Raw genomic sequence first — 71,030 nt, 5'->3', positions numbered from 1 at the left:
CGAGCAATAGTATAATACGGAGTAGCAAATCAGTAGCGAAAGTAGAAGTTTTGATATTCACCAATACATGCATCGGGAGTCGCTTCAAACACGTGTATTCATGACAATCAACCTACGACCATCACCACATTGATGCACCAATGGCATACGGTGTATCAATAAACTATGTCATGAGATTAATTTTAGGATTAGGTTCGACAAACATATCATATTGATATACAGATACATAAGATTGAGGACCTCGATCCACTACCCATGGAGGTTTGTCGTTCGGTTTGATGGTAGAATCAAGTATATCTGTATGTGATTTCTTAATTCATTTGAATTTTAATGTTTAAGTTGTATACAAAATAATCGAACAATTTAAATAATTTTTCTATAGATAATTTAATATTAATGGAAGGACGATCCGGAAAAGATCGAAATTGCGAACCCTACACAAGGCTACTCCTCAAAGCCCAAAAAAGATATGTGGCACTATTCTTATCTAATTTATATTAGTTTTGTTAAAATTATACTAAATATATATTTATTTTTAACTTAAAAACTTTATCCTAACTATTTTTTTCTATTTTTCATATATTTTCGAAGGGTTGTATGTCTATTTTAGGTGTATTGCTCGGTATGCCATGCCGTACCATATCGAGCAAAGCTCGATACACCGGTACGGTATTTAAAACCTTGGTTGACACTCTGTTTACTAGAATGATTCATGTCCTATGATATAATTAGATATGTGCAACAAAGAATTAGGATGATCCACTTGTTGATGAGGTAGGAGATCTACCATGTCTATCTCAGTGTATCTCAAAACAAATCGAAGTTGACCTATAGGATGAAGCAATTTGGTATGAGGACCAGGGCTACACATTAGCATATGTTCAAGATACAAAACAGTTAGCGTTTTGTGTGTCATGGTGCAAACAGTCCTTTTTTTTACAAACAGTCAATTTCAGTCATCCCTACAATGTGGCATGGGTAAAGGTCACTCATCGCATTCAGTTAATCCATTAGATGTCATTGAGAAGCGATAAATCATGGAGGATGAAGAGACCCCTCCATTTGATTCAAGTCTTTATGAGATCAACAATGATGTAATGAGGTGGATAATAGCACATCCATTAATGATGGTGGTCAGAGCCAGAGGTCTTGTGTTTCCGGCAAGCAAACGAAAGGAAGATGAGCATGAAAAAAGTAGTATTTTACTTGTACCACTTAAGATGATGATCATAACATTGAATCATTTACCAGATCAGTTAGAATAAAGACAAGGGCAAGGGTGACTTGGAAGGAAACGAGAGACAACTTAAATAAGATCAAGTCGTTAAGTTCTTTTTTGGTCACAACCTCTATATCAATGTGGTGGATTTCATGGGCACAATGTGTTGTCAATAATTGGTCTCATTTTGCTGAGTCTGTGGCTTCATATGACTTACATGACAATATATTATTGATTGTTTACTGCTCAACAGTGATCATGGTTGCATCACATAGAACTTGTTAAATATCAACAACCATAATAGCCCTTGCCCTTCCTTCTATCTCGTTGGTTAGTACCAGGAGTCAATTTTCTGACCCAGATGCCCCATTATCATTGCTATTTCGATTCAACAATGACAGCATATCAATATCAAGTGTTACGAAAGCATATCGTTTATGTAACTGTTGTGAAAGCATGTCATTCATGTGTCCAACCACATGACATTGTGGACTGGACCTAGACCCACTTCCTAGGCAATGTGTCATTCGTTTTTATGATAAGATTTGTCCCACTAGTGTAGTGTTTTAGTCCATCTATTTACGAGTTTTCGATTATCTATTTATGATGTATAGATGATATATGTATCACACATTATGTGCTAATTTGATGTATTTTTAGTTCTTTTATGTAGATGTCTTGATATCTGGTTTATGACAAGTATTAGAAACATATTTTGATTTATTATTGATATAAAAAGTTATAAAAAGCAAAAGACTATTAAAGAGGCTTTAGGTGGTTTGGATCTGACCCTGTCTGTATCAACCAATACCAACCATACAGATACATTGTGTTATATTGTACAATGATTGACGTAGGCACTAGATTGAGACTTTGGCAGTCACCTGTTATCATTTATCATGTAATTGACAGCTGAAAAGTAAGTCAAAATATACGGAGGATGGTCTAATTTTGAGCAAACTGTAGCATTAATACCGCTGAACATAACTTCATTATGTGCTAGAACAATGGAAGCATTCTCGAGTACCACACAACTTTTCTTTTAGCAAGTTACTGATTAAATACAATGTTTGGATCATCATACCTCACACTGCAGTTCTTTTTGGTTTGCAGCAGCAAGAAGGGATTGGGCAGGTTGATAATGAGTTCAACTTTAACCCCCCAGTTTAGCATTGGAGTCTCTATACCATTAAGCAATTATGAATTCTTGAAGAAGCATTGGAGTCTCTATGCCATGAAGCAATTATGAATTCTTCAAGATGATTGGAACTGTTCCATAATTAAAGATCTTAAGGGGTTCTAGAGAGTTTTCCTTCACAATTTATCTGGTAACCGCACGGAAATCAGACCATTGCCTCCAGAGAAAGGGCTTGAGGACATACTGAGTCCACACGGTCAAATCTCAACACACACGATTTGGTGTACAAAGGTAAAAGTAGTATGCAAATGCGTACATGCTAAGTTTCCAGTTTCTTTCTTAGCTCATGCTAACAAGACATCCCTCAAGTGGCGAAAGGCTTGAATTGCATTAGTTTGGTTTGGTGTGTTCTTTTGTGGATTTGGCATTAGGAGTCTCCAAATAGTCTCTTCAAAATCGAGGGGAGTATTTTCTAACTCCAGTAGTCATGTACAGGTTTCGTTTGACTAAAGGAAACAAAGTGGTGTTAGTTTGTTCCCTTTTAATTTATGGCTAATCCTACTTAATTGTTTTATTCCTCCTAGTCATCCAGAACATCTATCCTTGTATTCATTTAGTTGCAATACATTGTGTAATTTAAATTGCATTAAGTTTGTGGAATGTAAACTTATCATCACTAAGCACCGGCAGATTAACAAATGTAGAACATTATCATTATTGTCAAAATTTATTATGAATCGAAGCACCGTGCTTAATACTGTTAGATGCATTACATATTGGTGTAGACAAACATTTTACTGCTGTGTAGATTAGATTGTGTCAATTTTATAATGCATACTCTGGCTAATCATGTATGGAATTCCAATCTTTTGGAACAAGGGAAGAATGGTTGGGGCTCCAAATCTAGTGGCAAGTTGATGTTTTATAAGATCAATTTTGCAATGCTGTGGGATATATATATATATATTTTTCTTAGTCCTAAGCATCATAACTTGTAACGATGATGGTTGTGACATTTTTCTGCATCGCCACCACCGAATTCCTTTTCTTTCCTTTGGAGGAAAATAGACATCACCAATGATTCATAGTATGCCATATGATCATCTCGTATGCTTTTTATAGTCATGCACTGTCATGACTCGAGTTAGATATATCATGGAGAGACATTGTAATAGTTGGAAGTAGCTGAGACATTTCATATGGTTATGTAAAATATTTATATGTGGAAGACTGTGTCCAATGTAAAAGTAGATTCTGATTTTAGTTTTCTCTTTTTGACACGATGGACGTTAGGCCAGTCGACGCATATCATAAGTTTTCTTTGTTTAAATCTTCTATTAAGATATTATTTATATTTTTTTATAGCAAAGGAAGAATTTGAGTCCAAAATCTTTAGTAGCTAAGTTTAACAAGTACATTTGGTGTGATAGAGATATTCTTTTAAATTTCTTTTGGATGTTGGGACATAAGACCTCTCAAAACTAAGCGATTCCACGTAACTGCTCTTACGAAATAAGGAGATTATTAATATGATTATTTAGCTTTCCAAACCCATTTGAATCCTTTTTTACTTCCTAATGCTAACTTAAAAAACATTAACAAAAATAATTTTTATGATTTTTAACACTTGAGACCCTTTCCGAAGATGATGATGACTCCAACTGAAAAGCATACACAGAGTGATTTTGGTAAAGGGGGCCATTTTGAAGGAGCAGTAGATTCTGCGGTTGAAGTTTGGTTAACAATAACTTCGTTTTACAATAAATAACATACCTTTCTTTGCATCAAATTACCCCAAGTCATGAATTCAATTGAACCGACGGCCAGCATCAAAAGCAAGTGGGGTTTTTTTTTTACTATTAATTACATATTATTTATTATTATTAATTATCTTTAATATCATGATCCTATATTTTAAAAAATTATAGGTATCTTTATAATTATGAAAATAAATATTATTTAGATTCATTTATTCTAATATCATTAATTTTATCAATAAAAATATAAAATATAACAAACAATCTTAACATTCCAGTTAAGAGAATCACGAGTGTGGATAAGGAGAGTGATGGATAAAGGACTGGTTTGTAGTTAGTGCAATAGTCCCTCTATTGGTACAATTTTCGCTGAATTGGTACAATGAAGCGAGAGCAGTTAGTGCTCGGAAGATTCTTCCTCCACCACCACCGATGAAAGATGCGTCCATAGAACCTCATATCTGTACTGTTTGGAAGCATTATTTTCGGTATCACGTCGAAGAACTTGTTGTCATTAATCCATTCGCCGGTCAGGCATTACCAAAGCCTGTAAAAGCAATTTATAAAAGGAGAAATAAAATAAAATTTATTTATTTATTTAGGATACACAGTTTCTTTATTCGGTGGCGCCACGGAAATTAGAGACGGCGAGAGAGGGCTGACGCCACCTATGGCCGCAAACCGACCGCGCCTCCCGCATTGGCCGAGTCGGCGACGAGCGACTTGTAGATCTCGACGACCACCTTCTCGTCGTACTCCCTGAGCGGCTCCCGCGCGAACCCGACCGCCCCGGCCCCGCCCCCGCCCCCGCCCCCGCCGTAGGTGACGCCGAGTGGGGTCGCCCTGGCGAAGCGGAGCATCATCCGCACGTAGGCGTCGCGGATCTGGGGGAGGATCCGCTGGGGAGAGGTCGCACGGAGGAACCCCAGCCGCGGCGATATCTTGAGCCGCCAAAACCGGCGGCGATGCCCGCCCCCGCCGAGCTCCGCGCGGCACAGGCGCCGTCGCCCCTCCTCTCCGCCGCCGCGGTGCTCGGGCCGCTTCCAGTACTCCTTCAGCCCGCCCTTGTCCGACTTCATCAGCGCCGCTTCCCTCGAACACCCGATCCCTCCTTCCACCGCTTTTCTTTCACGGGAAGGAGATGAGGAGAAGGCATTTAAATAGGCCGGTTGTGGTCACCTCAAGCGGTTTTGCCGTGCGGTTGCGTGACCTTCATTTAATGGGTTGCGGTTTCGGTTTCGGTTTCGGTCTCGGGTGGGGTATATTAATAATGATTTAATAGATAATTTGAATTTTATTGATTAATAATAAAGATAAATCTGATTTTAATTATCATATCTATTAATGATAAAAGTTATGACTCTCGATAAGTGTGTAATGGATATAATAGATGGATGTTAATTCTGAATTGATGAAAAATATTCTTTATATCATTATAAACTTATAATCCTGATCCATCGTAATATGATATTTTTATTAATAATGTATATCAAAATAAATGGGTAAAAGAAAGAAATCAAAATTTTAAATGAGAGGAGCTCATGATAGTCGTAGATTGATCTTACGAATCATAACTATAAAGGAGTATGGACAATTCTTAATGACGATGGCCTTGTAGATCTAATAATAGAGAAACTATTTCAACATAAATTATTGATGGATATTGAAATGGGTGTGGACGATATAATTATGAGAGCGCAATCGAAAGAGGGGTGACAATAGGATGGATGGACTTCTAAGAAAGATAGTGATGGAGATGAGAGAGATTTGGGCTTAAATGAACGAGTTGAACATGAAAAATATGTCGAAAATAAGAGATTATGAATAAGTTAAATACGTCAAATAAATTAGACGTGTCACATCAATATCTAGAGATATTTAACTTTAGCTTATATGTAAGTACTGCTATTGCTTGACTGGCATAATGATTTTGAAATTTCAAATTATATTAGGATCTTGAATAATACTATATATATATATATATATATATATATATATATATGTAAAATGTTTTAAGCTTTTGGTGAAAATATGAAATGTATGCCGGATATGATAATTTTTAATATTTCTTAAAATTAATAACAATCATAATTAATGGCTAGTGATACAAATTCATTTAGGGAATACAAAAAATAATGACATATGCCAACTACTCGAATGTTTAAAAGAATACAAGTAAAGTCAAAATATTTGGTGGAGCATATATTGTATATTAAATTTTAGATGATCACTATTTCCAAGCTTTTATTCTAGATATGTAAAAGCTTTTGTTTCTTATATTCTTTTTATAAGCTTGCAATTGATTGCCCTTTTTGTTATTCACAATCCCAATAATCTATAAAAAATAATAAAAACAAAAATGAAGAGAAGAAAACAGAATAATAATAATTCATCTCGCACTTCACCTCCCCTATCTATATCCGTCTCTGTCCACTCTCTTCATCCTCCTATATCTTTTATTGTCCGATATTATTTGAAGAGAAAAAATAAAAAATAATAATAATAATAAAGAAGCATAAACATTCATTTGTAGGAAGAGATGTTCTTAAAATATTTTAAAAAAAATTAAATAGAATTGTAAATAGAGTTGTATGTTGGATTCAAATGGTAAAACTAGTTCAGGTTGCGCTGAATTAGGTTGAACTGAGAACACCTTATCCAAGTTCAAGGAAGTCAGTCGATCAAGTGTATTGGCTGGCATGGGGTGATCCTGGAAAGTAGAGAAGAAGACAATGAACTATAAACACAACCGGACCTTTTACCACCATACAATCCAACTAAAGAGTGTTACGCTGTCAATCGAGATTACACAGATTTGGTTGGCACCAAAGATTCACGCCTTTTCTTTACATAGACTCGGCTGGGGACCAAACTTTATTAAAGAGAGTCATAAATAAATGCATAATTCCGCCAGAAAACCACCACCGCATAAGGTTTGTGCTACATTTACTGACAAAGCTCGAATCACGGACCGCAATATTAAAGACCACTTACAACAGCAGCTAACTCCATATCCTGAAAAGCCATGTTTACAGCCTGCTCTGTTTGACAGGTCCCATTGCCTTGGCCTTCGTCCTCATTCATGCTTCTTAATCTTCCCAGTAGCTGTCTTTGGCAGCGGTCCAAACACCACGGACTTGGGCACCCAGTATGCCGGCATCTTTGCACGGCAAAACTTGATAATATCTTCTGCCAGTGCTTGCTCGTTGGATTGATCCACTCCCTCCTTCAGAGTCACAAATGCGCACGGCGACTCTCCCCACTGCTCGTCCGGTCGAGCCACCACTGATACCTCCAGCACCGCAGGATGCATGTACAGGTAGCTCTCAACCTCCAAGCTACTAATGTTCTCACCCCCTGAGATGATAATGTCTTTGGCACGGTCCTTCACTTCTATATATCCGTCGGGGTGCTTTACACCTATGTCACCGGAATGGTACCAACCATGAGCAAAGGTCTCTGCATTTGCCTTTGGGTTCTTCAAGTAGCCCTTCATGACAACATTTCCTCGCATGACAATTTCCCCGAGAGTGGTACCATCAGCAGGGACCGGAGCCATAGTTTTCATGTTGACAACGTCTAGGCCTTCCAGCCCAACGTAGCGAACACCTTGGCGAGCATGGACACGAGCTCGTTCTTCGAGCGGAAGAAGGTCCCATTCAGGCTTCCATGCACAGAGGACGGACGGACCGAAGGTCTCCGATAGGCCATATGTGTGGGTGACACGGAAACCAAGTTTTGTCATTCCTGCCAGCACCGATGGGGGTGGGGCAGCTCCGGCGGTGTTCACGTTGACAACACGGGGAAGAGGGAGGATGGTGTCGCTTGGAGGGGCATTGACGATTGCGTTCAGGACAACAGGGGCTGCACAGAAATGGGTGACACCTTGCTTGGCTATGGCCGAGTATACAGACTTGGCTGTGACCTACACAAAGATTAGTAAGCTTATGTACTCAACATGGTTTCTGAGCAAAAAAATAATAGTAACTTTTTCTCACCCAAGTCCACGAAATAACTAAACTGTTGATGAAATTATACATGGATTAACTTGACAACAAAACATGCAACTTGTGCAGTTCACCAGTAAAGGAGACAAAATGGAACCGGAAACTAAAATTTTCCCTACTGAAAATAAAGAAATTGCAAGTGATTGAAGATAAACAGGACCACATAATGCAGTGGCATGATTCTTGTTGTCAACAAATGGACCATATATATTGTATAGCAATATCATTATCTGTTTCTTTCAACAACAAAGAATATCCAGCCACATGGTACCTTAAATGTAATTGACAAAGTTGGAATGTTAACCATCCAGAAATAGGTCAAGGCAGCTTTGTGTACTTCTTTTTTTGTAGTTTTTGGATACTGCACCTCGTATGTCTGCAATAAACTTATTTCTGCAGAGAGTCTACTTCCATATTTTCCATTTTAACCAGATCGGTACTAACATAGGGAAGAAAGTACTCAAAATATCCTTCTTTAACACTATCTATTGGAGAACAGTCACCAACATTCCTATTTGGACATAAAATTAACAGGTGGCTGGTAAAATAATAATTTATTATATCCAACTCATTTTTTCCAAGCAAGAAAAGAATCGATATCTCAAAAAGATCTTTTGGAACAGGACATCTATTAATGAATATCTGGATTCTACTAGAGCAGTACCTATGTGATTAAAACATAAGATGTAGAAAAGAAAACAAATCTGTATAGTAATTATGATCCACATACAATTATAATTTCCATCAATCATAATACTTATAGAGTTAATGCAGTCACCCTCTTTTCAGAGCTAGAAATTACACCGGCATAAATTAGAGATAAAAGGAAAATAGACAATTCAACAACCAGCAAGCCCTTTCTTCACTTATGGTAAGTTCCTCTCTCTTGAACTTATCTTTGATGAAGATACTAGCATGTAAAGATTTTGCAAAGTGCCAGTGACAACATTCACCAGCATCTTCCATGGAGTTCTCTTATTCAGAAATGCTCTTGATAAAGGGAAGACTCGGATAACAAGAATGACAATAACATCACAACTTCCTCTTTAATTCCATTTGGCAAAGGCCCATTTTTAATTAAACAGGCTGCTATGGTAGGAGCATTCAGTGGACACCCTTTTATTTCTAGAGAAGCAAAAGCCTTGTCATCTCAAATAAAGGTTGACAATAGACTAATAAAATAGAATCTGCACTGTGCACTACTAATCATGAATGTATATGGCTGCTGTTAAGTTAATAATTTTCTCAAACAAAAGCCGCAACTTGTGATATCTAAATTACTTACCCTAGTCAGATTTAAGTAATTTACTAATTTTCATCAAATATCAGTAGATTGAGCTATAACAACATCGAAATAAGATATAATATGTTGAAACTAGATAATCCTAAAGTCTTTTGGTAATATGGAAATTATGTGAGGGTCTTAAAAATGGCAACTGCCAGTAACTTGAACCAAGAAAAAAGGAAAGAAGAAGAGAGAATGGGGCAACAAAAACATTAACTCAATCTACTCTGTCTGAACTATCTAAAGAATAAAAGACAAGCATAAATCTTATTTACATAGTTTGCAAAAAAAATTTAAAAAATATCAACAAATTGGAACAATACCTGACGGAGGCATATGCTTGTTCCACAAAGGGCTGCCAATGTCCAAGCATAGCACCAACCATTGCAATGAAACATGGGCAAAGTCCACAAGTAGACAGCTCCTTCATTCATTCCCCATATTAAAGCACAACTGAGAGCCATAAGATAAGCACCCCTGTGGTGCAACACCACTCCCTTGGGGCTGGATGTCGTCCCAGACGTGTAGCCTAGTGCAATGCTGTGCCACTCATCCTTTGGTGGCTTCCAAGCAAAATCAGGATCCCCAGATTCCAGAAATTTCTCATAATCAATAGCACCTTTTCTCAAAGCATGTTGAAGAGACATGGGATCACATGTTTCATCACCTACAACAATGAGAAGTGGTGGTTTGAAAGCGGCTTTCTTTTCCTCTGCTATGATCTTCAATGATTCCTCTGCCAAAGTGAAAAATTCCTGGTCCACTATAACAACTGTTGCTGAAGAATGCCCCAATAGAAATGCAATTGTAGCAGCATTTAGCCGAATGTTGACAGTGTTCAAGACTGCTCCAGCCATTGGAACTCCAAAATGAGCTTCATAGATAGCTGGGATGTTTGGTGCAATTACAGCTACCTAAGAATAAGATAACGTATATGACTTAAGCCTCATAGTTATTTACCAAAGCACCAAAGTTATTAGCATGAGAAGAAAACAGAAGCAATTTCGACATAATCTAAAGTAATGTTAACATCAGTTTATTAATATAGTTTTAAAGGGAAGAAACCATTTAGTTTAAATGAGAAAATATACTAATAGGGCAAAAAATTGAAAATAAGTCTTAGTCAGCTTTAATGAAACATTTGTGTTACACTTGAAATCTTGTTATGTATTATCTTGGTATCGAAGTCATCTCTATATCTTTGAATTCGATATAACAACTCTCATCTTGAAACCGAATGCTTTAGAAAAATCTATTTGATATTAGAACCTCTAACAACAAATGGAAGGTTCTTCTTCTAACTTTCCATGATCTGAAACATCTTGTCTTACATGGTCAATGTCACTATCATGTCACAGCTAATGACAATGGTGACAACACATTTCACACCTAATAATGAAAAACCAACTCAATCCACTTATTTAAGTGTTGAACTCCTCAACCTTGTATTAGTAGACACGGTGGAGCCCAAGCATTTTCAGTTGAATAATCAAGAAGAGATTTCATGTTCATTAATTATATTGTATGAATGTTAGGAAAACAACTGAACTAGTTCACTCTCTTGCTGCACATTTGTAGACTGCAAGAGACATGTAGATGTCTTTAGAAGGATAATTTGCACTTAACTCGAAAGAAAGAGAGGCAGATTTGATTCATCAGTTATACAAGGCAAATTACAATCACATTTATGTATATCTTTAGAAAAAAAAAATATTTATAATGATATTTATGCAGTGTGAACTGACAAGAGCTACAAAATGGATCAACCATCATAATATGTTAAATTTTTTATCTTGAGAAACTCATATCCGAGTTGATTTCTTTATTCTCAAATTTTACTAAGTTAACTATGGGATACAAAAAATGAAAACCCAAAAAACATATATATATATATATATATATATATATATATATATATATATATATATATATATATATATATGTTGAATAATTGTAGCTTTAATTAAACAATATCAAAAAACAATATTGAAAATGTGTAAAAATTAAATAAAAAATAAAAAAAGCTAAAGTATTATTTTCTGATCCAGAATAAATTTTATCCACACGGTTGGAGGTATGGATGGTTATTAATTTTCTTAAGTTTTGTGCAATAGTAGCCAGAAAAATAACAGAACAACGAGAGTGAAAAAAAAAAATCCAAAAGTCTCGAGTATATCAAACGGATAAATTCACAAAAAAAAAAAACAAATTGTCGATCCATCAGTAACAACCACAGGTATTCGAAAGCAAATCTCGAAGGATCTTATATGCAGCCATAACCACAAGAACACAGGGCAATCTAAACAGAGGAGGTGAGTATAAAACCAATAAAAATACATATAATATTAAAAATAATAATAAGTAGCTCAAATATAACTTCCCGAACAAGTATATATATCATCCATAAGCATACGCTCCTGAACACGACGAACCCAAAGCATCCTACATCCAACAACAGAAACGAAGAAGAGTAAAGAATCCAAGAGTCTAAAGCTGACTAAATCAATAGATGGAAAGCCGAAATAAAATTTCCTGTTTCCAGAATGTCCACACATCCGGTCCTCAACGCAAATCTCACAGCATCATAAATTTATCCATACAAATTACACGGTCAACTTAACTATCAAGCCGTCCTGTCTGCAATCATCACAGGAGAAAGAAAAACAGAGAATACTAAAATAAGTGAGAGAGAGAGAGAGAGAGAGAGAGAGTCACCGTGCATCCTGGGCCGATCGAGCGGGCGGCGAGTGCGGAGGCGAGGCGGCGGCAGCGCTGGTACGTCTCCGACCAGGTGAACCGCTTGGGGCCGTGGACGACGGAGAGGCGGTTCGGGTGGACCAGGGCGGCTCGGTCGAGGAACCAGAGCGGGGTCAGGGCCATGTAGTTGGCGGGGTTCTTGGGCAGATCGTCGATGTCCGCCTCCATCTCGCTGCCCACCGCCATTCCTCCGGCCACCGAAGTATACCCTCACACGCCCCCACACGATCAACACTAGAGAACCAAAGAAGACTGATAACCGACTTGCTGCTTCGGAGCTCGGGGATTATTTATACGCGAGGCGGCTTGGAACCGAAACGTGTCACGAGTCGAACAGGGTTCACACAAAGACCAACAAAACTGCCAATAGCTAATTCCTTTTAGTACTTGGGATCCGTCACTATGTGTGGATGGAGGTGGTGTTCCCTGTCTAGTCCGAGACATATGACCGTTAAACGGATGACGTGGGACTGTTGGGCGGCCCGATCGGATGGTAGTGGTGTTGCCTGCCTCAGCCGAGACATATGACCCAAACGTATGACGTGGACTGAGGTGGGGGGACAGTGGGATCCACATACACGAAGGATCCGAAACCAGTGGACGTTTAATAGAATTAAGATGGCATCGGATCCGGATCGCAATAATGGACGATCCAAATCATGCAATACTTCACGTGACAGCGAAGCTCTACAAGTATACAAAGGCGAAGTCAAATCTCTCTCTAAATGATTGCCCCTCTCCGGCCACTTATCTCACGAAGTCCACTTATCCCATCTCTCCCAAACGCACACACACCATCCACAGCTGGGACACCAATTTTGAAGTACAAGTGGAGCGCCACGTGATTTCTTTTTCTTTTTCTTTTAATAAATATTATTCCAGTAGGTCACATGCATCGATTTGGGAATCATATTAGAAACACGAACCCGATTGATCTGCAAAGAGATTCACACTTCACCTTTCTTTGCTCCCTCACAAAACTTGCGGTGTAGTGTTACTTTTGGCCTCATCCCGGTGTCGAGATAAGATCGAATTGTGGGTGACACGTAATCGGTCAGCATACGAAAATGCGCATTGACCGTTGACCCGATTCATTCAGTGATCGGATTCAATTAGACAAATCGCATGACAATCAGATCTGACTTCAGTCAATAGGTTCGATTGGACCAAATTAAAATATGATATTTGATTTGATGTAGTTGAATTCGGAGGTGTTAATCTGATCATAAATGTTGATCCAACTAACTTGGAAGTGTAAGACAAAGCATGCGAATTATTATATTCCAAGTCACTGTACATTGAGGCCGTCTGCATGTGCAATGTTAGTCACATGTATTGTTTACTACACATTGTTGTTTCATGGCCCTCATAATTGACTATATGATGAGTGCAGTCCTAACTAATGGCACCCACCGTCAGACCTTATATATATATATATATATATATATAGAGAGAGAGAGAGAGAGAGAGAGAGAGAGAGAGAGAGAGAGAGAGAGAGAGATTTGGGGATTGTTGTGTTCTCAAGTGTTGGCCCAACAAAAAGAACCTATTGAATGAACCAGGGTTGGCCCATCATGAGTTGTAAAGCCAACTTCTAAGTTATGTTTTCAGTTATACACCCCATTGTGTAAATCTAACTAGTTTTTTTTTTTTTTTTTTTTTTTTTTAATATTTTTGTAAATTATTAAACTTATGAACTATGTATCATTTTTTTATTTTTGGCCATTTTTTTATTTTTATAGAAATATCAAGAATCCATATAATATTTTTTTAATATTTAAACTTCTGAATTTGTTCACAACACCTAATAAAAATTTGGAATAGAGAAAATATTATCGAATATATGATGTACTATTTTTGTCTAAAATTAAATTAAAAAAAAAATAGTGGACCGTATTGAAGGACTGCTTCGAATGATATGAAATTTTTAGAAAATATTTGAATTGGACTAAAATAGACATATGTCACTTTTTTTTTTTTTTTAGAGAATATTTTTAATTTTTATGAGTTATTTAGATTGTTAATTGTGTGTCATTTTTTTAATTTTTGGTCGACTTTTTTTTCATTCCATAGAAATATCATAGATATATGGAATGTTTTTATGACGGTTGAACTTTTAAATTGGTCTAAAATATTGATAAAAATTTGGGTCAAATAAAATATTTTCTAATATTCATTGTATTATTTTTTTATAAAATCTAAAAACAGTGCATCACAGAAAAAGACTGGTCCAATTGATTTAACAATTTTAGGAAAGGCTTCAATTGGACCCAAAATAGACATATGTAATTGATTTTCCATTTTAGGTAATTGTCGATTCAATTCTTGCTTCTTTTTTTTTTTTTATTGTCCACCAGCTTGCACATATATATCATATTCTCGTCATATCTAATATTATTTATTTCTCATAAAAAATATTTTATAGATCTTTTTATAAGTGTCAGCTTTATAATAATCTTTATAAAAGGAATATAAAGTATCATTTCTATATCCAACGGCAACCATACCATGAGAATGTCAAATTCTCAAAATCTCAAAATGTCAACATGAATAACTTCTTTTCTTCAAATTTATTATAACTGTCTCGTACGATATCTATATTTACGATTCATTATGAGTACAAGGAAACACAACCTTTTTATAGGTGTCAGCTTTATAATAATCTTTGTTTTATAATAATCTTTATAAAAGAAATATGAAGTATCATTTCTATATTCAATAGTAGCCATACCATGAGAATATCAAATTCTCAAAATATCAAAATGTCAACATGAATAACTTCTTTTCTTCAAATTTATTATAACTATCTCATACGATATCTATATTTACGATTCATTATGAGTACAAGGAAACACAACCTTTTTATAGGTGTCAGCTTTATAATAATCTTTGCTTTATAATAATCTTTACAAACAAAATATGAATTATCATTTCTATATCCAATAGTAGTTGTACCATGAGAATATCAAATTATCAAAATCTCAAAATGCCAATAACTTCTTTTCTTCAAATTTATTATAACTGTCACAAACGATATCTATACTTACAATTCATTATCAGTACAAGGAACGACACCATGGTATCGATCATTATCCTTCGTCTTGACAAGTTGATCCTTAATGATACTCGTTAAGGTTGATTTTAAATTATTAGTTATTTTATGATAGATGTAGAACCATTCAGTCATCTTTTTGCTCGTTATTTGAATCGTAAAGGTAATAGATAAGTCACAAACATCATTCAATAATGAATTTATATTTTCTGATACATTTGTGGTGAGCATTGTATAACGATAGCTATAGGAATATATAGATGCTTATTTCTTCTTCTTAATTTTAGATATCTATATGAAACTTTATATGTGATTTTCTCTTAACTTTTGTATGTATTCATTGAACTTATACATAGTAAGGGATCTAACAACAACCTAAAATAATTTTGTAGCTTCTTTGTCTCGCACATCACTCATAAGATTTTTAGATAAACAAACCATGCAATAACCATGATATGCTGCTGAGAAGATATATTTCACAATTGAGAGAATTCATAGATTTTGATGATTGATAATAGTAAAATTTTTATATCTTATAATAGATATTCTTAATTGTTGCAAGAACCACTGCCATGAATTCCTACACTCAAATTTTATTACAGTAAATGCAAATGAAAATAATCTATTGCAACCATTAATAGTTATAATTATTATCAAAACATCGAGATATTTACTTGATAGATGTACAGCATCGATGCCAAATAGGTCGCATATATAATCTAAAACTTCTAACGCAAGCTCTTAAAACCCAAAATATTATTTAAAAATAATTTCCTAATAAAACTATCATTTAGACATGAGTCTCATAGTCATATAGTTTTAACTCTCTTAAAAATAAAATTATATAACTAGTCAAAGTCACCATAAACCTTATTAAGCGAAACCTTCTTGCATGAAACAACAACTCCAAATCTTTTTTGAATACAAGTAATAATCATACTTGTAATAGAATCAACATTTGTTATAACTATATCTTTGATTTGAATTGCAATGGAAGAATTATCTTATTCCTTATCATCCTTATTCAATTTTGGTAAATTACAATCGTGCTCCTTATGAAACTTAGTAATTCGAAAATTTTTTGTTCTACAACCATGAGCTACAATCATCCATCCATCGACAATCGAAAACTTCACATTTTGCTTTTATTATTTCTAATTGCAACACGTTTAATCTCAAAATTTCTTCAAATTACATTGTTTTTTAAGGATTTTAGAAATCCCATCTCAAAACATTATTTTTGATGTCATTATTTCAGTTATACAAAGACTAATATTATTTCAGTTACAAAATAATATATATCGATATAATTTTGATGTCATTCAAATATTATAATCAACAGACAAATCATCGTATAAATAATCATCTTCATTACCAAAAGAAACTTGAATATTTAATAACACACCATCATCTTAGCTTCACTATTAGCATACATATCCTTAAAATAAATTACTAACCAACAATATCTAATATACCATAACTTTAGCCTCTTTATGTAATCTTTTTTTGGCTAATTAAGATGTCGACACCCATATTCTGACAGCAGCTTATCAGACACTGTAAAGGCCACTCTGCAAGTATCCTTAACAGCATTAAAATGTTAAATCAGTGGTGAATCATCTCAACACGAATCGATCAATAAAGCTTCACTGAATTGACAGTCCAAATATCACTGTTTTGGATAGCAAGCTATTCACGAATAAAAGAACTCACCTAAGGATGTTGTTTCGGTACCTTAATTCCCTTCGTAAGTCGTACCCAAGTCGATTGACGCACGCACGACTCGCTCGGCCAAGTTTACGTGTCGGATTTGGATGCAAAGGTGGGCGCCGTCTCCGCCCTCCCTCCCTCCCTCCCTCCCTCACATCATCCCCCCAAAGTAATCACGTTATCTCAAATTGCTTGTTTCCCTTCGACTCACGACAGGTGGGACACCGAAAGAAAGGGATGAGGACGTTCCGTGGCGTCCATGGAATTGTGTAGCTGCTTTCAGTGTCGCTTTCCCGTTAATAACTATCCAACGGAAGAAACCCTTCACGCAAACTCATAAAACGGAGGAGAAGAAGAAGAAAGGGATGGCTCGTACGGTCGGTGTGTCTGTTCTCGACTCGTACAGAGCACTGTTTGTTTGATATCCATCAATTCGTGTCCTTTCGGACGAACTCGAGTTATCTCTCTCCTCCTATTCTCGTCTTCTTGCTTTCGTCGGTTTATAGTTTCCTGAGATTTCAACTCTGTCAATTTCTATCGTCTGAATTCTTTCTTTTTGTCACGACGATGCCGAGTTGGTTCGAAGCTTCTGACTCGTTGCAATAACATCGTCATTCATGACGTCAATAATGTACGAGAAAACACGGTCTGTGTTTATGATGTAATGAAGTTTACTTTGTAGAGATAGTGTAGAAAAAGATAAATATACGTAAATCATCTCCTATTTCCTGTTTGAAATGACTATTCTGCCATAAGTAACTCTTAAACCAATAATAATAATAATAATAATAATAATCTCTTGATAAATTCTTAAAAAAAATATATATATATATTTTTTAATTTTTTTAAATAAAATAATATGGAGTGATCCGTCGATATTATTGTACTACTCGAACGTATGCTAAGAAATAACAAGTCTTAAAGAAAAAAAAATGAGAGAGATTTTTTCACGCTAAATCGTATTGTTTTCCCTCTAAAACAAATTTATGGCATATAAAAGACCAACTTAAATCCACGACGAGACAAAATTATTCTGAATTGATTAATAATTAAAATATAAAATTAAATTTAATATTCCAACATCACAAATCGCAATAAGAAGAAACACACGAAGATAAGATCAGTGAGAAAGCGGACCGCATTCAAAGTTCCTCGATTGCACTGACGACGTATGTGTCTAACCACCGATTTAATTCGCATCTTTTCCATTGGGACGTAGATTTCCTACTTGTTTATGGATAGTAGAAATCCGAATGAGTTGATTGATGGTAAGGACAAGCGACTTCCTCGAATCCTGCCATAAAGAAGGGGCACTTGATAACCTTTAACACAGGAGAAAGAAAGATTGAATCATTCCTCCTTGAGGTCCATTAGCTTTACCGGAAGGAGTGTTGATGTTGGTCTATGTTTCATGGATATAGTGTGGATAATGATAATGATACCACACTCATAGTGTGTTGGACTTTGGATCTTCATGTTGAACTAGCATTCTTGGTAGATTTGTACTTGGATCTACCCTAATAGAATGGATAGATGTTGATTAGGGGTAGAATGATCGGATGCCATGCTATCACTTGTGATACATAACTTCATATGATTCCATCAATTATTTATGTTCGATTACTACTTAATAATTCCACATAATTATCGAATAAATTAAATATCTATTTACTCTAGTCAATTACTCGAGTCTCTTTGGTTTTTTTTCTCTCGAATAATTTAATTTGAACTCATAGCTCACTTAAGTATTAGAGGGATTTTATTGAAACACTTTTCCTTCCTTAGTAAGTAGAAAATCTGGTTGAATTTGAGAATTTTTCGATACTAAAGCTTGCAATAAGTTTTGATATTGCTCAATACATTGGATATTTAAAAATATGTAATGATAGATGTATTGTTATCAAACTTGTCAATAAATAAATTGGCTTGCACTTAATCTCTTAAGTTGTTTTATCATTCTCAAAAGTTATTTGATTAATTAGAACCCCATGTAACTCCAACAAATACTTTTTTTTTATTTTATTTTATTGATAGTACCTTTAAATATCTTTTAGAACTCTTATTTCAATACAGAACATCAGACTCTTACTAATCCTTTATTAATGAGTTCAACCTCAATGTACTTTGTTATCACATCTAAAAGCTTATGCCAATAAATGAGATATGATCAATTACTTTCAAGAATCTACTCATTGAATGACTCAATTAGTATGTGAGGTTTGGACAAGAGATTTGTTGACACCTTGTTAAATTTTGTTTGATTAATGCTATTACATCTAAAATTTAAGTTTTTAAATGAGATATGATCTTAATATATATTCTCAAAATATTGATGAAAGAGAAAAAAAAGAGAGGAAGGCGAAAATAGAAGGAGAGGAGAAAAGTGAGAAAAAAAAGTGATGAAAGTCGAAGAAAAAGAAAAAAAATAAATTTAATATTACTTTTTTTTTAAAAAAATATTTTTTAAAATATATTAAACAATCAATTAATCTATCAATTCGATCAACCCTACAAATTAAAGTGATGTAGGGTGCGAAATGGAGAGAATTCTAATCGATTTCTGATCAACTAAAACTCAAAATTTATTGATCCTTTTTGGATCGATTCATTGTAATATTTTACCCCCTTTTTTTTATAGGTTCAAGTATAAAAATAAGAAAAATTAATCAAGTATAAAAAAAAATAAAAATATTATAATTATATCAAATCAGATATATAATATCATTATTTTTTTTCAAAGAAAATAATATTTCTGATTTGATTAAAAATAATATTCATCTCTTTATTGTGTTATGAATCGATAAACATATATCTTTATAGAGATAAATTCTTCATATATCCAATCAAGATTTTATAATCTTTAATAATATAGCTTCTTCTATTTTTTTTTCTACATTTATTTTCTGTTTATTCTTATGAGTAGATGACATGTGACAATTTATTGCATATACAAAATATCTTTAAACTAATCAAATATATTTTATTTTATTGATAATTAACTAAATTACTCTTTCACTTGTCCAACTGTTTTATCAAACTAAAATAAACAAAAGATATAACAAATTTAACATTGTAATTTTTGATATAATAACCCAAACACACCATTATTTCTCCCAATGACTCCTCGCCAAGGACACACTGTTGCATCAGAGTCGAGCATGTAGAAGAAGACCTTAACGATAATATATATATATATATATATATAATGTATATGTACAGTGGAAAAAGCTGACCCAAAGCAAATGTAGATTGGTTTCAAACTTTGAATCGATCGTTAATTAATCATATGCACAGCTTTTATGAACTCATTGAACAGAGTGCGAGATGGTATCATGTGATGCGAGAACTGTTCTTTAGGGCTCCAGTCCTCTCCTCTGTCAAGGGAAGCAAAAGATGGCACCGAAGACGTTACCGATTTGAATCGGGGACCTCATGACTCATTTGAGAACTTTAATTTGAAATCTATAATATATATATAACATCCTAATGTGTTCTGATGTGTCCCGCTAACAATAATCATTCTATCTTATTAAGATCAGAGAATAATTAGACGATTTACCTAATTTTTATTCCATATCAGCTAGTAAAAAGGCTCAGGGATTAGATATAAAAAGAAATCCATCAACTCACGTTGAGGGGAGAACTCTCTACACACTTACTCAGTCGTACAACTTACACTATTGTCTTCTCTCATTCGTTAACTTAAACATCAGAGGAGTCATATTGGGCAACCCTCGACGTCAACCTGTCATGTAGGATCATTGGTAAACAAGAGATAACTCCACTGTCAAGACGTAGTCACAAGATAACCCTTCGCCCGAGGACACCTGAACGACTGAGCCCCAAAGATAAATCTTACAACTAGGAAGATCCCAAATTACCTACCCGATCATCCCAAATCGAGTTCACGCCAACAACCCAACTTCCAACTGGGCCGCCTGCGTGGTCTCACCTCACCAAGTCTCACACGCACGCACGCACAAACACTCATATATATATATATATATATATATATATATATATATATATATATATATATATATATATATATATATATATATATATATATATATATATATATATAAAATGAAGTTAAGGTAAGCGATGTGAAGGTGGAGCTCAATCGGATGCCGAGCCCGATGTCTTTAGGTCCGCAATCGGACGAAGAGATTAGGTCGAGAAGAGGCGTGGAACGATTCAATTCATGGCTACTGCGGCGAAGGACAAGCAGTTGAGCCTTTCAATTCTGGTGGTCAAAACCTGTAACGTGATCCATCCAACCGCCGCCGTCCAACCGCAGACCGAGCCGACAGAGGAGGAGGAAGACAACAACCGTCTCCTTCGCTGGTCCAACTCCCCGAAGAGGGGGCACCCTCGTCATTTCCTATCTGGACACGGCTTCCTCGGACACCATTTCCCTTCCTTATTTATACTCTTCCTTCCACGGGGAGCCAAGGCGGAGAAAGATAGATGGACGCAAAGCTAGAGATGGAGGAGTTTGGGAACAGAGAGGAGATTCGATTGCTCGTGGATGATGACGATGGGTTGGCTTCCTCTTGTTCTCCTGCCGCTGCCATGTGCCTCTGCAGGATTTGCCATGAGGAGGAGGAAGAGAGGAACACGAGCATGGAATCCCCCTGTGGCTGTTCTGGGACCCTAAAGGTATCCATCGCCTTTACATCTGTTTCACGAGCGAAGAAGGTCTTTTCTTGTGGTGCTGATTTGTCTGTTCCCTTGCTCCAGTTTGCTCACAGGGAATGCATCCAGAGATGGTGCGACGAGAAGGGGAGCAACGTTTGCGAGATTTGCCTCGAGGTAGATCGATGATTCTTTCTGGTCGCAACACGATCCGATTCCTTTTCCTTTTTCTTTTGTTTTCTCCGATCTCATCGGACGCTCTTTTCTTCCCAATTCAAGTAGTTGCTATTTGGATTTTTGGTTTCTGATCGGAGCTTTACGGCCTTAATCTTTCTCATGATTTCAATTAAGATGCTTTCTCCACCTCCTTCACCTCGCTAAATGAAGGTAATCTTGCAGAAATTTGAACCTGGATATACCATCCCTGAGAAGAAGACCTTGATCGATGTGGGAGTGACCATCAGGTACCTTTCGACCTCCTCCTCCTCCTCAGCACACATTTCTCTCTTTCTCTCTCTCGATACCGGTAGATTCTCAAACCTAGGCCACTGGGGCCCACCCTGAGATGCATTATTGTGTTTGAATTTGAACACCTCCCTCCTCCCACCTCCATGGCCGGCGAAGCCTTTCGTCCTCTGCTGTACTTGGCACCACACGCACTGTCTCTCATGTCTCCCACCTCCTACTGCTTCAAATCATGGATATAGTGGGTCCCCGACACCATGATTGATCCCAGCTATGCACATTGTGACAGAGGAAGCTTGGAGGTCCCCAGGCTCAATTACGACCCCCGTAACCCGGAGTTCGTCGCGGACGACGATGCCGGCTTTGATCGCGCCGAGTGCTCTCCCGCGTCGCGTAGACGCGCTTCGTACTGTCGATCGATCGTGCTCCTGGTAAGCGATTGGGGGTTTACGCAGAGATTTGAGTTCCCACCGCCGCCCGAGTTAATAATTAAATCTGCTCGCAGCTCATGATGATCTTACTGATGAGAAATCTCATCGCGGTGATCACGGTCGGGGCCGATCGCTACGCATTCACCATCCTCACTGTAAGTGGTGACATCGGATCCGAACAACGTTATGCAATCTCATGCTTGTCCTCGGTCGTCGTGTGCTTACTTACCGAGGGTTTGGTGATGGCTTACGCTGCAGGTGTTCCTGCTGAGAGCCAGTGGAATCCTGTTGCCATTCTACTTGGTGATGCGGTTCGTTTCGGCGTTCCAGGAAGCACACCGGCAGGATCAGCTCCATGTAAGTTCTGCTGTTCCTCTTCATTTTTACATGGAAGTATTCCTTCCTCTACTCTCTTTAATTATGATCATTTTTTTCTTAATCCAACAGATGGAAAATACTCGTAGATTGGGATGGGAAGAAGAGGAGGAGGAGCACAGAATCCATATACGCTTCTGACCACATCACTTGCGGATGTTTATAATGTTTTGACCAATCCTTGTTGGATTCTCATTTCTGTGTATATTGTTCTTGTACCGAGGCATGGATTTCCATTGGTGAATGGAACAACCCCTCGATTCTTTCTCAGCTCGTCCCAAATTGAAAAGAAGAAAAAGTCAGTGAGAACTAAAAGACGCTATTTGCTTGTAGTAGTTCCTAAACTTGCACGGTGGCCTCCCAAGTGCAGTCAGGATTTGGTACATTGTACTGCACTATAGTGGAGATTTGCCAAAGGCTTCATCAGAGGAGTGAGTCTACCAAAAACAGGGATTCATGTCACTGCATACTCTTCAAACAAAGAAATGGAAGCACTCAATCATAAGTGCCATATAAACTTAAGACTGATCCCAAGTGGATTATTGAAAGCTACAAGATAAATCATTTATCCGAGTTCAACTCGACCAAGCATGCTGCCAAAAAGAGAGAGGGGACAGTGTTGAACTCAAGAAATACTTGGAATTCCGAAGAAAGGGATAACAGTCCATCATATAGAAACATCACAAGAGCAGCAACCGGTTAAGTAGTTGGAAATTGCCAATTTGTCACAGAGAAAAGGAAATATTCTGAGCAAGAAAAGCAAGGGAAAACTTCCCAAGCACTTGGGGCTGTCTGGCTTTTGGATGATCTCTCATCTGATCTACTACCACTTGATCTGATAAAAATCACATGTATACATACAATTTGAAAAACGTGCTGTTGATCCGAATTCAACAATGTGCAACACACTGCAGTGAATACAAACTGCATTACAGTCGCAAACTAAATTCTCTCGTATGCACATTCTAAGTTGTTTGCGGGCATGTGGAACTGCAGGCCGGTTGTCGGTTGAGAACCACCGCTGCTTTTGACTCTCTTAACCTTTTGTTGTCGCTCCAATCATGCCTTCCTGCAGTGCCACACTTGACACCCAACTCGACCATCATCACCAAGGATCATTTCATATCAGTGTGAGCTGCAGACTGAAACAGTGCCAGACTAGATTCATAAAAAATACTGTAATGAGGAAAAATAATACAGAAAGAAAATGTTTCAGGTGTGAGGATACATCTGTATGTATGCCAGGATGGATTGGTATCTAATTCCATGCTCAGCATCCTTTAGAGCCATGGCACCTCTCACAGCCTATAACATGATGGCTCTCTAGACACCATTAGGCTTCCTATGACCCACCACAATTGTCACAGTCCCAACCCCAGCCCGCTTACTGCACTTCTTCCTGTCTTAAAACCCACAATAGAGAAAATTGTACATTGCGAATACCAAACAGACATCAAATAAAAATTTAAATTACCTGTGGATGTAAAATTTATAGTTGCATTACATTCTCACTATAATAATTTGTAATTACAAGCAACTAAAACAGCCTGTAGATACTTACTTTGATGCAATAATGCTTATTGCAATTTCAAAAAAATCATAAGCCATTTTTCCAAGCATAAAAACTCAAAATTGTTTTCTTCTTAAAGAGTTCTGTAGGAGGACTCTATCCATCCAATACTATGATTTTGGTAATCTCAAAATATTACAAATAGATCAGGTCCTTGATTGAACCGCTAAATGCTGGTCAGTACACACTGTACCGATCAATTTCCAAATCCACGCTGCCCGGTGCTAAACCATAAGAGCTGATATCAGTCCTTTGTCAGACCACTAAATACCAGCTGACGTAGCGCATACAGGCAGGTATCTATAGATCATGTAGAATTAAGTCCTACTGATTTTCTAAGAAAATATCTTAGTTCCTTATAGGGCTGTTGAACTATGTTCTATCTTAACCACAGCAAGTCCCAACCTCGTGAAAGAGCTAATTACTGTGGCAGCTGGCAACAGATATGTAAAATTCTGAGGAAATGTGACTGAACGTTGAGTTGCTAGCCAGGCCCTTTTCAAATTAAAACTTGCACAGGGTTACTCGTCGGGTATAGGGTGAACAGTGGGAAAGAAAAGTACTCCACCCATATGGTAAGGATTCAAGACTCACTACCTTTGTTGCTGCTTCAACTTCAGTTTCTGCTTGCGTCATTTGTGTGTTTATGTACACATAGACACACCACAAGGATCATATATGATGAATTATCATAGCTGCAGATAATTGTAACCTTGATACAGAGATTATAACTAGTTCAGGAAATGAAACAGTGAAATATTGTATGACATTCTAGTTCATAATGCATGACTAGCATCCAATACGAGAGACATGTTTAATAGATTTTTAATTTCAGTATCCTTACCATCATCTGAGAGCATGAAAATGCAAATAAGTAGGTTCATTAATATTAGAGCCAAAAAAGGAGCAGAATATATGAGCAGCAAGCAGATTAGTCCAGCCAACAAACTGAAAAAATAGATGAAATAATCTGCAAGTAATGCACAAGGTATGACTGGATAAATTAGTTTAAGGCTTCTACAGACACCGAACAAGGAGAACAAAACTAGAAATTCTGCAAAGACTGAATACAAATTATACATAAAACATCAGCCTTTCTTGAACTTTCTCTGAAGTGCCAAGGCATACTAAAAGAGGGACTCAATAGTTGCATACCAGAAGAAAAGAATCAACTAAATGTTACGAAGATGTTCCAAATAGTCTGAGTAAAGGCTTGTTCTAGTTCGGTTGTAAACTCTCTTCCTGACACTACTCTCTAGTCTTAGAAAAGGCATTTCCCAGTCTGATTGGGAACTCTCCTTTTGACCCTGTTCTTCATTCTCTCTGCCCAACCATAGAAAACATTGGAAACCTCAAACTTCCCAGAGAAATTCATTTTCTGTGCCAACTCATATAGCATATCAGGCTTTCCGACCCTAGAAAAATCAGCTGCAAACTTATTGTAGTCTATCTGAGGAGCTTTCATTCCTTTGCTTATCATCTCCTCTATGTATCTGTGTGCCTCCTGTGGCCTTCCATGCCGTATGTGCCCTCCAATAAAGACTGTGTAAGAATTAACATCAGGACAAATCCCCTGTCGACCCATTTCTTCCCACACTTCACAGCCCATTTCATAATTATTTCCATGGAAGTAAGACTTCATCATCATATTATATGTGTGAAACGTTGGCTCAAAGCCTTTGTTAATCATCTTCTTGTAAATCCTAGCAGCATCATCTGGTAAGTTCCTATTGGTCATAAGCTTTATCAAGGCATTGTATGTCTGTGCATCTGGTGGGCATCCTTTCTCAGTCATCTCCTTCAGCAATCCTGAAACTTTATCCATCTGCCGAGCATTTCCAAACCCCACAATCAAGCAAGTGTAGGTTGCAACATTCGGCTGACACCCAGCATCCAGCATTTCCCGGAAACAATTGACTGCCAGGTCCATCTTTCCAACCTTGCAAAGGTCTCGTATCAAGATTGTATATGTCCTAGCATTTGGTGCTGGCCCCTTAGCTTTCATCAGCTCAAAAAGCTTGATCGCATCTGACCTTCTGTGTCCCCGAATCAGTCCATCAACCATTGTGTTATGTACAACAACATCTGGCTTGAATCCCTTGTCCAACATCTCATTCCAAACCCTTCCAGCCTCCACTAGATTCTTCAGCTTGCACCACCCTAGAAGGAGCAGGGTATAAGTCCGGAGATCAGGCGGGTACTGATCCTTCAACTTCTCAAACAGTGCTTGAGCTTCCTTCCCGAGCTTTCCTTTCGCCAAGGCTTCAATCAAGCAGTTGAATGTCTCCAGCCCTGCCTCAAAGTTGAATCTTTTCATTAGCTGAAAAATCCCCATGGATTTCTTCATCTCGCGTGCGGCTGCAAAGGCCTTGATCGCAATCTTGAAGGCATCCATATTCAGAAATCCCTTGTTTCCCATTTCTTCAAGCAATGCCACCATCGTCTCGAACTGCCGAGTCTTCCCGAGGACGCTCAGCATCTTGGTATAGGTATCAGAATCGTGGGAGTATCCTGAGCGCTCACCTGCCCACCGAAAGAATCGATATGCTGGCTTGTGGGCGTGGCGGAAGCGTTCGAGGACGTCGATCACAAGGGAAGGGTTGAGGTCGACGTTACACTCATCGAGCACGGCCTCCATGTTTCGGTCGGAGACAAAGAGGTCTTCGATTACCTTGCACACCCGCTCCACCTCCTTGGGGTCCGACGGTCTTAATTGTGTCGAGCAGGTGGGATCGGGGTCGGCATCGGGATCAGCATCAGTGTCGGAGGGGGAAGGGGAGCCGGAGGAGGTGGAGAAAGATGGAGATGCAGGGTTCAAGAGGAACCGTGGCACTTGTCCTTGTAGATGAGGTGGGCGATAGTTGCACGGAAGGGACCGCGGCAGAAAAGGCGGAGTTTGACGGCGAGGACGATGGAGACGACGATGATGAGGAGGATCAGGAGAACGAGGCAGGGGCAGAGGAGGACCACGAGAGAGGCGCACCGGCCTTCCCCCTCCTCCTCCTCCCCAGCCTCCATCTCCCGACCCGTCTTCCCGTGGCGGCGTGATCGGATCTGGAGGGCGTGAGTCGGCGGAGAGGAACCGGAGGCCATCGAACGCTAAAGAGGACGATAGGCAGAAGCGGCGGCGGTGTCGGCTGTTACTTAGGAGGAGAGCCATTCATCCGCCATCAACGGCGAATGGGAACTACACTGGCTTTTAGGGCTTACCGAAGAAGCGGCAAGAAAGAGAGAGAGAATGGCAAATTGAAGCCGGAAGTGTGTGTGTTGACTAACGAGGGAGGATCGTGGGCGGAGCTCTGATCTGGACCGTCCATAAAATATCGAACACTTTTGCCGGCACGTGTTTGCATCTCACCCGTCACCACGTGGCTCCGTGATTGTGTGCACGTGGGACTCGGCAATGACAGGGTGGCATGGGTACGATCCTTGCGCTGTGACTGTCGGCGCGCATGGCGGGACCCACATGAGTTTGGTTCCAACACCCAATCACGTTAGGCGGGTAACATAATAAACGGTTAGAAAAGTGACGGCGGAGTTTCGAGTAATTTCGATGGATCACTTTTTTTTCTTCTTTAAGTTAAAAAAAATATATCATTCTCGTTTTAAAAAATTAATAATAGTACATATTCCCTCTGAATATTACGATATGCATATGCAACGTTGACTTGAATTCTCAACTCGTTTTAGGTTCAAGTTGGTCAACTTTGACTTAGCTTCCTCATGAAAAGAAACTTTGACCTGACTCGAGCTTCAGATTGTTGAAAAAATAGATTATTATTATTTTTTTTTTTAATTTTAGGGAATGTTTAAACCCAAGCGATCCCATGAAATATTAAAATATCAATCAAGGTAGCCAATATATATTAATAAAAGTAAAAATATTTGATGGAAGCAAGATCTGTCATATCAAAACGTACCGCCCCGTACTAAGCAGTACATACCGATTCGACATGTTATCGATACGCGGACCGTCCGGTATCGCTACAGTGCTACAATACTATACTGTAACACTGTTACAATATAAAAAAATATAAAATTATTCGATACATCAAAATGTACCACCCGGTACACCGATACCGTACCGTATCGAGCCCGGGTCAAAACGTTAGTACGGTACGACGAACCTTGGATGGAAGTATAAAGAAAATATTCCTTCAGCTCACTTGGTGTGAAAATGAGAAGACAGGAGTAAACATCATCGAATCATACTTCCAAAGATACCCGCAATGCGTACTGCATTATAGAATTTATTCTGAGTCCTACTACATTAAAAAAAAGAAAAAGGTTACAATCTCTATCGAATATTTTAATTTTTATATGATCGAAAAACTGCATGTTTATGTCACCAAATATAATTGAATACAGCATGAACATACTACTTCAGTATGAGCAATTTTCTCTCCACAACCAGTCTATCCAAGCAGGAATACTAAATCAAATGGAAGGGCACTTTACAATCAACATGTGCAGTTGGCTCACCTCGCCAACTGGAGATGACCATTTGTTGGTTTCCCCTTGGGGTGAATTCATACAAGACATGGAAATAGCACCACCTAGGAAATAGAACTCAATGCATTCACATTTTAGTGCTAATTGTCCCGAGATACATAGGAAAATTGTGGATTTAGAACTTCAAAGCAGAAGTTTCCACACAAGGAAATATCACCTATGCAAATTGTCCCAAAATACAAAGGAAAATTGTGGACTTAGAACTTTAAAACAGAACCTTTCCCCTAGAAGGAAAATGGCCTTCATGCTCATTTCATGATACAGGTGTAACAAAATTTTGAATTAGCAAAAGGCCCTGCAGTGGCAAAAGAAAATTTGTCAGATTCAAAGAAAAAAGATTTTATAAACAAAATAATATTCAAAGAAAGGATAACATATAGTTGATGTCCAGTATAAGTAAACTGCAATATTGTATTAAAAGACGTGTACACATATGAAGTGGCTCATAAACTAATAAAAGGGAATTAAGGCTTTAATTTTCTATCATAGGCTTATTATTGCTGCATGAGAACTGCCCGCCCCCCCGCCCCCCAGGAATTAAGACTTAAGAACACGTTAAAACATCGACATCAAAATGAAAGTTGTATGACAGTTTCTAAGTTTCCAGGCATGACTAATTGAACTTCTAACTGGACATTTAAAATATCTTAGAAGCAATCACTTTTCTTCACAAGGTCCGTAATACCGTACCGTACCGGAGTTTCGACCTGGGCTCGGTATCGGTACGGTACGGTATACCGAGCGGTACACCCAGGTGTACCGAGCACTGTAGCAGATGGTCCGCGTACCGGAAGTCTGTCGGACCGGTACGTACCGCCCGTACCGGGCGGTACGGTCCGGTACTACAGACCATGTTTCTTCAGAAGAATAAGGGACGGTTGGTTGGTCATCTTTAACAATTAGTAATAACCTCTTAAAGATAAATTATTCATATTTAGTTTACTTGCCTGTTTGAATCAAAGAATTTATGAAACACGAAAATTCAGAACTTTGCAACAACATATCTTCGAAGAGGCAGAAAACGATCTGCACAAGTAACCAATAGAAGACATGCCAGCCTCATCGAAGTCGTACATGGCAAGTAGTTCAAGAAAAGATTATATCGAAATCCTGGTTGCTTGGAGAGAAGAAGATGCTGCTGAAGCTTCTGCTACAAGAGAAACAGGTTGCCTAGCCTGCAAACATGCACCTATATCAAACGGGTGCAATTGTGACCCATCAAACAGTAGATTGACACCTGGTAGGACAACTTCTCTACTGTCTGCCTCATCTGATTCATGTTTTACTCCACTGCCAGAAGTTGATTCTTCAATATGTCGTGTAGTAACCTCGTATACAGGAGCAAGTGCATAGGACCTGTGGGCGGAAGTTTGGAAATGTAAATAATATTCTGGATTCAACCATCATACATGAATGGCCCATGTAACATTCAGTTCAAATATGATTGATACCTGTTAATTGTATATTAAACTCAACAAGCTAAAGATAATGGCAATACTTACATACTACCAAACTTAGAGAACTTCTAAGATAGCCATATATATAAATATTTAAGTTACATCTAATTCTTAAATCAAGGATCAATGAGAATGAATTGGGACACATTAGGTGGCTATCATATTCTTTAACCCCCCTTCATAAGTCATGAACGAGCTTCACAAGCATTAGCATACAAGGTTAGTGAAACTAACTAGATAGAACATATAATGGAAAAATAAAAATAAGGTGAAATTAAAAAAAGAAAAAAGGTGATCCTTATTATCCCTTTTTCAACCACAATCTAACTACCATCCAACACAACTGTCTTCATCTAGATTGGACCATTGCTACCATTTTGTCTGGTTCAAACGTTAGAACTTCAGCAATAAATACTAGAAAAGTGAAAAGAAAAAAGAAAAAAATGTTCAATGAAAACAAAGAAAACAGATCAAGAAAATTAGTAAGACAATTTATAGTAAGACTTTTTATTTGTATAAGACCTGCTTATGTTTTATCAATAGTTTGAGGCTTCTGAGGTCCTCTGTAATTCTTATCATGTTAAAACTAATAAAATTTGAATATTGGAGAGACAAAAGAAAAGATCTAAATAATTATTAAAAATTGACTAGAATAACTATCAAGGATCATAAATCTCCTTGATAAAAATTATCATGCATGCACATATGACAAAATTATTCAGTTTATAGAACAATAGTTACAAAGTAAATGATGTTTGATGACAAACACATGCTAATGTTGCATCCATGTGATACTTCATGAGACAAAGCAAAAACTAAAAATGTAGCTCTACACAACAGAATATGAAATTGTTGAAAAAGATGATTTCATGTCAAATTTCTAGGAAGTAGAGTACTACCACCTCTTTAGAAGTTTGTTCTTGGTAACTGCAACAAATTCCAATTGACCATGAACAAGGGGAAACTGCAGGACCTCATTGAATCTCAAAACGTATATTTAGATATTTCTAAGCTTGATTAGCACTTCCCAACTGGAAAGATGTATATTTTCGGATAAAATCATTTTTCAATAGAACTGTAAAATCCAATTCATAATTGACATAACCAAAGCACACAGCCACACAGTATATATTGTTCAAGTACCTGAGGATATTCCCATCAAAACTCAGAACCTCTGTTTTGCCCCTTTGTCGATTTGTAAACTTAAATCTCTGGTTTTCACTGGGGGCTCCAGAGATTGGTGTTGAAGGATCCATCAGTGGGCTCCATCTTCCGCTCGCATAGCTGATTAGATGACGAGGTGATTCCTTCACATGTTCGATTTGGTAAAACATCTTTGCAGTAGGACCTGTTGCTTGGTATTCAGAACATAGTTCACGTAATATTTTTCTTAGACTTTGCATTGCATCATGGTGCTCACTAAGTGAATCTGTTTGCAGTAAATGTGATAAAACTATCCTTTCACAAATTCTGCCACATAATTTGGGACTAAATAAAGGAATACCAAATTCCAAGCTCAAAGGAAACCATTCATATTCAAGATCTGGTATCAACATGTCTGATTGTATTTCCTTTCGCAATCGTAAAAGGCGAATATAACCAACCGTGAATAACTCAATTTTGCTGGAAAGGTCCATTAACAATGAATCCAAGTTTGCAACTCCTTCTGGGTCTAGTCCCATGTCTGACCCTATCGGTTGAACTGTTCCATCAAAGTTTTTAAGAGGCAAAGCAATGTCCACTGTGACAATCCTTCCAGAATCATCAAGATCATATCTGCTCAGAGGTTGTATTAGCACAGCTGAATGCTTAAGCATTGAGTTTAGACAATGCAAAAGGACATTTCCATTAACAAAATTTCCTTCAAATTTGCCTCCTAGACCTCCTACTGTGGAACCATCCCAAGACCATATTAGTGCTTTTTCACAACCAGCTAATGGGGCAGGAAGCAATCGCAGACACTGTCCTTTCATTAAAGCAACTGAGAGAGGTCCGTTACCCGCTAGCGTATATAAAACTAATTTCATCCATGGTGTCATTGAAGAATATGATGGTGGACCAAAATGGATTGGACCTGATGGTCCAGGTAAAACTGATGATGCAGGAAGTGGAACCATAGATGCAATGATGTCGTAATCTCTAAGAAACATTTTTTCTAATGTTGCTGGTGCCAGAGCAGCCAAGCTTTCACAACGAAGAATATCAACACGGTACTTCCTTTTTCGTTTTAGAATGGTCCTATCATTTTCTGAACCATCCAAGGATGTAACTTTTTTATCACTCTGTGATTCATAATCTGGTTTGCAGGTGTTATTTTCAGCTGAAGTACCTGAAGATGTCATGGGAAGAACATGTGCAGCATCAGATTCATTTGGAGAGTCCGGTTGGGGTACTATAGTATGACCATGGTCAGAAGAATCATCATTGTGGTACATCTTTGCTTCATTTTCATTTATATTAGAATAACCAGATTCCTCAGATACACCAATTTCAGATGTAACTGAAGTAATGTCATCAATAAAGGAATGCTGTGTTTCAGTTGGGTTACTTGGTCTGACATTCTTCCCATCATTAGCTACTCCACCAGATTGAAGACACTCGAGAATACATCGAAGGCTATATGCATGGTTGGCGAATTCCTGCAGTTCACCCTCAAATTTTTTTCCTTCTAAAGTAGAAAGATCCTTGCAAAGTTCAGCAATGCTAGAATCACCTAGCTTTCCAGCTTCATATAGTGTTACAGCATGAGACTTTAATCCTGCAAGTAATAATGGAATAAGATCAGTTCAGAAAGCTGTATTGAAGTATTACAAGAACTCAAAACTATGGGCTCAAGTGATCAATTAATATCGATGTTCAGTGGAAGTAATTGGATGAGTAACTTAATCTAAGATATACTTAACAGAATAATAATTTTATTCTATAATTTAAGCATAGAAACAGAGACAGATGGACAGAGATAACACCCATCTGTTGCTTGGCTCACTGATATGCAAAGAAATGGGGAAAGACTTAAGGTAGTTGATCTTGAATTTTCTGTAGATAGTGCTATTTATATTATGGCTGAACTGACTTTATGCCCATGAGCAAACAACAGAGAGAGAGGACGAGGGAGAGAACATCACAAGTAAACAGAAGATTTGCATATGTATTTCAGTGACTGGAAATAGTATCGCAAACTTCTTATGTGAGCTTTCTTTGGAGCCTACACTTTCTTATGTGGAAGCATATATAATTTGCTTGTGCTTGTTAAAAAACTTAGAATAACACCCATTTCAGAAACCAAGATTCTTAAATCTAAGAGTTGGTCTTATTAAGTTATTATAGATGGAAAAAGAACCTGAATGGAAACTACCAAATGTAACTTCTTAGGTGCTTTTTAATTGTTATGATCTTAAAAGGCACTGTATTATCTAGTACAACACAGAAATGCGATGAGAAGTACTAATTTGGGGTCCTAGTAGTTGGAACTTAATCTCTCATCAACATGCATTATTCTCGTCTTCTTTGTTTCTCTTTTAAAATAATTGGTTCTTGACCCTTTGCACAATTTTTTCCAAGTTTTAATTGCTCAATTTCCTCATAGTGACCTCTTGTTTATGTGATTTTTTGTTGTCCTTCAAGAAATCCTACAAAAGTATCAGGCATAGAATGTTATAAATTATAAAGATATGTTTTCTTAAAATTAGTACCACAACTTGACACATGTATTAAACATCTTCTGAGTTTTGGAACTATAAAAGTTTAACATACAATTGCATATGTATTTAACATTAAAATACTACATGGCTGCTCAGGCTCAACTGTAAAGCTTATATAGGTTCCACAATAAAAAAATTGGATATTTACTTTCAGAATCAAATGTCAGCAGCAAATCATCATAATTAAGGTGCTGTATATATTTTTTTATTAGCAAGTACTAATCTTAACAAAGTGGCAAACTTAAATTAAAAGAAATAGAACAGTGTGCAAACTAATGTTTAATAGTTTATTCTAAGGTTTGCACTACCGGCCTGAACCGATGTGCCAGTCGGCTAGTGGCACGGTACATACCACCACATACTTGGTGTGCCAAGTGTTGGCATGGCAGGGCATGCCAACAGCATATAAAAACCCCAAAAACCCCTTCTTAAAATCGAATTAAATTTAATTAGACCTAATTAAACTAATCACAACATTAAAAACTTAATTGAAACCTATAAACCTATTCATAACAAATATGTAAATCACCCTAATATGCATGAAATACAAAAATTTCACCCAATATGTGTCTAATTTCGATTAAATCAGCATTAAACAAACTAATCGCACATTAAAGGCCTTAGTTACTTCCTAATTAACACTATTCTACGATCATAAAGGTCTCAAACAACATATTAGATATTGAGAACATAGAATAGGCTTAATTATCTCATAAATTAACAAAAATCTAAAAAAAGAATATATACATTTGATAAGAGAGTTTTTCCTCTAACTTAGGCATTAATCCTTTCAAATTAGCCTTCCAAGCTTGATCCAATCCACAAATCACAGATTTGTGGAGTTCAAGAGAGTACAAATGAGAAAATGAGAAAGATACGAACAAAAGAGATTGAGAGTGAAAGGGGAGTGAATGAGGGATAGAAAGGGTCTAAAATTCAAATGGTCAAATAGACTGTTTGAATTCAACAAATCCTAGCCATTGATCGGTATCGGTCAAAATCTAACCATTAACGACCTGTATCGTTACCGACCTATATAGGTCGATAACAGTCAGATTTTAACTGTTCTGCCTGGTTCAGACCCTGATCGCCCGGTACAGGGCGGTCTGTGTCTTGGTCCCCTATCAAACCGACACATACCGCCTAGTACACTGTGGCACAGTGAACACTGGTTTATTCATTCCTAGAACCAAAGTTATCCACCAAAAAAAGGTTATGCTAGAACTATAAAGGGCACGCAGCAAAAATGAATCAAACCTGGTGAAACAGATCCCATCATTAAGTAGGAAGTAATATTGGCATCAACAACAAAAGCCACATGAGCAGTGCCAGAAATTGTTCTGTTCTTTTCAATTACAAGACCATGAGTCTGCTGACCAGATTTTTCTGAGTTGATGCTAGCATTAGAATCATATTCATCATCACTTAGCATATTACTAGGGGAACTTGGAATGCTAGAATCTCGAAGAATCGATTCTGGATCTAAAAGCTTTATAGCCCAGCCCAATCGACAAGCAAATGATGCAGCAGCCTGCAGGTGAGAAAGGTCAGCCTGCAGGGTAGTAGCCAATTCAGCAACAGTAGAATTCTCACTCGAGACAACAAAAACAGCATATAATAACCTGCAAAAGTTTCCATATATTTGGTTAAATATATATAACAAATCATAGGAATATTCAACCTAAAATGCATATTCCTTTTAATGATATAGGTTGAATGACCTCTCAATTGTATTATAAGTATCTTACTCTTCTATTGGATCTTCATAAGACTGTTCCCTGTTTGAAACAAACCCTTCCAGCCTGGAAACTGAATAAGTAGATGTTAATCATAGTACTAGAAGGATGCACACAAAAAACTATAATGAAGGAATTACAGCTTACTATGTTGTAACATAAACTCAAACACTTGTTGCATTAGAAAATACTATGATTTTAATGCCACGTGCAATGTGATAACAGAAAATTTTATGCAGAGATTTGAGAGTTATAAATATATAAAAACCTATGAACATCAGCACAAGATACAGGTGTTTCTGCAAACACATTAAATGGTAATATTTGCAGGTCCATTTCTATTGCAAACTTACAAAGACATACAAGTGTAATGATAAAATTTTAAGAGCAGTGCTAGAGTTATTTGTTTTTCCATAGAAATATAATGCTCGAGAAAATGAGCTATGTCAAAATTATCTCAAAGAATTATATCAAAGAGAAGCGAGTGTTACAACAAAGAAAAGGCAAGAGCGAGAATGATATTAAGAAATCAATGACAAAAGGGAAACTACGATGGAGATAAGGCTGTTTGTTGTTGAAGCAGTTTCTGTGTTTCAGAATTGATACAGATTAGATTATGACTTGAACCTTATGTTAGCAATGGTTATTATATAGATATTAGGCAAATAATATATGATAGCTGAACATGACAAAACAGTCATCACATGTCAAGTGCCTTTTTCTTTGAGGAAGAAGGTCATCTTCAAGAGAGATATAGAGAAGAGAGGAGGGAGAATTGTACCATTATTATTCAAGTGACAAGACATGTACCCAAGTGCTCTATGAACTCATACATATTAAATATTAATACATAAACACTAATCAGAACCTAAAAAAATTGACTATTGTCATCTCCTTTAGGTAGACTAGAAGCTGGTTTGCAGCATTCATTGATAGGTGGCCCCATCCAACAATTAGTCACCATCCTACTACCCAAGTTGGGCAATCAAGCTGTTCTTCGACTGGGATTCCCAATAGAGTCAAAATTCTTATCCCTTACAACAAATTTAGTCTATACTCCAAGCTTACCAAGAGTAAATTTGAAAGAGTTTGGATAGAATTAGGACTGACCCAAGATGACAAGGTCTTATGTGCATTGAGCCGAAACCTAATCCATCTACAACTCGATCCCATTGGCCCATGAAATTTTAAAAGTTGATCTAACTTTTATGCAAGATACACTAAATGTTCCTGAAGGTGCCCATGCATACTCAGGCTGCTGAGGTAGTGTTAAGGCCCCTGTTCCTGGCCACCTGAGCCTCTTGAGAAGACAAAGTCATTCGTCTCAAGCTTAGAAGTGATCTGGGTGCCTCTTTTAGTTTGGCCCTATCACATCTTAGGCTGGCTATAAGGATTGTTGTGTGCATATTTGTATGCCTAGAGTTTTGGCCCTATCACATCTTTCAGTTTGTGGTCGGCTACTTGGACAACATCATCGTTTACAACCAAACACTCGAGGAGCATGTCGAGCACCTTCAAACAATTTTCAAGGTCCTCAGGAAGAACACTTTGTTCGTGAGAAGGGAGAAGTGTTATTTTGCTCAAATGAAGGTGCAAGCTATGGTGGAATCGATGACGGATCTATTTAGATGGATAAATCAAATGTGCAAGCTATGGCGGAATGGCGAACACCAAAGAAGGTGTCGGAGCTGAGATCCTTCAATGGTTTCGTCAACTACTATCAGTGCTTCATAATTGGGTATTCGAAGCGCACAACTCCACTGACGGAGTTACTGAAACAAAAGCCTTGGCGATGGTCCGATAACTGCGAAGCGGCATTTCAAAATCTAAAGGCTGCTGTGTTGGAAGAACCGATACTCAAATTGTCGGACTATGGGAAGCCCTTCGAAGTCTATATAGATGCTTTAGACTTCGCTATTGGGGGAGTACCCATACAGGAGGGTCACCCGGTGGTCTACAAGAGTCGTAATCTCAACAAGACCAAGTAGTAGTACCCAGTGCACGAGAAGGAGAAGATAGCAGTGGTCCACTATCTACAAGTTTGGCAGCACTACCTTCTCGGATCGCGATTTGTGCTAAGGACGGACAACATCGCTTTGAGTTACTTCCAAACTCAGAAGAAACTCTCCCAAAGTCAATATGATGGTAGGACTTCCTAGCTGAGTTTGATATGACAATAAAGTACAAGTCCAGAAGAGCAAATGTCATGACCGATGCGTTGAGCCGGAAAGTGGAGCTGGTGAATGCAATACAGTTGGAAGGCGAAGGCCAAGCAAGTCAGTTGCAATCCAACTTCCTTTCCAGAATCAGGGATGGACTACACTGTGATCTCGAGGCAATAACCCTAATGCAACTAATCAAAGAAGGCAAGACACGACGAATTTAGGTCCAGGAGGGACTCATCTACACCAAAAGGAATAGGGTTTATGTTCCTTAAATGAACAATTTGAGGCGTGAATTCTTGAGAGAGTGTCACGATTCCTTGTGAGTTGGACATTCGGGCATTCACCGAACATTGGCTCTCGTGGAGAAGGCCTTCTATTGGCCAAAGATAGGGACTGATGTGGAAGAATATGTTCGAACATGCTTTGCTTGCTAACAAGATAACGTAGAGCAGCGGAAGCCAGTGAGACTTTTGGAGTCGTTACCCGTACCAAAAAGATCGTAGGAGAGTATTTCCTTGGACTTCATATCAAGCTTACCGGCAGTAGGGGGACTCAGATCAATACTCATGGTGGTCGATCAGTTTTCAAAGCATGCAACACTCATTGCTGCACTCCTATACTGTTCAACAGAGGAGGTTGCCAAGTTGATGATGAAGAATGTGGTGAAGTATTGAGGAGTCCCGCACAATATCATTAGTGATCGAGATGCTCGGTTCTTGGGACGATTCTGGACCAAGCTATTCAAATTGCTAGGGTCCAAGTTAAACTTCTCCACAAGCCTCCATTCCCAAACAGATGGCCAAACTGAAAGAATAAATTCGCTCCTTGAGCAATATCTTCGGCACTACGTGAGTGCTAACCAACGAGATTGGATGAAGCTGTTTGACATTGCCCAATTATCTACAACTTGCAGCTGAGCTCTGCATCTAACAAAAGCCCCTTCGAGATCATTACGGGACAACAACCATCAACTCCTCACACCTTGGCGATCGGTTATACCGAGAGTAGTTCATATGCATATTACTTTGCGAAGAAATGACATCGAAATATGGATATTGTATGGGCTTACTTGGAGAAGGCGGCCAAAAAGGTGAAGAAGTGGGCAGACTTGGGAAAGCGACCACAGGAGTTTAAAGTTGGCGACTTGGTGTTCTTTAGACATAAAGTGCACAAGGAATTTATGCGCAAGTACGAAGAACCTTTCCCAATTATCAGCAGGTTAGGCAATGTCTCCTACAAGTTGCAACTACTAGCGTGGCTCAAAATTCACAATGTCTTCAACGTAAGCAACTTGAAAGCCTACCACTCAGATCCGCAAGATGCTTCTCGAAATGTTCCAACTCGGCTACCCCCCACCAGAGCCTCATACGAGAAGCAAGTTGAAACCATTTTAGCAGATTGCAAGATAAACTTACCTAACGGAGCAGAGCAAACCGAATACCTGGTGAAGTGGCGAAAGCTTCCCCGAACAAAAACCAACTAGTAGCCTGAAGACGCCCTACGACACGAAGAAGCAGTTATTAAAGCCTACCAACAAGCGTCGATGAGGGTGTCGATAGTTTAAGTGGGGGAGAATGTCACAAACGACTGTTGTGCACCCACATCTTCAATTAACGAATCGTTCGTCGCTTTTGCATGCTTGTACAGATGCTAAGCAGCATGTTTTGCCTTGGTTTCATGTGTTTTTTGCTTGAAAAATGTAACCAAGAACAGTTCGTAGCGCTGCAGTGCAACTGCTCACTACGGCGAGCAAAACTGCCCTAAAATAGCTCCGTTTTTGCGTGTCATGGCCTGTTTTCTGCAGACCATAGCCATCTTAGACCCCTAGAACCCCCCAAATGGCACAGGGGTGGATGGGACTTCGGGATAGTGTTGGGCATTAATCGGTTTACACAAGTTCGCACGTTAACTTGACGGGAACTTGTCATTGCGCCCAACACCCGGTGAGCAATCGTTTATGGACTTGAGATTATTCGTTTTTCCCTCTAAAGTCCCTGATTTCTCCTTCCTCTCTTTTCTCTCTTGCACTCAAATTATTTGCTAAATTGCTTGTAAACCTACCCTCTTTACGAGACATCAGGACTTGTCGGTTGCTCGTTTTTAAACTAATCAACTTGCTTTTTTCACGGGTCGTCAGGGACTTGAGCGATGTTACAAATTGGCTGACTCTTTGCGGACGCATATCGCAAGGGCACTTCATAACTTAGGCAATCCCAACTAAGTCCAAGAAGTTAGTGCAACGGTGCTTCACGACTTAGGCAACTCCAACTAAGTCTGTGACTTTGCCGTAAGGATGCCTCACAACTTAGGTAATTTCAGCTAAGTCCGTGATAAAATGACACCCCCATAATTGGTTTTTACCAAGGGGACCCTTTTTTAAAAAATCCCAATGATGCCCTTGAACTGGGCTACTTCAAGCGACAGATTCAAGGGTCAGTTTGGTCTAATTTGGGCACCACGTGACTCGCTTCGAATTAGGATGGGTACGATCACAATGGATCAAATCGAACTATGTTGAATCTGCGAACGAGTGTAACATAAGTATAACTTGAGTGTAACTAAGGCATATTTATCAAACCAATCCAAACTTCTCCAAAACTACTAGCACATAATTCTAAGATATTTAGTATCATTTTTTTAATTTTTTATTATTTTAGAGTGAATAAATTTTCAAATATGATATTTTCGGGCTAAATTGGTGATCGAGCATAAGTTATTGAATTTTCATCAAATATATTCAAACTTCTCCAGAACTACTAAGGTAAGATAACAATATGTTTACTGTCATTTTTTTACATGAATTTAAGATGATTAATTTTACAAATAGAATATTTCTAGATTGAATTTTGATTAAATATAACTTAAGCGTAACACGAGTGTCACACAAGGGTAAGTTAATGAATTTTTACCAATTCTATCTAAACTTCTCCAAAACTACTAGGGTAAGATAATAATATGTTTACTGTCACTTTTTTATTTTTATATGAATTTAGGATGATTAATTTTTAAAATAAATTTTTTTTGAATTGAATCTGTAATCAAGTGTAACGCAAGTGTAACTCTTTGAATTTTCATCAAATCTATCTAAATTTCTCTGGAACCACTAGGGTGAGATGATAATATGTTTAGTATCATTTTTTTTATTTTTGTATGAATTTAGGGTGATTAATTTTTAAAATAAAATATTTTATATAAAAATTAATATATATTTTTTATATGTTCTGTAAATGAGTGTGATTCGAGCGTAACTCAAATGTAATGGCTAATCTAGGCAAAATGTGAGGGAGGGAGCAATGGAGGAGTAGAAAGAAAAAAAGGAGTAGAAGGGAGTGAGGGAGGTGGATGAGGGTGAGGGGGAGGGAGAGGGGGCAAGGCGGAGGTGGAGGTGGAGGAGGAAGCTAAGGGGGAGGGGGAGGAGGTGGTGGAGTGGGACGAGGAGGAGGCGAAGGTGGAGTTGGAGGAGGCTGAGGACGAGGAAAACTAACAGGGAGAGGGAGGAGACGATGGAGTGGGAGGAGGAGGAGGTAGAGTGGAGGTAGAGGATACGGGGATAATTTAAAAAGCTCAAGGGGTAATCTAGGGCTCAATTAAATCAAATTGAATAGTTATGGCTTTAGTTGAACCAGTCTGACCCGGTTCAACTTAAAAAAACCAATATTCAGTTTCAGTATAAAAAAATTGAGTCAAACCTTGTCAAAGGACAATTACCATCTTTTTATATTTCTTTTGAGGGTATTTTGATCAAAATCCAGAAAAAAGGGCATCCCCTAGTAAAAACTAAATATGGGGATGCTATTTGGAAAAAAACCCATTACTAGGAGCTTTTTCTGATAAATTGCCCAATAATTATCTTTCAAGACAAGGAATCTAACCCTTAAACTATAAACTAAATGTGACTCATTTGAAAGTTAAACTTCAATTTACCTTTTTTGGGAGAAAAACTGGTTCTGGTCTTAAAAATGAGGCTTCAATTGATTGAGATTGACTTCCGATTTGATAGAACTTGAAGAGTGGGATTGAGAGAAAAATTAGGGGAAAATTGAGTTGGGAATAGGAACGACATTAAAAAAGGTGAAAGAGGAGAGAAAAGGTGGAATAGGGGATTTAAAGGTAAGGCATCTTTATTGGATCCATTTACTGGCAGTAGGCTTACTGCCCCATAGATTGGGTCCAACAATCTAAATCTAGATGGTAAGCTCAATTTGATAGCTTTACCACTCAGTAACCCATGATCCAAACTAGACCCGACAAAATTGCTTGGTCCATGTCCCATTCGCTAGACGGATTGATAAATATCGCTTGGTTCATATTGGTCCAGCCTTTTTGAAATGTTGCTAAAGAAATTCAACATCTGTTATATCTTAGCAAGAAAATAAATAAGACATGTTGCCTGATAGAAGTTTGTTATATTGCATACAGGACACATTTTGATCACCTCTTGGACTAGTATTCGTACAATGAGCAGCACTTTCACTCCTCTTGGTTGGACCAACAAATGAACATTTTCTTTTTTTCAATTTTTATGCTGTAAATAATAACACATCAATTTGTGGTATGTATCATCTGGGGCTATAATAATATATCATGAGCATACCATCCTAAAAGAAGTGATAATTTAGTGAGATATGCCAAGAATCATAATATCTAACCGAACAAAATATATCATCTCAAAAGCAATGCATTTGCATCTAATAAACTTAAAACTGCAACAAGTGACAGTGGGGGTTAAGGGGCTACCAATCCTAATTTTTAAAATTTACCTGACATTAGTCTCATATAGTGTGATGTTGATAGACATCGAGGTAGTACTGAAAATGCAGAGCACACTAGATTAGATCCAGTGAATCAGAGTCTCCTGGATAATTTGTGCTAGAAGTTCCACCTGTACAATTAGGTTAAATTTGATTGGCATTTATATCAATCTACTCTGATGGTATTCGATTATGCTGAATACCATCTATGGTATTCGATCTACTCTAATGGTATCAATCTACTCTGATGGCATTTGATTATGCTGAATTAGTTTTACTGGAGCAAGAATAGGGTCTTACATAAATCCTGTATCTCTTGGCAGCAGTTTATACCAATCTAGTATCAAATTGGATTATACTAGGCCTATATCAGTTGACATACCACAATCTTTGATTTGGCTCAAGACACCATGTACTAAACCTGTAGTAACCTATACCATGGTTTACCTTGATCCAAGGTGTACCATCACTATAGGAAAATCTATATACCCATATTTTTGTTAAAACAACAAGTGTTTGTCATACTTAGCAGAGTGGACCGGTACAACAATCCACAACTCTATATCATATAAGAAAAGTTTAATCATAATTAAGAGGACGGAATGAAAATGGAGAACTAGGATAATACGTACACCAAGAAAGGGGAGATGTAAACCATCAACAAAGCAAATATGCAGTATTGAATCCAGATTTTCTTCCATTAAGCATATACTTAGTTCAGTATTGAGAATGAGAAAAGGTCAGAAATCAGAGAAAGATGGATCATGAATTATGAAAGTAAACTACTTGCCAACATCCATGTGTATCTAGTTATACATTTGTGTATTGATTTCTGTTATGCATGTGTGTACATTCACATATGTAGATATGTATTGTGGAAAATGTTAACAATACAAAAATTCAAGAAAATAGTTTTAAGAAAATCAACTCCTCAACAAAGCATGAGTCTTTAGTCTTTGGGGCACAAATATGTAACCATATTGATCCATATTTAAGATGAATATAATTTCATATGATAGATGATTATTGCCATGCATACCTTTAAACCGATCATCAGAATAAACAGGGACATCGAAGTACATCAATCCCCTTTTGTGAAGACCTCTTACAATGTCGGGATCAAAAAGAATAAATGAATTTACTTCCTCCTTGCAGACCTTGTCTATTGTTGCCATTTCCTCTTCTGTGAGTTTCTATAGGAGTAAATTATATTACTATAACAGTTATATTCAGTATAATTGGGTATTGACATCACCAAGACAGAAGTGGCATTAATTTCATGATTTTTTTTCTTAAATTAGTTATATAAAAATGTGATAACACATGTGGTCATGGATAAAAAGTGGAAATGCAGGTGAGATAATCTATCAAGCTCATTTGTCAGATATATTTATGTATTTATGTTGATTTATGAACAAATTTTGTAAGAAGCTGCACCTTAAACTCTTCCAATGTAAAGTTAACAAGACAAACTCCCCACCATGGTTCAACTGGGAAATCCACAGGTTGTGTGGGCAACAATTCCTTAGCAATTGACTTGTTCAGCTTCCACATAAATTTCTGGAGACCCCCAAGAGAACATAATAGTCAAGGGAACAACAAACCAACCACAGGTACCAGAAATTTAAAAAAAACAGACAAGAAGAGAGAAAAATAGACAAAAACAACATGAAATAACTTCCTCTAACATCATGTTACTAAAAAAAGTTGCATTGATATCATCTGTGCAGAAGTTGATAATCAGTGAAGTTGAGTAAATTATAGATACCATACCAACCAAATGTGAACACAAGAATTCATTAATGATTAAGATAAGAACCGGATAAAAATGATTATCACAACAACTTGCATTAATGATTTTCAGTTATTAATTTCAAAAAAAATATCACAGACATATGAAAAACAAAATAAATGCATATACATCTAATTCCCTCATAGCAGAGTTAAATGGGTTTCTAGCTCATGATATTTAAATTGTGAACTTATGGATTTCTTTCCTGTCGAAAACAAAGACCCAAAAAAGGTGCTCATGTCAGCATATCTCCTTATTGGTTTGTCATTGTTATTAAATATTTGACAAGGAAGATTATGAACTTGACTCAAAGCAAAGAGTTTGGATTTCATCCAGGCAGTTAAGGATACCACATTTATGTTTTGTTGACAACTATTTGCTTTTTTCTTGACGGAAGATTGAAATCTATCAATATTTAGAAACAGGCTTTGGATGGTTTCACCTATCTTTGGGCTTCCTGACAGAAAGGGCAAAAACAACATTTTCTTTGGAATTGTGAATTGCAAAAGGTGATGTGTTGAATACTTGGGTCAGCCAAATAAATCTTTTCCCATCATTGAGCTTTCATAAGAATTAACTGCTCAATTTTTTATTGGCCCAAATGTGAACCGAGATTGTCTCGACCACTAGTGTGTAGTCCATTCTTTTCTTTAAGCAACAACTGCTCAGTTTTGATTTTTTTATTTTAAAGGAAGTATTGGGGCTTTTAGGGATAGTGATTGGGCCTCAACTTCACTGTAACCTCCGCATCACTCTCTCCACTTCGCCCGCCATCGCCTACTTGCCACCACCTGGTCAATATGTTTTTTCCTCCTCCCCTCCTCACTTTCTTCTTTCTTCTTTCTCCTTCTTCCTTCTTTCTTCCTCTTCTTTTCTCTTCATCCTCTCCCCCGACCCTGCCTCCCACACCAACAAAACATATATTGTGGTACATATCAGCTACTGTGAATCCATATATCAGCATAGACTGGACTCCTACTAGTCCAGCCATCAACCTATACAGGTCTGATACTCGAAATTATACTCCTTAAATCAGACCTCCTCATACCGCACACTAGTGGGAGCCTTGTCGTCTTTTTTATATATAATATATATGTTATCCATAGTATATGTGTGTGCGTTTCTACTATTTATTCTGTTCTTGTACACACATACCTGTGCACCACATGCCTAAATATCTACCAGTTCATTCAAGATGTAGTAAGATTGCATGGAGGCAAATTGATGAATGCACAAGAATTGAGAATTCCACAGAAAATCACCGACTAATTTGGATTTGACAAGATATGAATTATCTAAAGTTCATTAAGCCAAAACAAACATACAGTCAAAATAAACTAGTTCCCACTAACAAAAGAAAAAGGCAAACCCTTTCTATGCACATGTGATAAGGAAATAAAAGACCTTTGATCTGCACTTGTTCATAATATCAATGTATTCATTACGTCCAATTCCTGTCAGCCTCACAGCATCTGCAGCACTGAAATTGGGGATGCTATCATAAGGTTGCTCTGCAAAAATGTTTCTGGAACATCAGTATATATGAATACAGTTTTTCCCCGGTCATAAAGCACACGTATATTCCTGAGAGGCAGTTACCCTTTTATAATATCATACAAATATAAGACAAGAAGAAAAGATGGGAACCATCAATAAAGGAGAGACTAGAAGGCTGATCAAGCACTACAAAGAGGATACAATCAACACAGACATAATATTATAGGAGACCTATATCAGAGCTTTAAAGCAGTAACATACAAATAAAAACACAGATATTCACCTGGAATATATGCCACATGAGACCTTTACTTGTAAATCAAATTTGAAATATATTTAGGCAAAACTGAACATAGTAACTTACGATGCTGCCTGGATTTTATCCAGGCAGTTAAGGATACCACCTAGAGCTGTATTATAGTAATTAATAACTGCCCAAGTTAAAGTTCAAAATCAATTGTTGTTCAGTTGAAATTGTTCTATGTTCAGTACCAGCACCATAAGCAATCATCTTTTGGCAAGACTTTAAAAAAACTAGAATCAATCACTTCAAGGTGAGACAAAAAGAAAGTAAAAGGAGCTAGAAAGAACCAGGCATTACCATTTTTAAGAACTTCAAAGATCATGTCACAATAATATCTGAAGGGTGACACCCTCAGTACCCGACAAACATATTCCGCAAGATGATAGGGAAATAACTGCAGAGAAAACGTAGCAATTTAAATTGATAAAGTAAAGAATTAAAAGCGAAGATATTAAACAGCACAAATCCAAAAGTCAAGAAAGTGAAAAATAAAATATAGTGGAGATGGCAAGAAGCAAAAAACCACTAATTATCACAGAGATCAACAGACAGACTCAAATTTAACTACCATGTAAAATCATAACCTGTTGATGAAAAATGTGAGTTAATATATAAAGGGTTCCAGGACCTACAGCAAGATTCTTTCGCAGATAGCACATCATTTCTTCATAATATTCTCCTTCTTTACAGACTTTACGTGCAAAACACTGATTCCACTGCAGACGCTTTCTGATGCAGTAATCTATGATCCTGCACTCCATGATGAAAAGTTAGGCCTTGACAACACGTCCTCCATGGAATTTGCAGAATATAAAATGACGGTAAAGAAAGAAACATCAATGTTCATAGCCGACCGGTTTCAGGTCACAGAATGAACAAACTAGAAATGTTTGGCTTCCTCATAGAGGAAAGCAAAAAAACATACAAGAAATAGAAATCATTCATTCACTAAGAGAAAAGAAAAAGCAACAGGGAAACATCTATTTGGTAAGAAGACAACAGAATAATCACAGATGACATGCAAGAAAAGGAAAATAAAAGAATCAAAGAGTTGGTGGCGACATAAAATGTTGTTATCCTATGCAAGCAGTATGATGATGTCATGAAATCATATGCAAGCAGTATGGTGATGGCATGAATGCCGTTATCCTCTCATAAAGTTTTGGTAAGCTATTAAAGAAAGATTCAATAGACACAGCATATGGAGCTCATTCAATAATAATTTAAAGTTCAAGATTTCCATGATGACAAAGACCAAATAAAAGTGTTTCACTATTGGTTTGGGGAAAAGAGAGCAATTTGCAGGTTCTATTTCTAAATTTTGACAGTGAAGTTACATTTTCCTGTGCTCATTGCAAATAACTAGCCTATGCTCGAGCTAACCAGTTAGCATAAACACAATAATGATTTATAGAACGGCACCTTTTGTGCCACTCTTCTTTTGAAATCAGCATTGTTTGAAGTCTCTTCGGCAGATTCTCCCATGGGCTCTCTTCCCTGATCGCCTTCCGAAGGAGCTGCTCCTCAATCGTCGCCGGAACGTGCTGCATCCTCCAAATCAAACACTAAACCACTGTACAAGATAAAACCAAAAGAAAAGAAGAAATCTCATATGCACCGATCTTTTTTTAAAAATAACTAGGAATCAAACAAAACATACCCGATAGAGAATTGGATCTGCAGTCGACCTCGAATTCCCCAGAAAAACCGAGTAGAATGTCAGAGATCTGAGACGAGAGAGAGAGAGATAAGATGGATTCCACGGAATCGCAGATCGAGATCGGTACCGGGGAGATGGAATCGCGGCTGGATCTTCCCGGGGGCGCTTTGAGAATAGAAGCGACGAGGAGGAGGAGGGACGTTGAAGACTGGATCGGAACTCTTTAACTCTCGTGGCGAGGCCGAACCCGGTTCCGTCCAACTGCGGATCCAAGTTCAACGCTGACACTGGACCGGACTCCGAAGTGGAAACGGATCCTTGAGGACATCGGAACTGCAGTACAAACACACACACAAAAGGAAGCATTACGAGACCAAACGAGACCTCAATAAAGCCATGTGGCCCAGTTGCCCATCCAAATCCAACTTGACTTGGCAATCCCCTATAAATATACATATATTGCATGCACATCAATGACTACTGTGCAACTCGTTGCACGTAACAAAAACCAAAGAAAACAAAATGAAATGCTAATTAATGTCATGTATTAAGTCTCTAAATCAGTTTTGTATGTGTCATCGTTAAACAATAAGAAGTCTCAAAGATTATGTAAAGTGATAAGCGGCATGCATAAAGGAACCGTTCTGGCTGATGTTTTTGGTGCTCACTTTCTCTAAAATGTCTAGCTAGAAAAATACGTTCAATTTTTTTAATTGACGCTATTCCTGTGTTATTATAAGCATAAAAATCATAGTATATTGTTATTATATAAATGCTGAGAGTTCAAGAGTTCATCGGAAGTCTGAAGTTTCATCGGAAATGCTATTAGAATTGACCAAGAAGAAGCTCGTCGGAACTCGTCAAGAAGATCGTTATGAAGTTTAGGAGCTTGCCGAAAGTCTGATGGAAGATTATCGAAAGATCATCGAAAGTCTATCATAAGATCGTCGATAGCTTGCCGAAAGAAACCTAGACTTACCGGGCTTATTTTGTTTAGTGTATTATCTTAAAAATTATAGTTAGTACATATTATCTTATTAAGAGTTAATTGGGCTCGTAATTGGACTAGTTTAGACCAGATTCAAAGCCCAACCAAATTGTTGGACCTTGTCTGGTGGTGGCACCACTAGACTAGGGTGGTGGAACCGCTTAGGGAGTGATCTCCCATGTGGTTTGGGCAGTGGTACCGTCTAAACTGAGTGGTGGTACCACCGATAGTTATTATTATTAGGCGATGGTACCGTTAGAGCCCAATCTTCGAGGCTTTGTCATGCGATAGTACTGTCAGACTAGATAGTAATACCGTCAAGTGTCAGCTCTGTCAAGCGATAATACCACCAAACTGAGCGATTGTACCACTAGAGCCTAGTCTTTGAGGCTCTGTCATGCGGTAGTACTACCAAACTCGGTAGTGGTATCGCCCAGTGTCAGCTTTGTCAAGCGGTAGTATCGTTAGACTGGGCAATGATTCCGCTAGTATCTCAAAAATCTGGGATAAGACATTTTTTAGCTCTAATTTTGAAGTCATTGGAGCCTATAAATATCCCACCATTTTCTGCATGAAAGGGTAACAAAGTACAATCATAGTGTAAAAAAATCTTTAAGTGTTGGGGTATAAAAGTATTGTAAAAGTGCAAAGAGTCCTCCTTCGCCTTCTCTTTAGTTTTGCAATCATCCAAGAAGAGGTGTGAGGCTTATAAAGGTTATATCCTAAACTTGGTGAAAAGAAGAAAGTGCTGTAAAGAGGTAGTTGGTCTTCGCCAATTGAAGGAAGATTATTAGTAGACGCCGATGACCTCAACGAAGGAGGAATCAAAAGTGGATATAGGTCACAATGACCGAACCACTATAAATTCCGATGTATTTTTTCCTTACTGCTTATTCTCGTATTTTACTTTACTTCATTATAAATTTTTCAATCTCCTCTTCTCTACTTACTTGCAAACTTATTCGAGTCTAACTAACGGTTTTCGTCAAACTTAGAATTTCATCGAATGAAGTTTTTTGAAATCGTTGAAATTTATCATTTTTATCTACTACACTAATTCACCCCCACTTTTCTTAGTGTTGTTCTTGATCCTAACAGAGCTGGTCCATGTAGCCCTCCCGTGCTCACTCGCTCTCCCTGACCAACTTATCGAAGAAGAGGAAGTGGCGGAGGCAATAGCGACGAACGAAGACAGAGAGGCAGAGGTAGTAGAGGCCGGAAAAGAAGGTGATGGAGAGCTAGACCACCACGTCATAGGTGCAACAGGTGAGAGCATAGAAGAGGACGAATTGATACACGGTGTGAACGAAAATGCCTAGGAGAAGGAAGAGAAACTAGGAGATCTTTATCAATTACATAAGATGATGTGTGTGCCTTCTTGATCATATAATATATGCTTTTATGCACTTTTTTCTTGAAATTTATACAATTACTTTGTAGTACCTTAAAAGGAATGGACCGGTTATAATTTGGAATCGAGATTATTTTCTTTATGTTTCTTTGTCTTGAATTATTAATAATTGACTAAGGTTCAAACGCTAAGCTTTGACATTTTCAACAACATAACCAAAATATCTAAATATATATAGTTGACTTTTAAACATTATTCATTGCCTCCTTTACAATTAACTAAAAACATTATTCATTGCCTGTCTGTCTCATAAAATATTCATGATATTCTATGAAAAACGTCAGAATATTGATTGGTAATTTCATGTACCAGACGTCATATCTAAACCAACACACCTTTTACTCTAAGAAAGAAAACATAAATCTTGATCGCACCACTATGGGCTGATCATCGACTTCACTTTCGAGATTTGAATGCTTAGTTCCTTCGATCACAACCAAACGCTACTCATAACCTCCGATTGATCATTTCATAGCTCAGCCTACTCCAACCTCACAACAGTAGGGACGCGTTTGTAATTTCAAGCTCTGGATTGGGTAATTAATAGTGTTGGTTGTGATAAAAGGTGCAGATAGCATAAAGAGGAGAGTGAATCTAACAACCAGATCTGTTCTCTATTATTTATAATGAATTGACTATAAAAGGAAAATAAACTAATAATTCGAAGAGAGGGAGAGGAAAAAAATAAAGTGAAGACAAAGAGGAGTAGAAAGGAAGCGGAAGTTTGGCCAAAGGGCGGCAAAAAGCCCTAACAGCTTCTTCCGGATCGGAATTCCCTCCCATGGACTGGCGATCGCGGATCCCGACCTGGTCATCGCGCTCCGCGTCGCCAGATCGAGCCCGTCGAGCTCCGGATCGCGCGATCTCTCTCCCGTTTCGATCCGTGTAGGCTCGCCGGCGCCTGCTGCTCCCGCTGCTACCCCGCCCGGCTCCGAGGCCTCCATGCGCTCCCCGCCCTTCGCCGGAAGGATCTCCGCTGAGCTCGGTGAATTTGCGTCGCCCTTGCTCGGTTGGGATCGGCGATGGGGGTGGGGGGCTGTCGGCAAGTTTCGTGGGTTTCCAACTGTAGAGGTACTGTTCGTGCTTGTGTTTTGTTTAGCGATTCTTGATTTCATTTGGTTCAGAGCGTGTTTAAGTGGCGGTACGTAATGGCCGTGGGTTGGAGGTGCTGATGGATTAAACCATCCTTTTGAGTTATTGTTTCTTGAATTTACCTATATCTACACTGCAACCTTTGTTTTGGAAGCTAAAACGAGTTTATTTCTGGACGTCTGACACCTACGTGATTCTATGGATATCTATTTCGAGTATGCCCAGCAATGCTGTCTTTTCTTGGGTTGCTTTCGGTATGATCAATATTGTGTCATATTGTTGTAGCTTACTGTTAGGATAAAGAACCAAACATCCTGGATGCCAATTTTAAAGAAACATGTCAAACCCTGTTTGGTTTGTTGAACATGATCTTCATCGGACCTTGATTTCTGACTTGCAGGATTATTCAAACTATCGACAAAGATACTGTTTCTGGGCTTTCTGTTTATTGTAATATATTTGCAAGTGGTTACTGAAGCAAAGCCTGCCAGTCATATACCAGAAGCAGCGGTGATATCTCCAGCTGCTTCTCCTTCAGATGGATGGGATAAAGCTCATTCCACGATCACACTATCAAAAGATGAAATTCCTTTGCCAGCTAGTCTTCCTCTGGTCAACAGAAGGCACAGGAAGTACTCTTTACAGCAGGCTGCATCTTCACCATTGGCAATCAGAGCTTCACTGATACATCGCTTGCTAACCACTGTTGGTGTGCCCGCTTCACGCTTGTCGAGTTTTGTAAGTCCGATGATAGAGCATGACCAACACCCTTCCACAGAGTTTGCTGTTACTCCTTCACTTGTTGGCTATTCTGATCCAGCATATTCAAACTTAAGTTCGGTTCCTTTTGGATTAACACAACCACCTTTGTCTCCTCAAACTGGTAAGATTGATATGCTATTTCAAATTTATTCTACCATTCTGATACGACAGCTTAAGTTCATTCTTTTGTAATTTGCTAAAGTAGTTAACTTACAGGACACAATTCTCTTTTATAGGTTTTGAATACCGTACCGTATCGGTGTACTGATCGATACGGTACGTACCGAGCATTCCAATACATGGTACACTAAGATGTGCCAATGTATTGCCCGTACCGAGCGGTATAGTACGGTATTGCAAATCAGGTTTTATATTCTTGTTAAGTTGTTATAATGGTTATTTTCTCTTGATAGTTGATACTATCACCACAAATATAATGTTTTGTCTTCCTAACATGGACCTCCTCCTAGAGGTGTAGTAATGGACATTTACTAAAGGTGATTGATGTCTATTAGTTCCAATTTCTAGGTTGTTAGACATCAATCAAAATTTGAAGAAATATTACAAGAATGTTTTAGAATTCATTATCATTTTTACATTAAGGATTTGTGTAATCTGCATAAATTCTCAGTAGGTGTTATCGTGCTATGAGTAAATGATATTCATTTTAAATAGAGAGTAGCATATAAATGTTTTCGCTGAAAAGCAAAAGAAACATGACTTCTTCGTGGACAATAAAGATCAAGGTAGAAACTCTGTCTCTTGAAAATGTTATTCAGTTGGTAAAAACTTTTCCAATTTGAACTTTTTAAGCATAGAAAGGTGTTTCTCATCTGATTATCCTGAAAGTATTAACCAGTTGAACTAAGATAAGAAACCAATATTCTTTTGGGCAATTGCCATATTTAATATAATCATTTTTAATGTTATCATTGGAGCAGAATGTTGTGAGCCGAACATGGTGCAGAGACGAGGTACGCAAGATTGCCATTGCGTGTACCCAGTGAAAGTTGAGCTCTTCCTACAGAATGTTTCTCTGATATCAAATTGGAGCAATGAATTTCTTCAAGAACTGGCTTATCAACTTGAACTGCGCATTGATCAATTTGAGATCGTTAATTTTTATGTTGTTGGTGCATTTGGGTTAAATATCACAATGAACATAGCCCCACATACAGGGTTAAGTTTCTCTGCAGATAAAGTCATTGCAATGAATTCTTCGCTTGCACTGCATAGGGTCCGCGTCAACCCGGATCTAGTTGGCGACTACAGGCTTCTCAATTTGACTTGGTTTAGGCCACTTGCTCCTCCACCTGGTAATCTCTAGAAGGACTTATTAAATTCAGGTTATTAGATGTCAGTAAGTTTATGTATGTGCATTTTATTATATTTTAATCCATGATTTTTGTAAGTTGCAGTCTTTAGCATTATCTGTGTACTATTGCTTCTCTCTTTACCATCAGCTAGGTTTGTAACGCCCATTTCATTTTCAAGAAACATGCAAATATAGTATGGTGCTGAACTACTAAACATGCAGAAAATTAACATAAATTTGTACAAGTAATTTGCAACACTTTAGTTGTTAATTAGTCACTTGACATGAATCAACATCATGGAACAAATGACATAGTTAATCAACCTGAACTACATATCTGCCAGTGGTTTTATAATGTAGCAACCAAGTTGTTTGGGTAATCATGATATCATTTTTTATATGTGATGTAAGATCACAGTATCACACATTTCATGGTTTCAATTTTTTTATGTATCAACCTCTTTGAACCACTTAAGCACGGGATTTATGTAATGTAGACAGAGATAAAAAGTGTGTCACATTGGAAGTGCAAAAATTTGACATTCTTTAGGAATGTATTTTGAGGAAGCAACAAGAAATATTGAACAATTTGTACTGTTCAATATTTTATGAAAGTCAAAATCATGCAAGAAAAGATTATCATGCAAGAAAAGATTACTTTGTCATATTGCAAATGTACAGGATTGTTTTTATGAGAAAAAAAAACATATCTGCATTTTTGAGGTATATTTTGTATAGTTCTCTCATCCACTATTTTGATCTGATTCAATGTCGAGGGACACTTGGACTTTTCTCGGGTCCACTTTCCCATTAACTTCAAAAAGTGAAATAAACTTCAGGACCTAAACAGGTTAAATTGCAGATGCACATTTATGTTAGCTTTAGTGTTGATTAGTCCATGATAGCTTCTATTTTTAGAAGAAATTGGACTACTTTTAGCCCTTATAGACTTAATGTATCCTGTGGTTGTCTATTTTGTGATCACACTATTTCTGCTTTTAAGGTGTTAGTGCTGTTGGAAACTTGAGGACTATCTTGTATCATGAGTGTCCAAATCAACTAAGCTTACTAGATGTAGCTTCTATTTCAGCTGCATCTGTTCTTCTTTAGCTTGACTGTACCCTTCTAGGGGTTTTTTCATAATGCACCTTTCATTTTTCAGCAAAGCTCTTTTTTAATGGTTAAGCATATAGATACATCCAAGAGTTCTAGTATCTTATCTCGTATAATTATCTGTTTTTCTTAGTTGTATACATAATAAAGAATCTCTCACTTTCCATGCGAACTATCTGCATTTATCTTTTGTTGAAAATTAGAATGATTTTATAATTCCAGATGGAATCTGATGAAATGATGACAGACTTTTCAATCTTGTTCTCCAGCACCTTTTCGAGCTATATCACCTATGGCTTCACCACCTGCAGTGCCCTACTTGCCAACATCTGCACCAAATTATGATTCTGGAGGCCAAAAACATTTAAGTATTTTTATAATTATTGGGATATGTATCAGTGTTATCATCATTGTTACTTTGGTCATGCTAGTAATCTGTTCCCGCACATCTAGCAAAGGGAAGGAGGTACCAGCCGAAGAAGCAGGTATATGTTTATGTTCTATTTTGTTGCCTAAACTTGCATGTATATGGAAGGCTATCCACATCTAGTACAATGTTATGCAGAAATTTATGGAATGTCTGAACGGTAGAGATGTTATACAAACTGAGATTTGGGGTGGATCCAATACTACCAAAGGTTGCAGAGGAACTGATTTTTAATGCATATCTCTGTCTAGAACTGGAAAGTTGATTTTGAAGCTTACTCATTGTGGCTAAGAGGAGGAAAAGTTACTCATTACAGCATGTGGACCCCCTTGAACCGGGCAGTCCACTTCTGAAATAGGACTTACTGCCTGGTAGGTCCTGTCAAACAGGCTTACCCTCCAGTTCAAGGCTGTTACTAGGCCTGTAACTGAGCAGTAATCCCATATGGGTTGAGAAAAGCTTAAGAGGGCTGTAGGGGTCTCTTTGAACCGCCCTTTTTTGTCCCTTTTTTCTCAAATCCAGCACCCCTTCTCATTCTCATTCTCATTTCTTTCCCTCACATAAATTTCCCCTGATTCTTCCAAATCCTACTAAAACCTCTCCTAAATTCAAGCAATAGTTAAAGGGCAGCCCCAATTTCTCAAGGAGAAAGTTGGGACCCGAAGATCCAGCTGATATTTCTTCAAAATTAGGTAACTCTGAACCTACTTTGTTAACCTATTTACTTGAATTTAGTTTCAGTTAGGTCAAGATTGGGGAGATTTTTCCTATGCATCTCTGATAACTGATTTGCACTTAATTTAGGGCTTGATTCATAAAGATCAAGCCCCAGACTTGTGGATCTAGGCTAGGTCCACCTGGTTTCAGGCTAGATTTTTGTGAATTGATGCTTCAAGCCTTCAACTTTGCCTAAACTTATTATATGATTATTTATTATGCTTAATTGCTTAGATGACTGTTAACTTGTTTGTGTAATGCAATGTGTTCTCTAGATACAGCCCATGTTCCTTTTCTGATATATGTTTTGATGCAATATTTGTTGTTTTTTATACTTAAATCACTTTAATTTTATGAATCTTATTAGGGTTCATCATTAAAAGGTAGAAACAATCATGAAATAGGGTTTCTGTAGGGTTTTTGCCAAACAAATGTAGCCTTCGAGCATGTTGCAACATGTGCCGACATATCATGTGAATGTATGCCGGCACATACCAGACCTGTATCAGTTCGGCTGTGGATTGACATCAGTCTAATGCACGATATTGAAAACATTGGTTTAGGCCAGGGTCTGCCATACCGAACCGTACCGCCCGGTACGGGCGGTATGTACCGTCCGACAGGTTGTCGGTACGCGGACCGCATGTTACCGGTCCGAATGCACTGTAGCACTGTAGCAGTGCTACAGTACTCGGTACACCTGGGTGTACCGCTCGGTATACCGTACCATACCGGTACCAAGCCCAGATCGAAATACCGGTACGGTACGGTATTGCGAACCTTGGTTTAGGCTATATATAGAGCCAATCTATGTTCCAGTTATTTTAACTTTGAATTTAGGTTAGATTAAGCCAAGATTTTTATTTTGTTGCTAGCGAGCAAGATCAGACCCTTCAAATTAATATAGGATACCTTTCCTATCATATTTACATTTTTCATCTTTTTTTTGAAACCTTTCATGTTCAAGATTTTTTGATATGTTGGATGCCTATTAGATTTTGTTAATTGTTATTGTTTCTTAGTTTATTTAGAGTCCCAAGAAGATTTTTGATTTGATAAATTTGGAGAGTAGAGCTATATGGCATTTTTAACAACAGTCATCGATCTAAGCTCTATGGAGGTAGTCATGGAATTGTGCAAATGTGTGGGAGTTGGTTGAATGAGAAGAATAGAGAAACCAATTGGCATCTTTGGCGAAGCAGATGGAAGATTGGGCGACACTGGAACAAGTTGGAGGTGGTTGATGGTTAGAAGATAAGTCCATAGCTTTCTCTTGGTTTTGCTAAAGAGACTCTGGAAAAGTTGGAAATTTGAACTACATCCAGAAAAAAGCAGAAAATGGTTGGAATTGAAGGCAATTAAATCAGATATTTCCATATCAAAGGTTCTCTTGAACAACAAAATCACTAGAATCTCGTTGAGTGCAAGTGTTTAACATGAAAAATACTGGAAATATCGACATTAGTCGAGCTTCCACAAAAATAATGAAGCTTTCTCAGAGTTTGATTGATGCATGAGCACCATGGTGCACAATAGCATCCCAACATTGAGTCATAAGTTCACAATTTTATAAATTTAGAAAAAGCAATGCAATTTATCTTGAAAAATACAATTTAAATATTCATTAGAAAATGTTCCACATATATCTTATCACATAAAATAAAATAGTATGTATACTGATTGGCAATAATATTAGAATCCATCTATAATCTAGAAAAGGCAATTGATGATAAATGAAGACTTGTGTTCATAAAGATATTGTCCCCCATCTTGCAATAGGAAGAAATCAAACATTGGAATCAGAAGATTGTTCCTCCTCAAATAATTTTTTAAAGAACATGAAATTGAAAAAGGTAAATCCAACTTATTTTATGGTTATTTTCCATCTTTTCATTAAATATAAACAAGACTCATAAAATTGAAGTGGTTCTTTGAGTTTAAAGAATGAGCATTGCATGAAAACATGTATGAAAAAGGAACACAAGTTATTATCTAAGGAATCCCTTATAATGCACAAACACAGTATATCTTCTTTAGCAAATAAGTATATCAAATGATTGTATAATATGATCATATAATATAATCATATATCTGATCGTCATGATTTGGTGATGGGTGGTCAGGATTCTGGATGTAATGAAGCTATAGATTATTGCAATACATCATAGGACATCTGATAAACAATGTGTCACTGGTGCGTTAATGTGGTAGTAGTTGTTGCCTCAACCTGAACCACATGTCAGGAGGCTCCTCATGCAAGTAAGATTGTGGCAACTGGCAAGTACGGATTCATAGGTTATATTGCACCTATGCCATGGCTCGTCAGTGTACCATTGCATGCTGTAAAGGGCATTTGAGTCTGAAGTGAATGACCGACTATTATCATTCATCTGTTGGCCCTAAGACCCAGGGTAGTGGAAGGCTGAGAATGCAAGGAACTCCTATATGGCTTAATGTTATGTGGGTTCTGTTTCATATCCTCGTATGAATCAACAGCTGTTGACTTTGCGATCATAAACAAGTTGCATGAGTACTCGTGCTTCATGATCTATATCTTGGATAACATGATTGAAATACTGCTCCTCACTCCATGCTCCATCTATTCAGGTCCAAGTTGGGGAACATTGGATTGGCCATTTTGGCTATCATCATTGGTTGATGTACTATTGTTCACATCGTTACTATCTCCCTGAACCTTATGAAGTATGAACTATGAAGGTGTATCATCATCTGATTAGACTTGTAGCTCATTGAGTGTGTTATATGGATCAACCAACTGTGAGGCATGACCCTTTCCCTTGTTGTGATGGCCGAATGTATGACCCTGCTATGTGCTGCCATGAACCCTAGAAGACTAACAGCTCAAAGGACAGCCATGACCTGACTTTGGATGTTGCTCTTCCTTGTTAGGATCCTCTAATCCTCGTTGTTTCTCTTACTCTTGTCTTGCCTCAAAAATGAAAATAAGATGAATGTGACTGGTATCCTGCCTCATCGGAGTGTTTAGACCCTCCTCCCCTGTGTGAACCCGATTGAGCATCGAATCCGAGTCATCATGTTAAAGCTAGAAATCGAACGAATCAACCTGGGTTATTCTGTTTTCTTATCAATCTCAACACAAAGCAGTCTCAATGTCTGTGTACTGTAGCAGATGTAAACTAGTTTCTCCCAGCGTTTGCATGAGAGTCGCTTGCGAACTTTCATATGAACCAAGATGAATAGTGACTAATTATGTTCGCAACCACTGGATGATATGATCTGTTATAAAACCCACATTCCTACTCTCTTCAAATTTGGTATCGGTCCTGAGAATTATAGCCACCACTCAATTGCAGAAGGGCAGTGAAGACTTATTTTAGATAAACTTGATTAAGGTAAGTACAAGACAAATTATACGGTTCAGTTGTATTACCAAGATCCATATGATCTGAGTATGATATTGTGATGTTCTCGATGAACATGCTAGAAGCTTCGGGACCATCCTTATATTAACAAATATAAATAGTAATTGAATATTAAATATGGACTCAATGGTGAAATATCTTAAATTCCTAATATATAATTTATTATACCTCAATTCTATTGTTGGAAGCCCTGTTGACATCTGGCTTAAATCTGTATGTCACATTCTGCAGTGCCAACAATAGCTTGTCATCATGGTATTGGATAATAGAAATAGTTTGCACCAACGTGGCTGGAAATTTCATAGAAAATATTTACTTTTGGAGATTGCAAGCTAACTATAGAAAAACTCTCAAAGCATACATCCGATAGATAATCAGCTTATCCTTCAGTATTTTCACTTTCTGGAAGGAACTCAAAGTGATGGCTTTGTGTTGGGAGATTGATTCAGGATGCTTTGGAAATGAACATTGTTAATTTCCTGTAACAGACTAACAGATGGCAACAAATTTCTCTCAACATAATTTCAGATGCTTTGGATGCAAGCAAAGGTTCATTACTTCATATTACTGTTTGCTTAGCTGCTGCTACTCAGAGTTCCATTACAGGATTTCTTACTTTTGTTAATTCTTAGTTAGATCATATTGAGTTGCTTTCCTTCTTTAACGATCAATTTTGATGTGATATAATTGTTATATTTTTAGACATTCATCGTAATTTTACTTTGCAGTAAAGTCAAGGACTGCAGATGCAGTTTCTGTAGAAGGGTCTCTTCCTCATCTCACCAGTACACGGTTCCTTTCGTATGAGGAGCTCAAAGAGGCTACAAATAATTTTGAGCCTGCCAGCATAGTTGGGGAAGGTGGGTTTGGTCGTGTTTTCAAGGGTGTATTGAGTGATGGGACAGCTGTTGCCATCAAGAAGCTCTCTAGCGGAGGACACCAAGGAGATAAAGAATTCCTGGTTGAGGTTGAGATGCTGAGCAGGCTGCATCATAGAAATCTTGTGAAACTTGTTGGTTACTGTGGCAGCCGTGATTCGTCACAAAATCTTCTTTGCTATGAGCTTGTTCCAAATGGCAGCTTGGAGTCCTGGCTTCATGGTAGTATTAGATTTTTGCTGTAGTTTCTGCTTAGAGTTTTTCATATCGAACCTCGATTTCATTTAAATACAGGCAAAAGTTTCTTATTATTATGCTAATACTTACATTTTCTTCAGGCCCCCTGGGAGGAAACTGTCCTTTAGATTGGGACACTAGAATGAGAATTGCTCTTGATGCTGCTAGAGGGTTAGCCTACCTACATGAGGATTCTCAACCCTGTGTGATCCACAGGGATTTCAAAGCGTCCAATATATTGCTCGAGAACAACTTCCATGCCAAGGTTTCTGACTTTGGTCTTGCCAAGCAAGCACCTGAAGGCCGTGCAAATTATCTTTCCACTCGTGTGATGGGAACATTTGGGTGAGTGGTCAATTCCTTTCTTTTCAAGTAACTTTATTTTGACCTGTGTTATGGCACCATTGAAACCCATGTCATTTCAGGTATGTAGCACCTGAGTATGCAATGACAGGACACTTGTTAGTAAAGAGTGACGTGTACAGCTATGGAGTAGTTCTACTTGAACTGCTTACAGGAAGGAGGCCTGTAGATATGTCACAACCATCTGGCCAGGAAAACCTAGTAACCTGGGTTAGACATTCTATGCCATTTATGTTTAAACTTAATCTGCATTATTCGATGGTTTCTCTTATCAGAAATTCTCATTTGTCTACATGGTGTAGGTTTCGTAGTTGAATTTGAATGAAGATTACATTGAATAAAGAAAAATGTATAATCTCCGCAAGGGAAAAAAATAGGAGCAGGAAAACACACACCATGTAGATATTCTTACAATAGTAGCTGTAGATATTCTTTTGTGATAATCTTTCTGCAATTATTGGGGTGGTCATTCTTTTTATTGACAGCCTTCTGCAGAAAAATAAACACACAATACCGACATAAAAGTATAAAACAATTCATTAAACAACAAATCATATTCATTTATACATCCTGATACTTGCAGGCCCGGCCAATTCTTCGTGACAATAATAGATTAGAGGAGCTTCCAGACCCTAGGCTTGCAGGTAAGTACCCAAAGGATGATTTTGTCCGAGTTTGCACAATTGCAGCAGCTTGTGTTGCACATGAGGCAAATCAGAGGCCCACGATGGGCGAAGTGGTGCAGTCGCTTAAAATGGTACAGCATGTTGCTGAGTGCCAGGATCCCCTTCCAACCCCATCAACCCATCCCAAGAACAAGCAGTCTTCAACTACCTATGAATCAGATGCCACTTCGTCGATGTTCTCTTCTGGTCCTTTCTCTGGCCTAAGCCTTTTTGACAATGACAACATCTCCAAGGCTGCAGTGTTTTCCGAGGATCTGCACGAGGGTCGATGAGGTTGAAGCTCAAGCAAATCATAAAGAGGGCTGGGATAATGGCTCGTAATAGAAATTGAAGATTTTGTGTATGTTGTATATTTCGATTATCATCAACCTGAATCTTTGGAGTCCATATTTACGAAAATATCAACTAGTCTTATTTTGTTTGTAATTCATTAAATGTCAGTCCTCACATTTATTTAATGAATTATTATTTTTCCTTTTTTTTTTTCCTGGAATCCAGTCAAGGCTGATATGAGTACTATAATAATATTATGTTTTTGTTAATCCTCACACTTGCTTATTAGGGTGAATTCATGAAGAAAATCTTTTCTTGATCAGGTACGAGTTTAATCCCAGCAGATACTGATCGTTTTATACCACTACAAAATACTGTATTATGAACTGACCGCTATAAATCATGACTGGCTTTTGTCTTCTCATAGGCTGACCACCTGATTTGATCAGATGATCTCTCATGTTGTTACCTCTTTCTGCTTCCAGGATTACAGAATCCGTCAGGCAGCCAATGGCTGCATTACTTCCAAAACGAACTTAAAAGTTTTGTTTTGTAACAACTCATGCAAGCTTAAACTAATAATGGTTAGAAAAGCTCATCAGATATAAAAGATAAATTGGCGATTGCTTATAATAATTCACATCGGAAAGTAAGTACGACTTGCAGATGCAATTTATCAGCTTTGGATCATAATAACGTCTACCTATTTTAAAAAAATGTATATATTGTTAATATGAGACCAATAATAATGCACTGCACTGACCAATCAAAATGTTTCAATAGAAACATAATGTCCATCTGTTTTTTCTTTTACGAAGGATAAATGATGAGTTTTGATCTCAGCATCTTAGAATAATCTAAGAAAACCCTTTATCGGTCAGAGGTAGTAGTAGCATTTTGTATCTAGCGAAAAGATGGCCTCAGCAAAGCATGAGTTCGGTGATTTATGCTAAGGCAATTCTGGAAGACTGCTCTAATAAAGACACTAATAGAGTGGCAAAAAAATGGGGAATAATTCATGTGTTTTTAAGTTCACATGTAGGACGAGGAGGAGAAGGTCCTCCTCCTCCTCTCTTTCCCTTCACCCTTTTATCCTCATCATCTGCTTCATTTCCTTCGTATAGGTCGGTCATCCAATGAGCATTTGGGCCATTTCCTCAACCATATCAAATTTTTTATGTACACGATCTTGAACCAAATTGGATTGATTTAAATATTCAATATATGCATCACATCATATACATATGTATATATATACATATATATACATATACAAAACTGATTATGTGTTTTTATTATTGGCAGTTGCATTTGAGTAGCTGAATTACCGATTTCGAGCTATAGCCCTATAAGGAGTAGTGAAAGTATTGTTGTCAGCTGCTCCATTCTTATAGTTAGTAGATCATACCCCGAGCTGAAGAGTTATGGAAGGGAAGGGTAGCTCAGTTTCAAACCGAGCAAGGGCAGTCTTAGATGCTGCAGCTAGAGGATCCGGATCAGCTGTTAAAGAAAAAGAAAGTAAGCCCAAGATCGAGTAGGGGTAGGCTGAGAGAAGAGGAAATAAGGCTTTACATTTGGGGTAGATATAATGCTGGCCGGGCTTTCTAGATTCGATTCTTTAATTGCCTTCTTTGATTGTAACTAAGAGTAAGATGACTCCTCTCCGTAAGCACACAAGTAAAAGAATACAGAATGAATTGAATCAGCTCGCTAACAACTAGACGCATGAACAAGTGGTAGATTCCCAGAAGCCCTTTATGGAGTTGACTTCGCAGTTTAAGACTTATATGATTCTCAACAAGCAGCAGGAACAAGCAACGGTGAGCTAACGAGAGAGGGGAAAGGAGTTGTGGAAAATCGGATTTCATATACAAGGCGCTAAAGTCATATTTCCATTGATGAGTTGCGAGAGAAGATCAATTGGGTGGGTAGCCTAAAACTTGACTTCTGCTAACGGAGTTCTTTGTTGAAAGTGACGTTCGAGCAAAGGTCTCTGTCTGTTAAGGAAGTGAGTTGCGGTAAGGAGTTCGCCTGAGTTCCATAAGCTGTTTTGCACGCTAATACAGACGGGGTGGGGTGCAAATCTTAGTTATTAAAGAGTCAAGGTTACTCATTTCTATTGTAGGTGCACTTGATATGATTTAGAGGAGAAGCAGTGAGGATTATTAGCTCTTTTTGTAGTTGCAAGAGAGATCAATTCATTCTTTACTTGTGCCTAACCTAACGGAAAGATGGTTTCCATTCCTGCGAGTGATGGTTCCGCTACCGAGGGAGTTGGAGCAACAAGTCAGGATTTTCTTTCTGGATAATAAGGATCATAACCAGAAACAGGAGCAAGTAGGTCAGCAGTGCCAAAGTCAGATGAAGCGGAATCCGTTTCATAAGCTTGATCTACAGAATCCGCTGGAGCAGGAAAGTATCTAGGTGTTGTCGACGAAGGCAGGAAGGAAATCTAGGGGTGTAGTTCCGGAAGTGGCCAATAGAGAAATCCGTTCGAGAATCAACAGTAAGAGAATAATCCGCAGTATAGACAGTATAGAGTATAGAGTTATAGGATTAACTAGCATCCTCCTCTGGGCATCGATTAGATAGATGTGTAAAAGAGCGTATTCGTAGCAAACAACCTATTCCACTATATGCAACATATTACGTAACAATAACAGCGCAAATAAATATAGTGAACATGGGCATCTTCGATTTCCTGGTATTCCTAGTATTCCTAACAAAGGGGCTACACGGCCAGAAAGAAATCCTTAAAACAACCCGAGGCAATTTGGATTGTGACAGCAAAGTTTCGCCCTGAGCAATGAAGATAGAGAACTTGCCCATTACAATAGCATGAAACCAAAAGCATACGCTTTTGTTCTTACGAAGACTCACCGGGAAGTATGGTTTGCAAGGAGGTATATTGGCAGAGCAGGAAGATAGGCGTCGTGGGAAGCGGCTATAACTTCTCCTCCTTCGTAGCAGGTAAGGCTATTATTGATAAGGCTAGTAGAATACCTTATTGAAGCGGATAAAGCTCAATGAAGATTCTCAACTCATGGTAGCTCAGGAGTCAGAAAAGATTCTCAAAACCGTACGTATGCGTGTTAGACTATTCCCATTCCAGTCTATGGTATTGGTATTAAAGAAATGATCTTATTCTATACTAGGGCTTCCTCGGGGGTAATCAATCTTTTGACTTACTTATCTATGTATACATAATCTTTTGACTTACTTATATAAATGTATATAGTAGTGTGCCAAATGGTACAACTCCTCCATGCAATGCAAAGGGTCAAACTCTTCGGTTCTTTCCTTTTTCTATCAAAATATATCCCTTGTAGCTCTTAATGTCATTAATCTTCCTGTACCCGTAGGAGATTTAAGATGGAATGCTTGGGTTACGTCTTTCTATAAAGTAAAAAAAAGCGATAAGACTGTTTCCTCTCTGGGGCTATAGGAGAAGGAATTAATTCCTGTCTAAAGCATGTCTCTTGGAGGCACTCATGAAGTGAGGGAGAAGGTGCGTAGCCGCTGTTATGTTAGGAAAAAGACGCTAGTGAACTCGGTTTTTTTAAGAGGTATTTGAATTTTGGACATTTCTTTCTTGATGCGAACCTCGTACGTAATAGAAGAAAAAGATATTACTTGTGTTGAGATTTGATTCATAGTTACAGAGTAATTTCAATAACTACCTCAATCATGATCTAGTAGTTATAGGATAATTTCAATAGCTACTACAATCATGATCTAATAGTTATAGGGTGGTTACAACTAGATCTTATAAATAGGATCATAGTTCATGAAGCAAGGATATCTTGTAAGTGTTCTTGTCAATACTATATCAGTTTTCTTGAGTCAGAAATGATTCTTTTTACTTGTATCGTAGTATAAGCCAAAAGGATTTCATAAGCGATAAAATCAGACTCGGCGTAACATCTTCGTCTTGATTGAAACCAACATGGTTAGCTCCAACGAGCACAAGCAAATATAGTTGCATTATCCCAAGTATGTATTTAGCTCGGAAAGAATCCTCTAAGACCGGAACCTTTCTTGTTAAACATCCTCATTGGCCATTTGATCCATTTGACCAACCCAACTCTAAAAGATTGACCAAGCTTTGAAGAAAAAAGAGAGGAAGCGAAGCTTAAGCTACTTTAACCTATGGAGGCAACTGATTCATGAAATAACAATACGTCCTAAATACATCGGCTCGGCATCCGATTGAGCTCCATCGTCACATCGCTTACCTTAACTACTTCATTTTATATATATATATATATATATATATATATATATATATTCATAAACAAAGTTATGTTTATGCTTGATGCCACCTTCTTGAGTTATGAGTTAGCTCTTACGACGCATAATGGTATGCATATTGCTATGAGCATTCAAAAACAAGATAAATCAAGCTTAGTATTTAATGACAATTTTTAATGGTAGCAAAAGATGTATGTAATCATTGATCCTAAATAGTTAAGAATTACAATTTTGTTGTTGTTATTATTGTTTGTATTAAATGACAACCACCCCAAATACTATGGTTTGTTATTATTGTTGTATTATGATTCCATAATACTACAAGTGAAATATTATTGATAGTCTAGAATTAAGTTCTAGAGGTAAATTGCAAGCATAGAGTTCGCCCTTTTCTTCAATTTCTTAAGTAAATTTCAATCGGTGGTTCCTCTTGTCCTTAAACAACTACCATGATTTTTTTTTTTAAATTTAACCTGAGTAGAGTCCTCAAAAACATAAATCAAACCATGTGGGGAAAGTCCAATACGCCTAAAGTGAGATTTGCTTGAGAAATGGAGGTTAGAAAAATTAAACTTAAGCCTAACTCGAAGTTGAGGGGTCAGCGTCGACCTCCCCCCTTGCTTAAGGCTGAGAGATCGATGCTGACCATGATGGAGGGATTGGGCGTCGACTCCCTTTCCACCTGAGGGGGCTAGGTTGAGCGTCATCGCCTGAGACAGGTGGGTCGGGCTCTGACCTCCTCTATTGATCACGAAGGCTGGAAGTGAACCCCCTTCCTACTCAAGTAGCAACCAAGGTGGAGGGGTAGGGCACCGACCCCCATTTGCCTAAGGTGGGCTAGTTGGCATGCATCGATCGTCTTACTGCTTGAGGTGAGAAGGATACGTTATTAGTCCTTTTTTTTTATGTGCCCAAGGTACATTGGTCGGGAACCCTTGCTCACCTTCAAAGAAATAATCAAAGAAGTATAAGACCAATATGTCATATGGACCAAATGTCGTGCTTCAAGACCATTTGCCAAAGAGCCATCGAAGCACGCCTTCAAGAAGGGACAAATTATATGGAGGTCAGTATCGACCAACCACCATCCGATATATGCCCTCCACGTGTCATCTAGGTTGGAAAGAGATAAAAATTATCCTTGTCTGCTAGTATGAACATTAATTTAAGACAAGTGGTTGTGGACTATTTCTGCCCTTCTCTTGTTAATTATATAGATAAAAGGTCAAATTGAGGTTGTTAGAGACAATTAAGAGTTGCCTCTTCGAAGAATATTCTATAGAATATATCATTCCTTTGCTACCACGTATAAAAGCTCACTTCTAGTATAGTAAAGAAATCACCTTTTACCATCAACGACTATACTTATCTATTTCGGGTTATCAACTTAAACGTCGAAGGGATCACTTAGGAAATCTTTCCCGACCTTGATCTTCAAGCAGATAGCACATCGGAGAATCCTACACATGCGGATTTGAACTACATCGATCTAACTCAGACGACAATAATATCTTCCCAAAACACACACACATAACTCATTTAATATATTTTTTGAATGTATCAATTAGTTTAATTGTTAAAATAAAAAAAATACTCCATATGTAAAGTAAAAATAAATTGACTTATTTTAAAAAAATATTTATTATAATTCCACATTTACTTATATTATCCTATATATTCTTATTTTTTATTATATGTTCAAGCTATTCTTAGGTGCATGCATATACGAACCCGCAGGTACATATGTAATTATCAACATCTTCATGTAGGTGTAGGTGTATAAAAGAAAAGAATAATTAGGTATTCTCTTTAGTTAGGAAAATAAAAGAAAAAGATTTTTTTACGAAAAATAGAAAGATAATTCTCCCACTCGCTGAGAAATCTAGACTTGTTAAATATGGGAATTTCCGGAGAAAGCCATAAGAAATGTAACGTAAAACCCAACCATTAAACGATTATTTGAATAGAATAAATTTCAATGTCAAAATTATTAATATGTTTTTTTTTGTAAGGGAAGGATAATAACAGCGAAAGATAATTTTAAATTATCGTACCAATGTCAGTGGGAGAATGACAGTCAAAAGATGAATGTTTAGCGGTAAAGGTGGTGGTAATGCATGATTTGAATAAGCTTTGTAATGGTCATGTAACACTAGTGGATAAGCTTTTGACCATTTATGGTCTTTTAATGGAACAAACAACTCAGTCAAACTCCATTGAAATGCAACATACAATACAATATAGAATGCAACCCAAATTTGACCATATGCTCAGTTGACTTGCTTGTGACTAGAGATGTGCAAAACGCACCAAACCCAGAGAGAGAGAGAGAGAGAGAGAGAGAATGACTGTTTATTGGCTCACAATCGATTATTGTTTGGGAGACGAGGAAAGCACACTGATGCAACCAACTTATGCAGAGAACACATAGGAAATCTCACGCAAACTCGATAGCAGCTCGATCGATCTACACATAGGCATCAGGATTGGCGACGAGGTAAGCTTCTGCGGCCTTGATGATTCCCGTCACAGTCTCCTTAGACCTCGCTATCTCGCTCTGGTCGTCCTCAACTCCAGGCAGGAGTTTGTAGGTGGTCACCACCTTCAGCACACATCCTCCGCCGGAGGTCGGCTCGAACTTGAAATGGCTCGTCGCTATCTCCAGCTTCGTCCCGATGTGGCCTCCTTCGAAGAGGGTCTGCTTGCACTCGAACTTGTCAACGTCCACAAAGTCCAGCCGCTCCTTCACGTAGCCGAATGGTAGTGCTGCAGTCAATACGATAACGTACGCGTCACCATGCATGTACCGTACCGTGTCACTCAAGCTTTCTCGTAGTGGATCGTACCTGGTGAGAAGTTGAGCTGCCTTACGGATCCAACAGAGCCGTCGCCTTCGAGGACGGCGCCGCTGACGACGATCTCCGGCACGACCTTAGGAGCCAAGGAGTGCCAGTCGAGGGCGGCGGCCCTGAACAGTCGATATGCCTCGACGGAGGACTCGATCTCGAGCGTCCAAGAGCCGGAAGCCATGGGTGAAGCTTCTTGAGGTGAGTTGTGAGTTGTGAGTTGTGGTGGAAGACGATGAGGTCCGTGTGGGGCTTTATAGGAGGAAGAAGGCTTTCGCGGTAGGTGGCTGAGTCACACGCACAGTGGGAGTGGTTGCACGTCAATGTTGTGTAGCGCTCTTAGGGTCATTTTTTGACCAAGTTTATTAGTTTAAAATAGCCCAATTGACACTTTATGTGTGTTTACAAGTATGAAAGTAGCCGTCTCACATGTTTATTATTTCGGTAGGTGTTGACCGAGATGGAATGCATGTACAAATATGTCATCCATCGTTAAAGTATCTTAAAGATGGGCACAATAAATAATTTTATACACCGAAAGAATGAGAGTTGATAAAAAATATTTTTATTTATGAACAATTAAATATCGATGATATATATATATATATATATATATATATGAATAATCAGATATTTTATACCTAAAGATAAAATAATCGATAAAATAATTAATGTTAGTGCTAAGAGAGAGAGAGAGAGAGAGAGAGAGAAATATTAGGAAAAGATTTTAATAAAAAAATATAAATAAAAAATTAAGATGATATATTATTGTATTGAGAGGGCATTAAAGCAAACTCACTTCTCTATCACAAAGCAATAATTTTAGGAGGTGGGATTGTCAATAAGGTGGGACGGACCGTTTCAGATTGTGGTTTAAACCATCAAGCAAAAGCAAAGGTCATAATGAATCAGCAGCATGCAGAACCAACTTGTGTTGTTTAATCTTGTCATTGTTCCTTTTATCTTCTTAGGTGTAGAGAGCATTTCTCTCCTTAATGAAAGGTCGAGATTTGCTCACCATCGATCATATACAACTTGTGAATCGGGTTTGTTGATTCCTTCCAACTTAAGTATACTCTCGTTTTTGTCTTCTCGTCGAGTTGGGTTTCTAAAACTTGTCGATTCCTTTCTTCTTTAGAGTTTGGAGGAAGACATCATAGCTTGAGAGAGCGGTGGAGCAGTGGAAAAAGGAATAATGCTCGTTCATCACTTCATGCAGACCGGCGAAAACAAAATCTAATAGATCCTTTACGTGGATAACTCAACTATTAATAATTATAATACTTGACGGTTCAATGTATATTTTTACAATCAGCATAACTATTTTGTGATGATGAGTATAAATCCGTCGGATTATCTTTATTCACTCACAAAGATAAAATCGTATGTTCATATATAAAGTGAATAATTTCTTACAAGCCTACGACATCATGTCAATAATAATCAAATGTAGACTTATCATATGAATTAACTTTTTACTCATCTTGAATGGTTATCGAGCATCTTATAAAAAAGATCACATGTGCTCCTTATATTTTTCTTAAGTAACTTAAGTTGACAGTCAAACGATGAACTTATAACATGCTCAAACACTAGATCTGGATTCATTTTAAACCTTAGACACATCAAACAATTCTATAGTGATGATAATACAAATAAGAAATGAAAATACTATAAATTCCACACTATCTTTCTAACCTATTCCATTTCCCCTTTAAAATCAAAATGACATGGAATTACGGTATATCTATAAAGAAAAGGGGAAATTAGTAATCTAAGTCCGTACAGATGGAACGAAAACTCATATAAAATAATAATCGTACTGAGTAATGCCTTAGAATGTTGTTCCGATATCAATCAGAATCATGCTACGACTAAAGTATCCACCAAGAGAAACATGCCATATCAAGTTTGCATCCTAAAGACTACGCTCACATTGTTAGAAAATAATAATAATAATAAAGCAAATCCAACTCCGATTAAAACGACAATCAGAATGAAGAAACCAAAGATAAAAGTTTTAAAAAGGAAACAGAGGCTTATAAACATCCCATATTCTTCCATCATGTACAAGTATGATAACTTATAACAGGAAAATATAAGAAAATTTAAGATCAAAATATGTTTCTAAACCATCAAACACAATGAAACTAATGTGGAAACGAAACTTGTTACCTCATGCCATTGTTGTCAAGAATTTTAACAACTATTTCTCTTAGTATTTTGGTATTTCTTATCAAAAAATAACTTTCTATCCTCAAAAGCCCAATTAGACAAAACCACCAATT

The 71,030-nt window shown here is 37.6% G+C and overlaps 8 protein-coding genes across 13 annotated transcripts in view; 3 read left to right on the top strand and 5 right to left on the bottom strand.

Annotated features, from left to right (window-relative positions):
- LOC135649895 (two-component response regulator ARR1-like) overlaps positions 1-3,120 on the top strand; it is a 13,272-nt gene extending 10,152 nt beyond the window's left edge. For both annotated transcript variants that reach the window (XR_010501415.1, XM_065168834.1), the window contains one exon: positions 2,333-3,120. Coding sequence is in view for 1 of the 2 variants with exons in the window: in XM_065168834.1 (XP_065024906.1) it covers positions 2,333-2,389 (57 nt within the window). In the remaining variant the exon portion in view is untranslated. The remainder of the gene's footprint in view (positions 1-2,332) is intronic.
- Positions 3,121-4,673: 1,553 nt separating this feature from the next.
- On the bottom strand, positions 4,674-5,263 carry LOC135648777 (uncharacterized). The gene has a single exon (XM_065166714.1). It carries the CDS (start codon positions 5,191-5,193, stop codon positions 4,783-4,785), a length of 411 nt encoding a protein of 136 aa, XP_065022786.1. The 5' UTR covers positions 5,194-5,263; the 3' UTR covers positions 4,674-4,782.
- Positions 5,264-6,847: 1,584 nt separating this feature from the next.
- On the bottom strand, positions 6,848-12,422 carry LOC135649818 (acetate--CoA ligase CCL3-like). The gene is made up of 3 exons (XM_065168667.1): positions 12,122-12,422; positions 9,730-10,320; positions 6,848-8,039 (listed from the first exon to the last, which is right to left on the bottom strand). Exons 1-3 carry the CDS (start codon positions 12,347-12,349, stop codon positions 7,191-7,193), a joined length of 1,668 nt encoding a protein of 555 aa, XP_065024739.1. The 5' UTR covers positions 12,350-12,422; the 3' UTR covers positions 6,848-7,190.
- Positions 12,423-21,223: 8,801 nt separating this feature from the next.
- On the top strand, positions 21,224-23,104 carry LOC135649676 (uncharacterized). Its single transcript, XM_065168303.1, has 7 exons — positions 21,224-21,587; positions 21,669-21,740; positions 21,963-22,027; positions 22,318-22,459; positions 22,534-22,614; positions 22,718-22,816; positions 22,907-23,104. The coding sequence occupies exons 1-7, from the start codon at positions 21,396-21,398 to the stop codon at positions 22,973-22,975; spliced, it is 720 nt and encodes a 239-aa protein (XP_065024375.1). The 5' UTR covers positions 21,224-21,395; the 3' UTR covers positions 22,976-23,104.
- A 2,271-nt stretch (positions 23,105-25,375) lies between these two features.
- Positions 25,376-27,647, bottom strand: LOC135649675 (pentatricopeptide repeat-containing protein At3g62470, mitochondrial-like). Its single transcript, XM_065168301.1, has one exon. The coding sequence runs from the start codon at positions 27,562-27,564 to the stop codon at positions 25,666-25,668; it is 1,899 nt and encodes a 632-aa protein (XP_065024373.1). The 5' UTR covers positions 27,565-27,647; the 3' UTR covers positions 25,376-25,665.
- A 1,190-nt stretch (positions 27,648-28,837) lies between these two features.
- LOC135583869 (uncharacterized) lies at positions 28,838-48,301 on the bottom strand. Of its 5 annotated transcripts, none has more exons than XM_018818636.2 (14): positions 48,107-48,301; positions 47,980-48,007; positions 47,742-47,892; positions 46,952-47,069; positions 46,617-46,713; positions 45,923-46,029; positions 44,164-44,286; positions 43,766-43,919; positions 42,736-42,783; positions 35,823-35,883; positions 35,332-35,696; positions 31,517-33,131; positions 29,864-30,272; positions 28,838-29,211 (listed from the first exon to the last, which is right to left on the bottom strand). In XM_018818636.2, the coding sequence occupies exons 3-13, from the start codon at positions 47,867-47,869 to the stop codon at positions 30,014-30,016; spliced, it is 3,075 nt and encodes a 1,024-aa protein (XP_018674181.2). In that variant the 5' UTR covers positions 47,870-47,892; positions 47,980-48,007; positions 48,107-48,301; the 3' UTR covers positions 28,838-29,211; positions 29,864-30,013. The 5 variants fall into 5 exon arrangements, with proteins under 5 accessions (XP_018674181.2, XP_065022035.1, XP_018674182.2 ...); XM_065165963.1 differs by having other exon boundaries at positions 47,742-47,863; XM_018818637.2 differs by having other exon boundaries at positions 47,980-47,996.
- A 2,732-nt stretch (positions 48,302-51,033) lies between these two features.
- LOC135649642 (receptor-like serine/threonine-protein kinase ALE2) lies at positions 51,034-61,857 on the top strand. The gene is made up of 8 exons (XM_065168219.1): positions 51,034-51,449; positions 51,871-52,353; positions 53,174-53,548; positions 54,930-55,145; positions 59,937-60,308; positions 60,425-60,668; positions 60,749-60,896; positions 61,270-61,857. The coding sequence occupies exons 1-8, from the start codon at positions 51,401-51,403 to the stop codon at positions 61,642-61,644; spliced, it is 2,262 nt and encodes a 753-aa protein (XP_065024291.1). The 5' UTR covers positions 51,034-51,400; the 3' UTR covers positions 61,645-61,857.
- Positions 61,858-68,233: 6,376 nt separating this feature from the next.
- LOC103998084 (pathogenesis-related protein 1) lies at positions 68,234-68,985 on the bottom strand. Its single transcript, XM_009419475.3, has 2 exons — positions 68,743-68,985; positions 68,234-68,662 (listed from the first exon to the last, which is right to left on the bottom strand). Exons 1-2 carry the CDS (start codon positions 68,924-68,926, stop codon positions 68,364-68,366), a joined length of 483 nt encoding a protein of 160 aa, XP_009417750.2. The 5' UTR covers positions 68,927-68,985; the 3' UTR covers positions 68,234-68,363.
- Positions 68,986-71,030: the final 2,045 nt, after the last annotated feature.

This window comes from Musa acuminata, chromosome BXJ3-9, assembly GCF_036884655.1.
Source record: "Musa acuminata AAA Group cultivar baxijiao chromosome BXJ3-9, Cavendish_Baxijiao_AAA, whole genome shotgun sequence".
Classification (NCBI taxonomy): domain Eukaryota; kingdom Viridiplantae; phylum Streptophyta; class Magnoliopsida; order Zingiberales; family Musaceae; genus Musa; species Musa acuminata.
Note: the sequence above shows the minus strand (reverse complement) of the source record. Positions and strands in the feature narration are given on the sequence as shown.

Excerpts from the sequence above, each read along its gene's own strand:
- LOC135648777 (XM_065166714.1), bottom strand. The coding sequence starts at position 5,193 with ATGAAGTCGGACAAGGGCGGGCTGAAGGAGTACTGGAAGCGGCCCGAG.
- LOC135649818 (XM_065168667.1), bottom strand. The coding sequence starts at position 12,349 with ATGGCGGTGGGCAGCGAGATGGAGGCGGACATCGACGATCTGCCCAAG. Across the intron at positions 10,321-12,121 it reads CGATCGGCCCAGGATGCACG|GTAGCTGTAATTGCACCAAA; the intron begins GTGACTCTCTCT and ends TCTTATTCTTAG. Across the intron at positions 8,040-9,729 it reads CAAGCATATGCCTCCGTCAG|GTCACAGCCAAGTCTGTATA; the intron begins GTATTGTTCCAA and ends ATCTTTGTGTAG.
- LOC135649676 (XM_065168303.1), top strand. The coding sequence starts at position 21,396 with ATGGACGCAAAGCTAGAGATGGAGGAGTTTGGGAACAGAGAGGAGATT. Across the intron at positions 21,588-21,668 it reads GCTGTTCTGGGACCCTAAAG|TTTGCTCACAGGGAATGCAT; the intron begins GTATCCATCGCC and ends CCCTTGCTCCAG. Across the intron at positions 21,741-21,962 it reads TTTGCGAGATTTGCCTCGAG|AAATTTGAACCTGGATATAC; the intron begins GTAGATCGATGA and ends GTAATCTTGCAG.
- LOC135649675 (XM_065168301.1), bottom strand. The coding sequence starts at position 27,564 with ATGGCTCTCCTCCTAAGTAACAGCCGACACCGCCGCCGCTTCTGCCTA.
- LOC135583869 (XM_065165962.1), bottom strand. The coding sequence starts at position 47,869 with ATGCAGCACGTTCCGGCGACGATTGAGGAGCAGCTCCTTCGGAAGGCG. Across the intron at positions 46,714-46,951 it reads ATCTGCGAAAGAATCTTGCT|TTATTTCCCTATCATCTTGC; the intron begins GTAGGTCCTGGA and ends TTTTCTCTGCAG. Across the intron at positions 44,287-45,922 it reads TGAACAAGTGCAGATCAAAG|AAATTTATGTGGAAGCTGAA; the intron begins GTCTTTTATTTC and ends GGGGGTCTCCAG.
- LOC135649642 (XM_065168219.1), top strand. The coding sequence starts at position 51,401 with ATGGGGGTGGGGGGCTGTCGGCAAGTTTCGTGGGTTTCCAACTGTAGA. Across the intron at positions 52,354-53,173 it reads ACCTTTGTCTCCTCAAACTG|AATGTTGTGAGCCGAACATG; the intron begins GTAAGATTGATA and ends TCATTGGAGCAG. Across the intron at positions 60,309-60,424 it reads CTTGGAGTCCTGGCTTCATG|GCCCCCTGGGAGGAAACTGT; the intron begins GTAGTATTAGAT and ends CATTTTCTTCAG.
- LOC103998084 (XM_009419475.3), bottom strand. The coding sequence starts at position 68,926 with ATGGCTTCCGGCTCTTGGACGCTCGAGATCGAGTCCTCCGTCGAGGCA. Across the intron at positions 68,663-68,742 it reads GCAGCTCAACTTCTCACCAG|CACTACCATTCGGCTACGTG; the intron begins GTACGATCCACT and ends TATTGACTGCAG.